Below are 72,089 nucleotides of genomic sequence, written 5' to 3' on the forward strand. Positions count from 1 at the left end.
GATGTGAAAACATCAGGAAATGGGCATACTTCGTGAAGGAATCAATGACAACCAGGATGCAATTCGCATGTTGGGAGCAGGGCAGACCTTCAACGAAGTCGAGGGAAATGATCTGCCAGGCCGTAGAAGGCACAAGCAATGGTTGGGGTAGACCGGGAAGACGTGACCAATCCGGCTTAGCTCTTTGACAGGTTAGGCAAGAGCTGACAAAGTCATGCACAACTGACTTCATTCCCTTCCAAGCAAACAATTGCTTCATCCTGGTATACATAGCTAGAAACCCGGAGTGGCCACCCAGAGCGTTGGAATGACAAGCCTAAATTAATTTCTGATGAAGTGCCTTGTTGGCGGCAATCCAGATGCGCCGATGAAACCGCAAGATCCCGTCACGTAATGAAAATGAGGAATGGACTAAGGATCAATAGCGAGTTTAGTGAGCATCGACTGAGAAACTGGGTCATCCACATAAGTCTCCACCACTTCTTGGATCCACTAAGGAGTAACAGCAGAAATAGCAGCGCAAGAAGACAGCAGTGCTGGGTCGCGGGACAGAGCATCAGCTACCTTGTTGGAACTCCTAGCCTTGTACACAATGCGATATTGAAGCCCCAACACCTTGGTGAACAACTTCTGTTGCCATGGCGTATGAAGTCGTTAATCAGTAAGCTGGACCAGACTGTTGATCAGTAAAAATAGTGAACTTAGCAAACTGTAAGTATTGGCGCCATTGTTGTACTGCCAGTAAAACAACCATCCATGTATTCTTCTTCGTAAGTGCTCAATCCTTTAGACTTGGTCCCCAGAGCACGACTGATGTAAGCCACAGTGTAAGGAACCGTGACGCCTAAGAGGGGAAGTTGAATTAGGCAACTTAAAACTCTAACTCTAAACTATGACCTATTTTCTATCATTAGTAAAAAAACTATGCAAAAGATAAACTATCTAAATATGTAACTACGATTTTTGCTAGTATGTTGCTATCTCTACCACAAAAAGAAGTTATGCAACCTAGGTTCTAAACTTATCAACTAGCCTATTACTAAGCTAGAAAAGTAAAGCACAAACCAAGATTGCAATATAAATATGGAAGCTAAAGAGTAAGGTAGAGATATACAAACTCTCGTCGACGACTCCGGTATTTTTACCGAGGTATCGAGAAGCACGCAAGCTTCCCCCTAGTCCTGGTTGGAGCCCCTCGTAAGGAATCCCTCACAAGGACCAAGCTCCCGATCGGGTAACTCCATGGATAGCCCCGGATGTTTCCCAAGCGCAAGTGGGTCTCCGGTGTGCCTTCCGGCAAGCCTCTCCTAGACTGCTCCCCGCCGTCTTCACTATCAAGCTTTTGGTCGAATCGCCGAGGGCCTTGTTCCCTTCGGTACACGGTGACGCCCACACCACAAACGCGGTTGGTGTGATCTCATAAGACTACAAGCTCCTCTGATGTACAACAATGGTGCGCGCAGGCACTGAGTGGTAAGAGGTGTGCAAACCTCACTAAACACTAGGTCTAAATCTAGAGCAAGCGCATAAGCGGTGGTCTAATCAACCTAAGCAGTTCGTAAAGCACCTACGCTAATCACCAAATGAATCACTAAGCATTATGTAAGTGGAGATTACTAAAATGGTGTATCAACACCCTTGCTATGTTTCCTCAGCTCTCCACTCCTCAAATGGCTAGTTGGGGGTCTATTTATAAGTCCCATGGAGAAAGTAGCCGTTGGGGATGAAACCCAGCTTTCTGCCACTGATCGAACGCTGTTGTCGTCCTGACCGGACGCGTCTGGTCGTCCTGATCGTTGAGCGCGTGCGTAGAGATCGGACGCACTGCCGAGTCTGGTCATCATTGACCGGACGCGTCCGGTCGCATTTGCGCCACTCTGGAACCTCTCTAGACATGATCGAACGCTGCACTTTGTGTGTCCGATCATCCAGTGCCGCTGCTTTCGGTCCTCACTGAGTTGTTGCCGTGATGATGAATAGTAAAGTTCGTGCGTCCGGTCATTACCTCGCTCAGCGTCCAGTCACTGCTGCTGATGCCTGCTGTTGCCGTGCAACTGATCGGACACGTCTGGTCCTTATAAGGCTGTGTTCGGTCACCTCTGTGGAGCTCATTTCTTCACGATCTTACGTTCGGCTTGGTTCCTATCTTCGTGCTTGGACTTTGCTTGATATCTTGGGTCTTCTCTTGTGCTTCTAGGGTCTTGCTTATGGTGTTGATCGTGGGATCATCATGTCACCTTCGTCTAAGTCACGTCTTGCACTCTGTTGAACTACAAAATAATTACTTGTAAATTCATTAGTCTAATTTAGTTGTGTTGGTCATAAAACATAAAAATCCAAAGTAAATGGACATAGGGTCCATTTTTCTTATAATCTCCCCCATTTTTGGTGACTGGTGACAACACAACCAAAGCAAACAAATAATAAAAATTTTAGAATTTAAAAACTTACTTGCTAGGATGCAATGCAAAGGGAAATGTTATATGGTACTAAAAGATACCACATAAAAACATCTTTGGAAACTTATTTTTGCTCTTGCAAATGTCCCCATGTGGCATTATGAATTTAAGCATCTCCCTAACTCCATAATCCATATCCTCCCTTTCTCGGACCATTACCACTTGTAAATTATTATGATCGGGCTTGCTTTTGGTCCTACAAATTCTTCCCCTTTGGAATCAACCACCGAAAAAAGACATTAGTAGCACAAGGGAGGGTCAAACATTGTGATCCTTTGTATGTGGAGTGGAATAGGTCACCAAATTTGACTCTCACATTACATAGACTAAGCTCCCCCTAAATATATGCATACATATGATGGAGAATATAGTTTATGCATAATTGATAAATTAATGCTCAAGGGAGTTTAATCTATATAATGCATGGAGAAAGCATATAAATACCAAAGTAAAATTAACATGATGATATCGGTTTAGAAATGCCACATTTGGAAACCAATTTGATTTATACCACTTGCAATAGGTGATGGATATTTGAAGTATGATGCTTAACTCCGGGGACTCTATTTTCCTTGCAATGAGACTACTACACACATGATAAGCTTGAAAATGTGTTAGTCTCAAAGCATCCAACTTGTAGAGTAACATCCTCCTAAATTTATGCACACAAGTATAGAATACTTATAGGAGACATGCACATTGATTTTAGAGTAAAAAATATCACTTGAAAGATGACATCACATGAATGTGAGAATCATTTTTGAAAGTGATATTCGGGAGACATGATCTCCTTTGGCACCCAAATGCGTTTGGCCCCATTGTTGGCTTGCTTGTTCACCTTGATGGCCACCACCTTGTCATTTTCTTCTTCAAGAGATAAGGTGTGGAGGCCTTTTTGTCCACCTTGTTGGTGTAGGTGTTCGAGAACTTGCTTGTTTTCTTTTTCTTTTTCTCTTTCTTCTTAGCTCCAACCCCATTCTTCACCTTGCACTCATAGGACTTGTGGCTTTCCTTGTGGCACACGTAACAAACCACGGTTTATCCTTCATCAAGTTTCTTCACTCCCTTAACGGTGTTATCTTGATAATATTGGGCTTGCTCCGTTTTGCCTTTTACTTGAGTCAAGTTCTTGGTAAGGCGAGCCACTTCTTGCTTGAGTTGCTCATTCTCCATTGTGACCTCTTGTGTGCATGTATCTACAATAACTTTATCAACACAAACTTGGTTGCATAAGGATGAGTCTAAACATAAATCATTGCAAGAAGTAGAAGCATCCTTTTTAGCCATGTCAAAGATAGAACTTTTCTTTTTAGGTGCCTTGGTGAGGGTTGTACCGACGGCTTCAAGATTAGCAACTTTATTAGTTAGCTCATCACAATATTTGCACATGGTTTCCATTTTAGCAAGCAAACTTTTATAAGCATCTTGTGAGCTATCTAACTTTTCTTTTAATTTTTTATTTTTCTTTACAAGTTGCTCATCGTTGATTGTGCATGCATTTGTTGTTGCACTAGCCTCAAGTTGCTCAATTTTAGTAGATAGTTCAATATTGAGATTAGCAAATGTCTTATATTGTTCAAGCAAGGTTTTATATGCTTTTTGTGAACTATCTAGCTTTTCTTGCAATATTTTTAGCTTCTTTTATTGGCTAGTGCGAGCCTTAGCATATTTAAGATTTTCTTGCACAAGTTTATTAAGAGAAGAGATTTCATCATCACTATTACTCTCACTAGAGGATAAGCTTTCGTTACCTCGTGCCATAAGGCACACACGAGAAGAGCTTGATGATGAGTGCTTGTGGCCTCGCCTCTTGTGATGATCTTCTTCTTCACTTGAAGAATCATCCTATGACCTTATTGATGTGAGGGCTTTGTCCTTGCATGCCTTCTTCTTTGTCTTGGGTGTGGGCTTGTTTGGACAAACTTCTACAAAGTGCCCCAACTCGCCGCATCCATAGCATCCTTTTTTTGCTTATTTCTTTGATTGGTGAAAATGAAATCTTGAATTTGGATGGGCACACCTTTGACATTGAGCCTTTGGATCATCTTCTCCATCTTGTTGGTAAGTTTGATTGATTCTTCATCAAGGTCGGAGGTGGAGGAGGAAGATTGATCATCATCACTTGAATCTATATCATCATCATCATCTTCTTCTTTTTCTTCATCTTCACTTAAGGAGTTTGAGCTTGAGCTTGTCTCAACTTACTTGCCCTTTTTCTTTTTCTCACTACATGCGAGAGCTTTGCCTTTGCTTGATGATGAGGCTTCTTCTTGATCCATTTTTCATGACATTTTAAATGTCACTATCTTGCTAATGACTATGACCGGGGTTATGGTGCTCAAGTTCTCCATGTTGTGAAGGATGGTGATGATGTTTGCATATTTCTTTTATGGTAGCTCAAAGATGATCTTACTCATGATGTTCACATCATCTAGCTTTGTTAATCCTATTGAATGGAGCTCATTGATAATTAGATTCAAATGAGAATACATATCACGAACATGCTCGTCATTATTCATTTTAAAGGAATCATAATTTTGTTTAGCTAGACAATATTTTTGCTCACGAACATTAGTTGTGCCGTCATGGAGCTCTTGGAGTTTTAACCAAATTTCATGTGCCATGTTTAAAGTGAACACTTGGTTAAACACGTCCATGCTAAAAGATTCAAACAAACAATTTTTAGCTCTAGCATTGAAATGAATTTTTTTCTTCACTCTTTGTGGGTTTATCGGGATTCTTAATGAGTTTCATCCCATCACGAGTGACTCTCCAAACACCCAAATCTACCGCCTCAAGGTGACAAACCATTATAGCTTTATAGTAGGGGAAGTTAGTGCCGTCAAAGTACAGAGGCCTAGAGGTATCTATCCCAACCACTCTAAATAGCGACGGCTCAACGGCGATGAAGCCAAATGTCTAAATTGAGCCAACCGTCTCTGATACCACTTGTAAAGGACCGTGATGCCTAAGAGGAGGGGTGAATTAGGTAACTTGAAACTCTAACTCTAAACTATGACCTCTTTTTTTATCCTTAGCAAAAACCTATGCAAAAGATAAACTATCTAAATGTGCAACTACAGTTTTTGCTAGTGTGTTGCTATCTCTACCGTAAAAAGAAGTTATGCAACCTAGGTTCCAAATCTATCAACTAGCCTATTACTAAGCTAGGAAAGTAAAGCATAAACCAAGATTGCAATGTAAATATGGAAGCTAAAGAGTAAGGTAGAGATATGCAAATTCCCGTCGATGACTCCGCTATTTTTACTGAGATATCGAGAAGCGCGCAAGCTTTCCTCTAGTCCTCGTTGAAGCCCCTCACAAGGGCCAAGCTCCTAGTCAGGTAACTTTGTGGATAGCCCCAAGTCTTCCCTATACGCAAGTGGGTCTCTGTTGTGCCTTCTGGCAAGCCTCTCCCGGACCGCTCCCCGCCGTCTTCACTATCAAGCTTCCAGACAAATCGCCACGGGCCTTGTTCCCTTCGGTACACGGTGGGGGCCACACCACAAACGTGGTTGGTGTGATCTCGCAAGACTACAAGCCCCTCCGATATACAACAATAATGCGCGCAAGCACTGAGTGGTAAGAGGTGTGCAAACCTCACTAAACACTAGGCCTAAACCTAGAGCAAGCATATAAGTAGTAGTCTAATCAATCTAAGCACTTCGCAAGGCACCTAATGAATCACTAAGCACTATGCAATTGGAGATCACTAAAATGGTGTATCAACACCCTTGGTATGTTTCCTAAGTTCTCCTCTCCTCAAATGGTCGGTTGGGGGTCTATTTATAAGTCCCATAGAAAAAGTAGCCGTTGGAGACGAAACCTAGCTTTCTGCCACTAATTGGACGCTGCTGTCGTCCTGACCGGACGAGTCCGGTCATCCTGACCATTGAGTGTGTGCATAGAGACCGGACGCACTGCCGAGTCTGGTCATCGTCGACCGTACGTGTCTGGTCGTATTTGTGCTGCTCTGGAACCTCTCTGGACATGATCGGACGCTGTACTTTGTGCGTCCGGTCATCCAGTGCCACTACGTCTAGTCCTCACTGAGTTCTTGCCACGACGATGAACAGTGAAGTCCGTGCGTCTGGTCACTGTCTCGCTCATCGTTCGATCACTATTTCTGACGTATGTTGTTGCTGAGCAACTGATCGGATGCGTCCGGTCCTTATAGGGCCGCGTCCGGTCACCTCCATGGAGCTCGTTTCTTCGTGATCTTGTGTGTGGCTTGGTTTTTATCTTCATGCTTGAACTTTGCTTGATATCTTGGGTCTTCTCTTGTGCTTCTAGGGTCTTGCTTATGATGTTGATCGTGGGATCATCATGTCGCCTTCGTCCAAGTCATGTCTTGCACGCTATTGAACTACAAAATAATTACTTATAAATTCATTAGTCCAATTTAGTTGTGTTAGTAATCAAACACCAAAATCCAAAGTAAATGGACCTAGGGTCCATTTTCCTTACACAGAGGGTGTCCATCCTGCGTGAGCACAGCCTAGAGGATGTCCATCCTGCGTGAGCACAACCCCAATGCATTCAGCATTGGCACTGTCGTCCTAACCAGACACGTCTGGTCGTCCTGACCATTGAGCACGCACATAGAGATCAGACGCACTACCGAGTCCGGTTATCATTGACCGGACACGTCCGATCGCATTTGCGCCGCTCTAAAACCTCTCTGAACATGATCGGACACTACACTTTGTGCGTCCGGTCATCCAGTGCCGCTGCATCCGGTCCTCACTGAGTTGTTGCTGCGACAATGAACAGTGAAGTCCGTGCATCCAATCACTATCTCGCTCAACGTCCGGTCACTGCTGCTGACGCCTGCTGTTGCTGAGCAACTGATCGGACGCGTCTGATCCTTATAGGGCCACGTACGGTCACCTCTGTGGAGCTCGTTTCTTCGCGATCTTGCGTCCAGCTTGGTTCCTATCTTCGTGCTTAGACTTTGCTTGATATCTTGGGTCTTCTCTTATGCTTCTAGGGTCTTACTTATGGTGTTGATCATGGGATCATCATGTCGCCTTTGTCCATGTCACGTCTTGCACCCTATTGAACTATAAAACAATTACTTGCAAATTCATTAGTTCAATTTAGTTGTGTTGATCATCAAACACCAAAATCCAAAGTAAATGGGCCTAAGGCCCATTTTCCTTACATAGAGGATGTCCATCCTACGTGAGCACAACCCCAATGCCTCCAGCACTGGCATCGGTCTCAATACAGAAGGGCCTAGAAAAGTTGGGAACGACTAAGACCGGCGTTGTCACTAGAGTATTCTTGAGCGCTTGGAAAGTCTGGTCATCAGCTAGAGTCCAGAGGAAAATAGTGTGCTTCCTTAAGAGTTTGGTCATTGGCTTAGCAATGAGTCCAAAATTGCGGACAAACTTGCGATAATAACCTGCGAGCCCAAGGAAACTGTGTACGTCACGCACCGAAGTGGTCGTTGACCAGTTAGACACGACTGTTATCTTCTCAGGGCCTATAGTGACACCGTCGTTGCCCATAATGACATGACCCAGGTAACTGATACGCTGCTTAGCGAACTCATAGTTGGAGAGCTTCAACTTCCATTCATGTGCCTGAAGAAGATCCAAAACTTGGCAGACATGGTCCAAGTGCTCCTCATAAGACCGGCTATAAATCAATATATCATCGAAAAATACCAACACAAATTTGTGAAGCAATGGGGCAAGCGTTAAATTCATTGCGTCCTGAAATGTCCCTGGAGCACCAATCAAACCGAATGGCATGATGACAAACTCAAATTGGCCAAAGTGGGTCTGGAACGCTGTCTTAAACTCCTCACCGGGCTGCAGTAGTATTTGGTGAAAGCCCGAGCGAAGATCCAACTTGGTGAACCAGTAAGTCCCACCCAGCTCATCCAACAGATCGTCAATCAGAGGGACACGGAATTTGCTCTTCAATGTGATTGCGTTCAGTTGCCGGTAATCGACACAGAATCTCTAGGTGCTGTCCTTCTTTTTCACCAACAAAACCGGGGATGAGAATGGACTAGAACTCTTCTAAATCAGTCCAGCGGCCAACATGTCCTGCACCTATTTCTCAATCTCATCTTTGATTGTCAGCGCAAAGCAGTATGGTCGAGAGAAAATGGGACCGGCTCCCGGAATGAGGGGAATAGCGTGGTCACAACTCCATGATGGTGGCAGTTGGGAAGGCTGATCAAACAAGGTTTTGTAATGCTGCAACTGTTGTTGGATTTCTTGAGGCCACTCGGAAGGTGGAGCCGGCTCTGATGGCTCAGCTGAGTAAAGCTACAATACAGATCCCACTTGCAATGATGAAAGAATACCGTGCAACTGAATTGTGCTCTACTGGTATGGAATTTGCAACCACTGCTGAGCCCAATGAAGCTTCATAGGGCTGTGGCTAGCCAGCCAATCGATCCCAATGATCATATCATAGGAAGAAAGAGGTAGCACCTTCAAATTAGACTGAAATTCAATGCCCTGAATAGACCAAACAGCAGCAGGAGCAAACTGAGAGCTTGTCAAGACCTGGCCATTTGCCACCTGAACCTGAACCGGTGGAGAGAGGGGCTTCAATTTAGAGCACTGAGCTGCCACAGAAGAACTGATGAAAGTATGTGTGCTCCCAGAATCCAATAGTATACGGATAGGAGTGTCACCCAACTGACCATCAAAACTCATAGTACGAGGAGCAGATTCCCCAGAAATTGCTGCAACAAATAACATCACTTGAAGCTCAGCTGGTTCAGTAGGATCAACATCTTGTGCAGCATCTAGATCTTCATCAGAAAATAACGCCAAGAGTTCTTCCAAAGCATTAAGTTGGAGGGCTTGAGCACAACGGTGATCTCGAGACCATTTTGCACCACAACGGATGCAGAGACCCTAAGCGCGGAGTGACGAGCGTAGAGCCGCCCAACGCTCATCCGCAGTGAGAGCACGGCCAATGTCCGGGGCGGGCTTGAGTTCCACCGGCGCCGCGGACCGGCGGGGGAGGAAGAGGCAGGGCCGTCCTGGTGTATGGCTTGGCCCCCGTCGACATGTCCCACTTGCGAACCTCCGGCTTCCTTGGTGCGCTTAGGTCCTCCTGCAATTGTGCAAGGACACAAGCAGTATCCCAATTCGAGGGGCGATGGAGAAAAACAGGAGCATGGATATTTTCAAGCCATCTATAAATCTCATAGTATAGAACAAGGGATCTGTGGTACGATGATAGGCACCTAACTTATCAACAATTGTAGAAAACTACTCTATGTACTCAGCTGCGGTTCCATTTTTACGGATTTGGAAAAGCTGACGCAACAAAAGCTCATGGTGATCCTTCCCAAAACAGTCCATCATCATAGAAGACAGTCACCCTGTTCTGCTCATCTACTTTTCAGCCGGTTTGTACTTATTTCGGCTTATTCTTCCTCACAGAAACATTATTGAATCAACCGAAATCAGCTGAAATACCACTAGTGTTTCCCAACTACAGCCCGGAATTTGGGACTCAACAGAGTTATACCAACGCTTAGCAGCGCCCACAAAATGCAGACGAGCTATACGCACCCAGGAAGTGGACTCAACATGATACAAAGTGAAGTAGTCTAGACAATCTCTGAGCCATAGCTTGGGATGATCCCCATCAAATTTTGGAAAATCAACCTTAGGAATTTTGGAACTAGAATTGCCATGGGCCCCAAAAGCATTAGGATCAGAACTAGACACATGCATGGTAGGTAACTAAGCAACAGGAACTTGAACAAGGGGTTTGGGGAATGGATGCTCACCCTTGACCAGGGAAAGGATTAAGGTTGAAACAACCCCAAATCCACTCTCCCGGTACTGATTTGCAACGTCGGGCCACATCACGGGCAATGCAGTAGGGACTTCAGCAGACGGGCGCTGAGTCGCTGCGGGAGTCGACGCAAACACACCGGACTTGTCCTCCGGGTGCTTGATGCTGGTGCGCTCCCATCTGAGTGAGATCTTCTTCACCTCGAGACAGATGTCGTCGACGGTGCTCTCGACGTGCAGCCGCCACTCATCGAACGAAGCGGCAACCTTCTCTAGAGCAGAGACGCGGGCGTCCTGCGCCTGCTCCAGATCCTGGATCTGGCGACCGAGGTGCTTCTCCTGCTCCTCGAATGGCTGATCCCACTTGAGATCATGGTTGGTGAAGCGCTTGTGGAGTTCGTCGAGCTTGGTTTCGGGATTCATGACGCCTAATCGGTGCTGGCGGCGGGTGAAGTGGTCGTGGGGTAGCGGATCGAGACGGTCCAAACTGCCTACTCACCACATATCGCTGGAGTGTGGAAGGGAATTACGGCGACCGCGGATTCGAACAGCAGCTCACTGCACGAATCGAGATCAAGCCAACGGGATCCGGTGCTCAAACAATCAATGGAATCAGAGTAGATAGCAGGATGACCGAGGAACGGTATATCCGATACCAATTGTGAGCAGCAATAGAGTTGGGGATAGGAGAATTGGGGGTAGGATCGGAGAATTGGGGAAGAGATCAGAAGAACAGCACGCGAGGGGAACGGGAGTGGCGCGATGAGGAATGATTAGAAGAGTAATAGGTTTTTGGTTTACAAATTCGATATCGCCTCTCACGGGTACTCCCTCTCCTGATATACCCTCGTTACAAGGCCGAGCCCTGGACTCGCGCTCGCAGGCGCTCATGCCCAAACGTTGCCGATGACGTTCCTGTTGGGCTTCTTGTTCCGGATGTTCCTGCGCGGCCCATGGGCTTCTTCCTTCGGACGATCATGAGTAGGCATGGCGCTAACAGCCAAGGCAAGCTGCGGCGCCCCGTGGACGTGGTGGCTCCGGGCAAGGAGAAGGACGCCAAAGAGAAAGACGGGGAGGACGGCGGCGGCAAGGACACGGCGACCAAGGCGCCGACGACGGACCTGGAGGCGTGGAAGGCCGCCTTCTACGACCAGCAGTCGCCGATGAACGCCAAGTTCATGCTCAGCGACGAGAACCCCAACGCCTGCGCCGTCATGTGATTATCTTAGCTGTAGTATGGGTTAGCTAGGATCGAAGAAACAAGAGACAGACGGAGTGTTCAGTGTTCACCAACTGACAGTCACAGTCAAGTGGAAGCTTCTGGGAACTGGCGCTTCAATGCATGCGAGTAGCGGACGCAGCAGTGCACAGCAACATTCTCTAACAAATTTGAGAATTTGGCAATGTGATATTGAGACATACTCTAATTCCTACTATACATGTTTGCATTGGATTTGTATTCTGCTGAAGCTGAACGGAACAAATGCTGCATTTTGAGAACAATCGTCATGTCAGGATAGATAGGCTCCGGTTTTGCAGAGCTGTGGTGGTGGTGCTGTTTGTTTTTGTTCTAGCAGCAAAGGAGGCTGTGTGTGTGGGTTCTGGGTTGTGACAAAGCTGCTGAGGTGCGTTGTGGTATAAGTGTGATTAGATGAGGAAAATATCATGGCTACAAGTACCTGTAGGTAATCTGTGGATTAAAGCAACACGCGGCAGATCGTGAATGGTGTGTCCTATGTGAACTGTAGCTAGGACAACCAGGAAGATAGGGATTCTACGCGTGACATGGATTTGCATATACTCACTGATCGTTTATTCCCCATTTCGACGAGTCATCCAGTAACGAAGCGTGGCCCAAGAATAAGCAGGGGAGGGCTGGAGGTGGGGCAGATTGCTCATTTCAGCGTCAAATTTTGGTGAGACATGTAGTTCATGCTGCTGGGGATTTATAGGCCTTCCAGCTTCTGTCAAACATTTTTTTAATGAACAATTGCAAATCTATCCTGTCGGTCACTGGAAAGCCGATAGGGATGATATTTTCGGCCACTGGATGGCCGACGGGTCTCCGCTCGGCTTCTGGGACCTGATGAACACGCTCGCAGCGTCCGGGAGCGGAGCTGGCACAGCGTTCAGCGGTGGCTTCCCGGGCATGGACGACAGCAAGCTGAGCACGAGAGACTTCCTCGGCGTCGGCGGCGGCGTCATGCGAAGCATGGGTGGCGCGGCGGGGCTGCCGCTGCGGCACGGTGCCGCGGGCATTGGCATGGGATCATTGGACCCAGAAATGAAGTAGGCGATCGAAATCCCAAACGACCAACGCATGCACTATTCTCCACTACTCTTGGCTCTTGCATTGCATGCAAGGTAAGTAGCAGCAGCATAACCAACGACTAGGGTTCATGGATTTGGCTGATGAAGATGAGGCCATTGTGCTAAAAAAAGGATGAGGCCATGAAGTCATCAACCATGATATATGTTTATGGTGCTGCACGGTGCATGAATGGTGAACTGATCGATATTGTGTTATTGAATGGAGATTGATGGTACTAGTGTAGTACTATAGTGTAGCTCCTGCTGGGGATCATGGAAGAATCGATCAAGCAGAGAAGGCTGGACCAGTTGTTAAATTAAATGCCGGTATCTAGTTAATTTTGGCTCTGATGCATGCTGTAGCAGCCGTGTCAGAACCGTGCTTTGTGTTTTTTTTCTAGATTAAAATTGCATGGTTGGCTATAGCTCAGATTGTTTTAGCGGACAGCGTTACGAGGTCAGAGTACTGTACTCGGTTTTTGCTTTCTCATTATGCGACCGGCTAAATGGCCCGTCTTTACGACATGCGTGCGTTCATAGAGACGGATGTGCATGCATACATTGTGTCTGTGTTATACCGTGTAATCGCAAGGTGACTTGGCGTCTAGAAGGGGATGACAAAATTCTGACACCTAGGAGTAGGGGTGAAAACGGTATGGATATTTTCCGACCGTATTCGAAACCGAAACCGTTTAAAGAGGTTTAGATCTGTCCGTATCCGAGTCTGGATATTCAACATCCGATACCGTATTCGTATCCGAATACTCAAATTGCATATTTATGATGTCGATATCCAATCGTATCCTATCTGGCATGGTTGACACTATCCGTATTCGTATCCGAATCTGGACAAAAATGTGAAAACAGATCTAATATCACTGATATCTGTCCGTATCCGATCCGTTTTCATCCCTACGGAGGAGCAGCCACCAGAACCCGTTTGTTGGCGGTCATATGCATGTGTTGATTTTCATTGAAGGGAGAGAGGCCATGCTATCACAATATTATGTGATATTCATACATTGTCGGTGGTATGATAAACCCCCTATAAAATTAAAGTATCGATGCCCTTCCAACTGCTACATCTTTGAGATCGATCTTGTTAATATATACGTGATGATTTTGTCAAAGTAGGGTGCCATTTTGTTTGTTTTATTTCCTATATGTTTTTGTGTCTTTTGCCGTTGGTTATGTATATTATGAACATATTCTTTTTCTTGGTATGTTATTTATACATTATTGAATTAATGTATTTCTCTGAATGAGCTTTAAAGTGTACTGAACATTATAGTTGGTTTGGTGCATATAAGACCATTGCGCCTAAAACAGTATCATGAACATTGGGCCAATAACAATGCGAAAAATTGGGCTTTAGGTCCACGGATGGGTAGAATATAATTTAATTGGACCAGAATTGGTGCAAAATTTATCCAGCATAAATGGCTCGTCCCATACCAAACTAGACCTACAATTAGATTTATTCCACTAATAGCCTGTCTAGTACATGGGACTTAATAGGTATCAATACATTTAGTGACTTTTTTAGATTAGATAGTGACAAAAATAAAGTGTCATAAATTTATGATGAAACAATGATTATCATAACATCTATGACGAAAAACATGTTTTTGTCATAAAGTATTGTTTAACACGCATGATCTATGAACCAATTTTCATGACACAAGCGACATAGAATTCCCTATTGTGACAAATTTTCTAGGATTTATGATGTAAACATATGGCCATAGATCCACACATGTGTTGTAGTGTAGGAAATGTGGTGGGTTACTCGCTAGAAAAAACAAAAATACTACATGAAATAGGATCGCTCGCCTGTGGGGATGATCATAGATTATACCTTCTCGATGCACGACACAATAAAGACTCGACGAAATATGCTCAATGTTGAGTACAATAAATAATAAAGAGTCAATTTCAAGTACAAATAATAACTAGCCAAAATTAGTGTTAAAGACAAAAGGTATTCATATTCACTACTACATAAAGGGTAATCACCGCCGCCAGTTTCACCGTCGGTTTGCTAAAAACCGACGGTGATACTCATCACCGCTGGTTCGTATTATGAACCGTTAGTGAAATGATTTTCACCGCTGGTTCGTGTTATGAACCGTTGTTGAAAATTTAGGCGATTATCACTGTCGGCTGCTAACACGAACCGGCAGTGATAAACCTATCATTACAGTAGGTTTGTGTTACCAACCGGTAGTGATGGTCGACCCAAGGGTCGGGCGAGACGGAGCCCGCGGCCTTGGGGTCGGGCGAGGCGGAGTCCTCCCCCAGAGGTCGGGCGAGGCGGAGCCTGTGGCCTTGGGGTCTGGCGAGGCAGAGTCCTCCCCTAGAGCCCGGGCGAGGCGGAACCAACCCTCAGAGGTCGGGCGAGGCGGAGCTTGCACACCTAGGGATCGGTTGGAGCTGTAGTCGCGCTCTTGACTGCTCGGACGTATCAATGTTGATGGTTATTAGCTCCTCCTCTTCGGGTATCCTAGTATTGGTCCCCGACTTGTACATATAACTGAACATATTTTCTTTTACCAGGATTTGATGCTGCTTCTTTGTGCCTCCGGTAGAGATCCTGGTATAATACCTCGTAATACTCATCCTCCTGAACCTGAATCCATTGATGGGATCAATGATACGGGCGTTCAGACTCCACAACAATTTCGTTTGCCTCGCACAAAGGAAGTTGTTGTAAATGGGATCAGTGTGCGGGTCAAATACTGTGATACTTGCATGCTGTACCGACCACCTCGATGCTCACACTGTTCCATTTGCAATAACTGTGTGGGACGGTTTGATCATCACTGTCCATGGGTTGGTCAGTGCATAGGACTGGTAAGTTACTCAAGATTACTGGCTGTTTTATAGGCGTCCTTATATTAGAACAAGCGTTCTGTGCATGTACACTTGAATTGATATTCAGAGCTACTCTTTCTGTGTACATTTTCTTTTTTTTTCAAATTTTGTCGACTAACTTTCTATGTATTTTGTTAAGCCTGATCATCAATGTATTTGTGCAGCGTAATTATCGGTTCTTCTATATGTTTGTCTTCTCGACGACATTGCTCTGCCTGTATGTATTTGCCTTCTGTTGGGTGTATGTGATCAAGATTAGAGACGCTGAGCAATTGTCACTTTGGAAGGCCTTGTTGAAGACACCAGCTTCAATTGTTCTGATTATCTACTGCTTTCTTTGTGTATGGTTTGTGGGTGGTTTATCTGTCTTCCATTTATACCTGATGAGCACTAACCAGGTAGGTCCAGCTTTCATTCCAATTCTCATCCCATTGATGCTGCAACTGCAGTTCAGTAGTCTAATCCTTTACCCATTTTCCTTGTAGACAACATATGAGAATTTCAGGTATCGCTATGATCGGCGCGATAACCCATATAACAGAGGTATTCTGAACAATTTCCTAGAGATATTCTGCACTGCTATCCCCCCTTCGAAGAACAATTTCCGGGCAAGGGTGACAGTAGAGCAAGGGCTGCAGCAAACGCGCTCACAGTCTAGGGGCTTCATGAGCCCCAGCATGGGGCAAGCCCACTGGAGATCTTGAAATGGGCAGGAAGCCAGTAGTACCTTGGGACGAGCCAAGGACGACAGCTGATATCAGGGACTTAGAAGCAGGGCTCGGGGGCATGTTTGATGAGAAGGAGGAGGACAGAGTAGCCCATGCATCCCCAGATCTGAGCAGAGATCTTCCAGCAGAGTTTGTGGAAGGCCGGTCTGGCATGCACTCGAGGCAGTCAAGTTGGGTTCAGAGAGGAGGAGATGCAATTGAAGCGTCGGCGGTGCATATGGCTAATGCCCGCACCGCTGAAGTTAGCAACAATGTTGCCCGGAGCGGCACACGTTAGCCCGGAAAAGGACAAAAAAAAGGAACTGTGGTGTGTTTCAGTTGTGCCTTGAGGCGGGTGTTGGTGGTGGTGATGTCTCGAAGTGAACTGCCATGTGTTTATTGCCACGTCTGCCAGGGCCTGCAAGGCCCTGGATCATTGTAATCCTAAACACAAGCTTGCTGTTGTTGTTTCATCCCTGGTAGAGCATCAGATCCCTGCTGTTGTTGTCGTTGTTTGTTTGTTTGGGTGTTTTAACAAATTGATTGAAGTAGCCGACGAGCTTAAGCTCCCGCCCAGTTTGGATGATGTATCTGTATATAATAATAAGGCGAAATAGTCATTTGGGCCCCTAAACTTTCACGCAAGGCTCAAATTGGCCCCTGAACTATCAAAACGTCCACTTTAGTCCTTAATCTTCTGATTTACAACTCAATCTCGTCCATTCTGCATGATTGCTGGACACGTGGACAACTGCACATGGAAAATGTACAACTCAATCACGGCGTTTTCCTGTCCGTCTCATTTCCTTCCTCTCGGCCTCACCCTGTCTCTCTTTTCAGTACACAGCTGCAACAGAGGTATATCGTTGGAGTACAAAGGTGGAGTGTATGCCTACAGTCGGTCCTAGTCTTCTCTCCGTTTGCATCAGTGGAGGCAGCGGTGGCCTCATGGGGTGGTACGTGGCCGACCTCTCCATGGCAGCGGCTTCGACCATCCCCGGTCCCAGCGGGCTCGTCACCCCGCTGCCGCCGCGCGCCGCGTCGTCAAAAATGGGCGAGCACGACATGCTCCGTGTGTACGTCGTGGTGGACGCCTCGCGTAGGAGCAGCATAAGCACGGGGCGCCCCTCCCCGTTGCGCGTGCCCAGGACGGCCACAAATCGGTCGTCCTCCACGTCGTAGAAGTTGGCGGTCTGCACCTCCTGCGCCAGCGCGCAGGTCCAGCAGAAGAGCCACTTGGCGCAGTCGCCCACGGCCGCGCTGCCGCACCACCACCAGGCGGAGCGCCCCCCCGGGAGCTTGTAGCGCTTCCGTATCTGGGACCGCCAGAACCCGCCGTACAGGAAGCGGCAGAAGCCCAGGAGCACGCCCACGGCCACCACCGTGTCGCGGATCTCATTGTCGTGGATGTTCAGCGCCGTCATGCTGAAGATGAGGAACGGCGCCACGCACAGCAGGATGAAGGTGAAGGCGTGCACGTACATGTTGTCGAACCCGAGTCGCTCCATGTTCCAGCCGAACACGCAGAAGGTGCACGTCGCCGACAGCGCGCACACCGTGCCGTCGTCGCAGCAGTCGAACAGCCCGCCGCTCCACTCCGGGCTGCTCACCACCACGCGACGGTTGTAGATCTTGATCTCTGCGTCGTCGTTCTCGGTACGGCTGTTGTGGTCCTGCGCCGCAGCAGCAGCTTTGGCCGGCGCCGCCGCTGCGGACTCCTCCGTGTCGGGCTCCTTCCGTCCAAGCGGTCTGTATGCGGTGTAGAGGCCGGCGACAACGGGGCACCCCGTGCCGAGGCCGTAGCCGATGTTGAGCGCCCAGTCCGGGCAGTCCTTGCACGTGTAGCTCCAGAAGAGGGCACAGCAGTAGTACTGGGCGAAGCAGGTGACGTGCAGCAAGACCGCCACGACGAGCATGTGCGCTCGGTCGTGCGGGCGCGAGGCGCCGTCCTTGCAGTACACCTTCCTGATCTCCTCACGGTCTCCGTCGGGGCGCTACCGGAGGAGCAGCACCCGGTGGTGGAAGATCTTGGGGTGCTGGTACAAGCACATGATGGTGAAGAGCGCGTTGAGGATCTGGTTGATCACCTCCGTCCACTTCTTGCGCTGCTCGTTGTCGGGGATGGCGTCGTCGAGCATGCCCGTCATGAGCATGAAGAGCAGCAGCAGCCCGGCGGCCACGAACGCCAGCCAGATGATCATCGCGAAGTTCTCGGGCTTCCTGCACCAGCTCACCGCGTAGGTCCACAGCTTGTCCCACTTGATCTTCCGCACGAACGGCACGCGGAACCGCCTCCGCGGGCAGCGCCGCCCGCCGCTGTCGCCGTCGTCGTCTGAGTCTGCCGACTCCTGGTTGTGGCTACTCCTCCAGCGGAGGCGGCCGACGAAGGTGGAGCGGAGGAACCAGTCCTTGGATGGGTGGGCGCGAAGGAAGTCCAGGAACCGCCGCTTGCGCCGGCTCTTGCTGAGCGCGCCCTGTTCCACTGATGGGATGTAGATGTCGATGGGGATGAAGTCGATCAGCCTCATTGTCCCCGACGGCGTGCCTGGCTCGCCGTCGCCGACGACCTCGACGATCTCATGCCCGTCGAAGCTGCCAATCCTCGCTCTGTCTCTCTTTTCTCCGTATCGTCGTGAGGAAGGAAAAGAGACGGACATGAAAACGCCGTGATTGAGTTGTACATTTTCCATGTGCAGCTGTCCACGTGTCCAACAATCACGCAGAATGGATGAGATTGAGTTGTAAATCAGAAGATTAAAGACTAAAGTGGACGTTTTGATAGTTCAGGGGCCAATTTGAGCCTTGCGCGAAAGTTTAGGGGTCCAAATGGCTATTTCGCCTAATAATAACTAAATTATTATCAGGTTGCAAGGGATGCTGTGCTTGGTTTGCCACACCACTGCTGTGCTTTGAGTGCTCGTAGTGATATCTGGGGTGCCCCCATGTAAGATTACTCTTGGTGTAATGCGATTTCATTTTAAATAATTTTTTAATGAATAGCTATCCTGTCGGTCACTGGAAAGCCGACATGTCTCGGCCTATCGGCGCTGTCAACCTGTCGGCTCCTGGGTGGCCTACACGTCCTATTAGCATTCGGCAGGCCGATAGGCCAGTCGTCACTCCAGGGGCCGACCAGTTACCCCGCGTCCATCGGCCTCTGCAAGATGGCGAATGTAATGCCGGCACATCGATCGCAAGATGGCGAATGTTTGCTGGCCCCCGACTAGAAGAAATTGTTGCAAATTGTTAAACGAAAGGAAGATGGAGCTGCTGAAACCGAAGTGGCACCGGCACTGGCACGGCACGTTGTTGAATACTACTAGTACTATGCTGAGGCTGGTCGTTTTGGGAGCTCGAGAAGAAAACAAAAGCCAGTCTCCTTTTTCGCCTCGGAATCCGTATCCTGCTGGCCTGGGCTGCCTGCCTGCCTTCTCTCTCTCTCTTCCTCTCCATGCCTCTGTGATCCATCTCCATGGATACATGATCCCCACCTGTTCACGTGATGACATATATATGCGTGTCTCGCGAGCTGCACGTACTCCGTACTCCGTACGGCCATGGCAGCAGCAGCAGGCAGTCTGGCCTGTTCTGTTCTCATGTGAGTGTGACGGCCGGATGGGATGCATCGCGCATGCATGCAGCGACAGCTGCTCCCCCCGGCTCTATCTATTCTTTTCATGGCGGCGTCGTCGTCGTCTACGTCGTCTCTGCTCTCACGCACCCGGCCACCACAGTCCTGCTCTTTATTTGTAGCAAACACTGCATGCATGCGAGCAGCGAGCGAATCCATGCGAGCAAACACTGCCATGCCACATTGCTGCTCGATCGATCCACGCTCTGTTCGCTTGTTTAGCTATTGAACCGTGTTTTACTCTCACAATATTTTAGTATAAGTAAGCTAAATTTCAGCATAAACGTTCTGTTCATGTAAAAACGCATCACATGCTACTAGTCTTCTTCCTCCTTGCTATCTCTCCATGTCAGCATTTGTGTACGTACGTCCTAGCTAGCTCTAGTTGGGCGGCGTGGTAATTAATTCCTTAATTCCGTCAGTTTTACCTCTCCGATCCCATTTGTGCCTTTGGCTTGAACTTGAATACACATTGCACTATTCATACTGTCATGCATGGGGGGTCTTCCCCTTTCTACGCGCTCCATCGGAAAGACAAATTAGCTCTTCAATTTGTGCTCGGTCTGTTCATAAGTTGGCTGAAATTATTCTTAGGTGATAGTCAATGGTCACATTTTTATCTGGGTGCTCTGTACAGTGAAATTTCACCAGCTATTTGTTTGGGACACACCCTTATATACACCTAAGCTCATAAATTTCTAGAGGGAACTACAAAAATTCTGAAAACCATTTCAATTTATTTTGAAAATTTGGCAACACACAAAATTAATCTAGCTTAATTTTTTTGTTATAGTTTTTTAATTTTCTGAAGAGCTCGGGAATAATCAAGTTCAAACTTGCTTTAGGCTAGTCTCAACTTAGCGTCTCAATGGGAGTTTCATGGACATTAAATAAGCAACCAACTTAATTAAGGTCTGTTTGGAACTGCACCACTAAGGCCCCGTTCGCGTGCTCTTAAACCCGGCTTGATCCGGTTTTTTTTTTCATCCGGAACAGTGTTTTTCTCTCACAAATTCCTCTAGATTCATCCAGAATTCCTCCAAGCGAACGGGGCCTAACTCTACTCCACCGATCCCACCATGGAGCAGCTCCACAAAAATTAAACTGTTGTTTCTGGAGTACACCTTTAGGTGCTTCACAAAACACCTCTCAACTCCACCTTCTTTTCTGGAGTAGAGTTTATGAGTTGTATCTGTTTGGCTAGCGAAGTTGGGAATAGACCTGAAAAAGATGGAGCAGAGCAGTCTCGAACAGACCCTTAGCAAATATGCTGATATAGCACCATATAAATGAAGAGAGAGAGAGAGAGAGAGAGGAAGAGAGAGATAATCAAAGTTTCGTGAGGTGAAATGAGTTTCATGAGAATGAAACTAGTCATAAAAAAGTCGGCAAACTAGTCTTTGACTCTAAATCTGTCTTTTAGTATGTTGCTTATTGCAAAAAAAAAAAATCATCTCAAAGGCACTTAAAACATAAATATATTAATATAATTCGAGTTTTATATCCTAATAAACTTACATACAATTTGACTAATTGTGTTGGTTGAAATTTTGAAATTTGAATTTTCCCGGTCAAAATATATACGTCGTACACATTCATGGACCAATGGAGTACTAACTAATAAAGTTCACTTGGTTAAGATTAAACTCTTCGCATTCATATTTACATATCTACCAAGGTTTTAAATATTTGGCTATAGCGGCCACTATAGCTTGCTATAGTTGTTTAATTTGAGGCAGGTCCAAGTTATTTGTGTTCACAAATTTAGGTGCTGTTTTGTTGGTTCCAAAGTAACTAAACGTTATTGAAATTAGTTCAAATGTGCGTCCCGCCGGTAACGTTCGCAGGCTATTATCATTTTCGTTTGCGTTACATTTCTCAGCACCAAACGGATCGTAGAAGCTATAGCTTCATTTAGCTATGCTATTAACTGTTTGAGAGGCTATCTGCCAAATGCCTTAGTCAGAGGATTTAAAACATTGACTAGAGAATTCCACAAGGAGATATTTCATAACACATGCAAATCTAGTCAATTTTTCCGATGGCAGATGTGGTATTCCCCCAGTGCGCTGTGTTAGTTTTTTTTTCTTTTGAGGCCCTTGAACCTTAGATTCTACATGCTTGTTATCTCACATTATTGCGTAGAACTACTGATTTCCGTTTGCAGATTTTCTCTTATGAGATTCAGTTTACAAAGATTACTTGTCTAGTTAGCATTTGGTGTGTTTTTTCTCAACTTGCTGGGCATTCCAGGAGGGACAGCTTCATCACCCACCGTGCGTTCTGCGATGCACTGGCGCAGGAGAGTGCGCGGGTGCCGCCCATCGGCGCCGGCATGTGCGGCACCGGCGGCATGGCCCTCGGCCTCTCCGGGATGGCCGCCTCCCATCAGTTGCAGTCCTTCCAAGACCAGGCCCACTCCTCGGCCACCACCACCATCGGCAGCAATCCAGCGGCGCAGTTCGAGCACCTCATGCAGTCGTCAGCCGGCTCCCCCGCGTTCCGCGGCGCGCAACCGACATCATCGTCTTCCTCTCCGTTCTACCTCGGCGGCGCCGAGGACGGCCACCAGAGCCAGACCAGCCACACCTCTCTGCTCCACGGCAACAAGCAGGCCTACCACGGCCTGATGCAGCTGCCTGAGCAGCACCAGCCGGGGAGTAACGGCCTCCTCAATCTGGGTTTCTTCTCGGGCGGGAGCGGCGGACAGGACGCCCGCCTCGTGTTCCCGGACCAGTTCAACGGCGCCGTGGGCGGGAACGTCCGCGGCAACAGCCGCACCAACATGTCGGCCACTGGAAAGCCGATAGGTATCTTGTCGGCCACTGGAAAGCCGATAGGTATCTTGTCGGCCACTGGAAAGCCGACAGGTCCTATTGGCATTCGGCAGGCCGAGTCGTCACTCCAGGGGCCGACTAGTTACCCCCGCGTCCACGGCCTCTGCAAGATGGCGAATGTGTAATGCCGGCACATCGATCGCAATTGTTGTGTTACTTTCAGATCTACCAGCTGGTGGCCAAAAAAAGTGGCACATCGCTCTCCAAAGGGTGCACATGTCAAATAAAGTTAAAAGCGGCACCCATCACTCCAGTAGCGTGCGGCTTCAGCTGGAAGCTCAGCTCACGTCTGAAGCCTCCAGAATTCAATCCGCTGAAGATGCAGCGCAGCCATCAGCATGATATAGCACCACTCATCTTTTTGCTTGTTTCATTAGTAGCACATGAATGAATGAAAAGGAGAAACGTCTGAAGAGACGAGACCTTCCCAACTTAACCAGAATTAATTGTTAATTAGTCAGGATACTACTATTATTGATTAAAATTTCAAGAGGCCACCAGATCAGCTAGAGAGTAGAGAGAGGCGCTTCTTCGCAAAGCTTCGGCCCAACGTTGCATTGCAGCTCTCATGGCGACACCAACCACCACACCACAAGTATGCTACGTGTCTTGCAAGCAAAACCAGCATCTAAAGCCACTCGCTGCAGCAGCCACCACTGTATTTCTCAGCTTTTCTGTCATATACACTTTGCTAAATCTGTGCCCCTCCACGGACACCTCTAAGCATGTAATGTACAACTGCGCACAGCTGAATTCAGCCCAGCAATATCTGCTCTGAGTTTGTCAGGTCCTTGAGATGGGATCACTCAAGATGACTGAAAAAGCTCCCGGTGCTGCGCTGCCAGAGTCTTCATGTGCCTACTTGCTTCAAGAACTCAAGGTACACAAAGTTTTTCGACAACAACAAAAATATATATATCTCTGTTCAGTTCTAGCTGAAATGCTTACTAAACTCTGCATGGTGCTTAGATGATATGGGATGAAGTTGGGCAAGACCAAAATGAAAGGGAAAGAATACTGGAAGAGCTTGAGCAGGAATGCCAAGAAGTTTACAGAAGAAAAGTAAATAGTGCCAATATGTCTCGGATTCACCTGCATCAAGCTTTGGCTGAATCTGAGGCTGAATTTACCAACCTCCTGCTATCCCTTGGAGAAAGATCATTCCCAGGACGAGTAAACATCCAAATCTTGCGGGTCTCATCATTTATCCATATCTAACAAGCAACGGTTAGAAACTAACCTGAAAACCATTTCTGCAGCCTGAAAAAATGGCAGGCACTCTAAAGGAGCAGCTGAATTCCATTACACCCGCTCTACAAGAAATGCAGATGAGGAAGGAAGTCAGAGTGAAGCAGTTCATGGAGGTTCAAACTGAAATACACAGAATTGCTTCTGAAATTGCAGGACGCTTAGGGAATGAAGTTGTCACTGTGAACGAAGAAGATCTGTCTCTAAAGAAACTCGAGGAGTTCCAAAGCGAATTGCAAAGACTGAAAAGAGAAAAGGTACACGTGCCAGTCTTCACTTGATGATAAACATGTACTATCATAAACATTTATAACACTCCTGGATCTGATTTCAGAATTTTATTTTCTCCAGAGTGATCGCCTCTGCAAAGTGGAAGAATACAAAGTTCTAATTCACAATTTTGCAAAAGTAATGGGAATGGATCCTTCAAAGATACTTGCTAATGTTCACCCAAGGTTGCTAGATGGACCAAATGAGCAACAGACGAAGAATATCAGTGATGACATCCTCAACAAGCTCAATAGGACTGTTCAGCAGCTAAAAGAAGAGAAGAGCAATAGAAGGGAAAAGGTGATCTGTCATCCTTCTCGGTACCAACCATTGTAGCCAGTAGCCCCATTTCACTTGGTCACAGTGACAGCATGAAAAACAGAGATACATTCAGGTTATATAAAACAAGCTAATAGCATACTTAGTTCAAGAATAGCATAAAGCAAAATTGCATAATGCATCCAGAAGATACTTCATTGGTCTTCTTACAAAAATTATCACCTTTGAACCCATTAATAATGTTAGCATTAGCAAGTTATTCTTGTTGCTAGTTCTAACAGGAAATATACCATGTGAATATTCAAGAAAAAGTGAGAGAATCTTGAACTGCATTAGTATTATTACTAAAGCAGGTATTATTTTGTAGCTCCAAAACCTTGTAAAAGCATTAACAAACTTATGGAATACTCTGGATACTACTATGGAGGAGCGTCAACCATATGGGCAAATTAAGGTACTCACAATGACTTCAGGAAATGGTATGTTAGGTCCTGGAAGCCTCACACTTGAGACAATTCAACAGGTAAAGACCAGAGATTAAACTTCAAAGCAGATATGAGTTATGTCAGACAAGTAACTGTCTTGATGCTGATAGGTTATTAGTTTTACCATATTGAATGAAACAGGTTGAATCTGAAGTTCAGCGTCTGAATCAGTTGAAGGCAAGCAAAATGAAAGAGCTATTCCTAAAAAAGAGAGCAGAAGTCGACAAAATTTGCAAGAAATCACACATGGACATGCCTTATCAAACAGAAATGGACAAAATAATGAATCTGATAATGTCAGGTGCGTTCGGCACAGTTATATGCCATTATCTTTGTTTCAGTGCTGAAGTATATTTACCAGTCTCCAATGTGTTTGTTAGAATTAATTGCTATTTACTTTTAATCACCTAGTTACTTGTGTAATCTCCTAGCTAGCTGTGCTGAGTTAATGCCCAGCTGGCCCCTTGGGGTTCGGCTGGCCTCTTGGGACTCGGCTGGCCCTTTGGGTCACCCTCCTCCTCTCTTTTTATATGTAATCTCTTCTGTAAACTCAATACTAGGAATCTAAGCCTGTCAGACTAAACCATCAATCCTTCTGCTTCCGCTCCCACTCCACCCACCCCAGGCTGCTGCGCGCGCCCATGGCCACCTCCAGCTCCTCCGCCATGGCTACCGCGACCAAGCTCCGCGACGAAGCCCTCTCTGCTGCCAAGCGCCTGGAAGATGAGGCCTCCTCTCTGCGCTCCACCAACACAGAGCGCAGCCAGCAACTCGAGGAAGAAGCTGCCCTTCTCAAGTCCGCTGCCGCCGCCCAAGAGCGTGTCCGCGCCGCTGCTGCTGCTCTTGACAAAGAGCGCGCGCAGGCAGATACCCTGGAGCAGCAGGCCGCGGCCCTCCGAGATCACCTCCGCCCCGAGCATCCGGACGACGACGCCGATCCTGAGGATGACGACGTCCACTCCGCCTCCTCTGAAGCAGCGGCCATCGCCCACCTCCACACTCAAGTTGCTGCCGTCCAAAACATCAAGAACCTCATCCCTATCGTTCTTGATCTTCAATCCTCCAACTACTCCAAGTGGCGCAGCTACGTCCTCCTCATCCTCGGCCGTTTCGCCTTGAAGGATCACGTCCTCAGCGACGACTCCCTGCCCCTACGATCCGGCGTGGTCACGCATGGACTGCGTCGTCCTCTCTTGGCTTTTCAACACCATCTCCGCCGACCTCCTGGACGTCATCCATGAGCACGACGGCCTCACCGCCCGGACAGCATGGCTCGGGATTGAACAGCAGTTCCTCAACAATCGCGAGTCCCGCGCCATGCTCCTCGACGCCGAGTTTCGCACTCTCTGCCAAGGTGCCCTCTCCATCGATGACTACTGCCGCAAAATGAAGAGCATGGCGGATGCCCTCGCCGACCTCGGCGAGCCCATCCAAGACCGAACTCTGGTGCTGAACGTTCTACGGGGTCTCAATGAACGTTTTCAGCTCATGTCCCAGCTCGTCACCCGCCAGAGGCCGTTCCCGTCCTTCGCCGATGTTCGTGCTGACCTCCGTTTTGCCGAGCTCAACATGGGGACGCCCTCTGCCTCTCCTTCAGCTCTCGTCGCCGCGCCCTCCATCAGGCCGCCCACTTCGTCCTCGCCTGCGCCTCCACGCCATCATCAGGCTGCTGCTAGACAGCAATCCAGTGGCAACCACGGCAGACGCCGCCGCGGCGGGCGCGGCTCTGGCGGCTCCCACAGCAGCGCACAGGGCAGGACTGCACCAGCCACACCACAGTGGCCCTCGCTGCTCAACCCCTGGACCGGCTCTATCCACATGTGGCCAGGGTCCACCGCTGGCGGCGCCTGTGGCCCTCCACCACGCGCAGTCCAGCCTGCACCTCTGCAGCAGGCTCTGGTGGCCGGCGTGCCACCAGCATACTTTGCTCCACCACCGGCTTCCGGGTCCTACTACCCGCAGCCCCCTCAGGCACCTCCTGCTTGGGCGCCCTGGACGCCCGAGGGTCTCGCTAGCGCCTTCAGCACCGTCTCCCTCACCCCACCTCCGAGTTCCTCGGAATTGGGTGATCGACTCGGGTGCCTCCTCACACATCACCGCCAACCCTGGTATGGTCACTGCTACACCATTCTCTTCCTTTCCCTCCTCCATTGTCATAGGCAACGGGGCCACCCTCCCTGTAATTGGCACCGGCTATTCTGTCCTTCCTGGACCCTTTCGCCTCGACAATGTCCTTGTAGCTCCCGACATTATCAGAAATCTCCTTTCGGTTCGAAAATTCACTACTGACAATTGTGTTTCTGTCGAGTTTGACCCTCTTGGTGTTTCTGTGAAGGATCTCCGTACTCAGAACACCCTCCTCCGATGTAACAGCACGGGGCCTCTCTACACTCTTCAGCTCCCTTCATCCACCACTGGCTCCTACGCCCTTGTCGCCACTCCTTCACCAACTACCTGGCACAGGCGCCTCGGTCACCCCGGCAAGGCCACTCTTCAGTCCCTTGCGCAGTCCTCCTCCATTGTCTGCAGCAAGCCTGAAGATGACTCCCTCTGCCACGCCTGTCAGCTTGGCCGTCATATTCGTCTCCCTTTTTCTATTTCGCTATCTAGAGCAGCCAAGAATTTTGATTTAATCCATTGTGACCTATGGACATCTCCTGTCGTTAGTGTCTCTGGTTTCAAATATTATTTAGTTATTCTTGATGATTGCTCTCATTTCCTCTGGACTTTTCCCCTTCGCGCTAAGTCCGATACATTCCCCACGATTTCTAATTTCTTCGCTCATGTGTCTACCCAATTCGGCTGCACCATTAAATCAGTCCAATGTGACAACGGTCGCGAGTTCGACAACTCCGCCTCTCGTGCTTTCTTTCTTGTTCACGGCATCACTCTCCGCATGTCGTGCCCCTATACTTCCCAGCAAAATGGGAAAGCCGAGCGCATGATCCGCACCGTCAATAACATCACACGCACCCTCCTCTTCCAAGCTTCCATGCCCCCCTCTTACTGGACTGATGCTCTAGCCACTGCCACCTATCTCATCAATCGCCTTCCCACCAAAACTCTAAACATGAGCACCCCCTTTTTCGCCCTCCATGGCACCCTCCCCTCCTATCATGGTCTTCGTGCCTTCGGGTGCACATGTTACCCCAACCTTTCTGCCACCACTCCTCACAAGCTTGCCCCCCGCTCCACCCTCTGTGCTTTCCTTGGTTATTCACCGGATCACAAGGGCTATCGGTGCCTCGACCTCAACACTAACCGCGTCATCATTTCTGTTGTTTTCGACGAAACAACGTTTCCTTTTTCCCTCAACCGGCCATCCCCTCCTCAGCAGGAACTTGATTTTCTAACTGACGACGACACCATTCCAGTGTCTCCCCTTCCTGCAGGAACACCCAGCGCTGCTGCCCCCTTCCAGTTGGTGCCTCTGGCACCATCTCTGGCACGCGCAGGCACGCCGACGTCCAGAGCCCCGGTGCTGCCAGCGCACTCCACCCCGGCACCACCGGCCGTGTCCCGGGGGTCCCCGGCGTCCTCTGTACAGGCGCCGGCTCCACCCGTCGTCCACGTCTACAGCCGGCGCGCTCCCCCCCCCCCCCCCCCCCCCCCCCCCGGTGATTGCGCCTCAGAAGCCGCCTATTATTCATGTCTACAGCAGGCGTGCTCCTACTCCTGCCCCGCCACCCGAGCGCCCGGCAGGAGCGCCTCCTCGACGTTCCAGCATGGTCCCCTCTCCACCTCGCTATGTCAAGAGCGATCCTCCGGTTCCTGCTGGTGTTGTTTCCATTCCGCCGGTCGCCAACTCCCACGGCATGGCGACCCGTGGAAAAACAGGCTACTGGCAGCCTCACCTCGCCTTGCATACCGAGGCCTTGTCTTCCCTACCACGGTCCTGTCGAGATGCCCTTGCTGATCCTCATTGGCGCCAGGCCATGGAAGATGAATATGCGGCTCTTTAGGACAATGACACCTGGGACCTCGTCCCCCGCCCCACCAAGGCCAATGTTGTTACTGGAAAATGGATTTTCAAACACAAGTTCCATGCCGATGGCTCATTGGAGAGATACAAGGCTCGTTGGGTACTTCAGGGATTCACTCAACGCCCCGGTGTTGATTATGATGAAACTTTCAGCCCGGTTGTCAAGCCAGCCACTGTTCGGACAGTCATCATGGTGGCACACTCCAGGGATTGGCTGATTCATCAACTTGACGTGAAGAACGCTTTCCTCCACGGGACTCTTTCAGAAACAGTATACTGCTCTCAGCCTACTGGGTTCGCTGATCCTGCACTTCCAGATCATGTCTGTAGACTTAACAAATCCCTCTACGGCTTGAAGCAAGCCCCGCGGGCCTGGTACAGCCGCTTTGCCTCCTTTCTGATCTCTCTGGGGTTCACTGAAGCCAAGTCAGACACATCTCTCTTCATATTCAGCCGTGGCACCGAGATAGTCTACTTGCTCTTATGGATGACATTGTCCTTACGGCTTCATCTCAGCAACTCCTTCACCGTGTCATTGCTGCTCTGAAAAAGGAGTTCGCCATGAAAGATCTTGGACCCCTACATCACTTACTTGGCGTTGCAGTTCAGCGCCACAGGGATTCTGTTCTCCTTTCACAGCGTCAGTACACTCTGGACATACTTGCTCGCCATGGCATGAGTGACTGCAAGCCTTGCTCCACTCCAGTTGACACTTGTGCAAAGGTACCAGCTGATGCCGGCCCGTCCGTTGCTGATCCCACTGCTTATCGCAGCCTTGTGGGTGCCCTCCAGTACCTCACCTTCACCAGGCCCAACATTGCCTATGCCTTCCAACAAGTGTGCCTTCATATGCATGATCCGCGGGAAACTCACCTTGTCGCTGCCAAGCGGATCCTTCGCTATCTTCAGGGCACCCTCAGCCATGGTCTGGTCATTCCCCGAACAGCCCAACACAGCTCCGTGTCTACACCGACGTTGATTGGGCCGGTTGCCCGGACACCCGCCGCTCCACCTCCGGCTACGCCGTCTTCCTCGGAGGCAGCCTGGTCTCCTGGTCCTCCAAGCGGCAGCCCACTGTCTCCCGGTCCAGCGCCGAGGCAAAGTATCGGGCTGTTGCCAACGGCGTCGCTGAAGCCACTTGGCTGCGGCAACTGCTCCAGGAACTTCACCATCCCCTGGACTCCGCATGCCTCATCTACTGCGACAATGTCAGCGCCTGCTACCTCTCCACCAACCCCGTTCAACATCAGCGCACCAAGCACGTGGAAATCGACCTTCACTTCGTCCGTGAACGTGTCGCCATGGGTGCAGTCCGGGTTCTTCATGTGCCCACCACGTCGCAATTCGCCGATGTCTTCACCAAGGGGCTCCCTTTCTCTGTCTTCATGGATTTTCGCTCCAGTCTAAACGTTCGCTCCACCGACGATCTGACTACGGGGGGGTGTTAGAATTAATTGCTTTGTACTTTTAATCACCTAGTTACTTGTGTAATCTTCTAGCTTTAATCTCCTAGCTAGCTGTGCTGAGTTAATGCCCAGCTGGCCTCTTGGGACTCGGCTGGCCCTTTGGGTCACCCTCCTCCTCTCTTTTTATATGTAATCTCTTCTGTAAACTCAATACTAGGAATCTAAGCCTGTTAGGCTATTGTCTATCAGTGTTGACTAATATAACTATTTGGGGAATAAATGAACAGGAGATGTGGTCCATGATGATCTATTAAATACAATGGATGAATATATATACAAAGCAAAAGAGGAGGCCACAAGCCGGAAAGACATAATGGATAAGGTTGAAAAATGGATGGCTTCATGTGATGAAGAGCGATGGCTAGAAGAATACAGCAGGGTGCACTAGCTGCCTGATGACCATAGTCATAGACATTGCCTTATCTAGAAGTATACTTTTTACTAAGTTGATTATAATTTTCTACAGGATGAACGAAGGTACTCAATAAGCAGAGGAGCGCACAAGCACTTGAAAAGGGCAGAGCGTGCTCGAATTATAGTTAACAAAATTCCAGGTATGTATCATATCTACAGAGTAAAATGGAAACTGAAATGCCACATATATTTACTAGAAATTGTGTAGGCTTGGTAGAACAGTTAATGGCCAAGACACAATTCTGGGAACAGGAGAGGAACAAGATCTTCTACTATGATGAGGTGCGACCTCATGAACTGCAAACATAATCACCTGATCTGAAATCATCCTTTCAAAATTTGGATTTTAACTTGTCATAAATATTTATCCTAGACTGACCAAGACCGCCCATGTTTTCTTTTAAAAAACTGTAAATAGTAACTTCTTTTATGGCTTCAGCCCATATTTGAACTATTATAAACATGATTTTATATTGCTCTACAAAGAATTAAACTTTCATACTTCAGCAATGCCAAAATACTGAACAAATGTAACAATTTTGGTATTGTAGTGGCACATAGAAGCATTTTAAATTCGCACCTTTATAGAGAGGCCAGGTATTTTTGGAAGGGCAGTCACTGGATAAGGTGGCAGCAAGTAAACGATAGTGTTAGACTAGCGCCTATAGGGCTGGCCATAGACCTAGGTGCCCACGCCTGGTGGCTGGGCTGCCTTTGGTATTATAGTAGTTGATCTCCCAGATTAGGCAAGGATCTCCGTTGATTGGGTGTGTTCTATAAACCCTACACCGATCCTTGCCTATATATGTTGTACCCCCTTGAACACATTGAATCAATCTACTATTCGTGTGCCATATTGACTCACATGGTATCAGCCGCCTAGGTTAGGTCTTTTCTTCCACTGCCCTACCTACTCGCGCGCCGGCTCCTCGCCGTGCTGCGCCCACCTGCGCGCCGGCCCTCCCGCCGTGTAGCGCCGCCATGCCTGCAACACCTCCATCTACCCCCAAGTCTAGGAATGTCGATGCCTCCTCTGCTAGCCTCACCGGTGTCTAGGCTGACGAGGTCTCCCTGCACCTTGCCCAGGAGAAGCGCGGCCGCTGCTGCCACCGCTGCTCCGGGATCCTCCAGAGCCGCGTCAGGAGGTGCACCGGCACCGACCTCCACACCGCCATGCTTCTTCACGAGGCTATTGCCCTCCTGCAGCTCCATGCCTAGGCGGTCGCTGTCAACAACATCCGGAATCATGTCACCATCGTCCTCGACGTCGACTCCGGTAACTTCAACCATTGGCGCGATCAATTCATGCTCATCCTCGGCAAGTTCTCTCTTCAGGACCACGTCTGCCAGGCTCCTCTTGACCTTGTCTCCCCTGACTGGGCTCAGATGGACTGCGTCATCAAGTCCTGGATCGTCGCCACACTCACCGATGATCTCGCCGAGATCATCTCCGCCCAGGGCTCCACTGCTCGGCACGCCTGGCTCGCCGTCGAGTCTCAGTTCCTCGGCAACAGGGAGGCGCGCGCCATCCATCTTGAGACGTGGTTTCACAACTTCGTCCAAGGCGACCTCTCCATCACCGATTATTGCCGCCGCCTGAAGAAGATGGCCGACGATCTCACGGCCCTTGGTGAGGTCATCACTAATCGCACCCTCGTCCTCAACGTCGTCTGCGGCCTCAACGAGCGCTTCAGCCACGTCAGGGCCCTCCTCCATCGTGCCCGGCCCTTCCCCTCCTTCCTGGAGGCCCGTGACGACCTCATCCTTGAGGAGCTCACCCTGGAGAACCGGAAGGACGCCCCTGCCACCACGCTCGCCGTCTCCACCACGTCGAGCTCTCCCAGCCCTGCCCCTGCGTCATCTGGCATGGGCTCTGGGGTGCTGGTGGGGGCTCCAAGTCCTCCAACAATCGCCGCAGCAAGCGCGGCGGTGGCGGTGGCGGCAAGGGCGGTAGTGGCGGTGTCCCCCCTTGCCGACCAGGGTTAGCGCCCCCTGCTGGCATGCCACAGCAGCAGGCTGCCACTTCGTAGCAGCAGGCCGGCGCCAGGAGCTGGCCCACCCCCTACAATCCCTAGATGGGATCGATCCAGATGTGGCCGGGTGGCCCTCGTCCTCCGTTGGCGCCCATCCCGCTGCATCCGCAGCAGCAGGCCCTCCTCGCCTAGCAGCAGTAGGCCTTCATCGCTCAGCAGCAGCAGCAACAGGCACTCATCGCCCAGCAGCAACCTGTTGCAGCACCTGCCACCATCGACAGCACCGGTCAGTGGGTAGCGCTAGGCTACTACAACCCTGTGACCGGCCTCCCTTCATGGGATCCTTTGGCTCTCGCCTCCGCCTTCAGCACGACGTCGCTAACTCCTCAGGCCAACGAGTGGTACTTCGACTCAGGTGCTACTTCACATATGACCTCTCAGTCCACCTCTCTTTACATGTTCTTTTCCCGTGGTATCCTATTGAGAGCTCTAGTTTGGTTTTGGTGAATTGATGAAACCCTAAGTGCTAACCTAGTTTATCAAGTGATCATGAGATAGGTAGCACATTCCAAGTGTTGAAGCAAATGAAGATCATGACATGATGATGGCGATGTCATGGTGATGATCAAGTGCTTGGACTTGAAAAGAAGAAAAAGAAAAACAAAAGGCTCAAGACAAAGGTATAAATAGTAGGAGCCATTTTGTTTTGGTGATTGAGACACTTAGTAAGTGTGATCACATTTAGGATCGAAATGCGGTTATCAAAGTGCCACTAGATGCTCTAACTCATTGCATATGCATTTAGGATCTAGTGGAGTGCTAACACCCTTTAAAATATTTGTGAAAATATGCTAATACATGTGCACAAGATGATACACTTGGTGGTTGGCACATTTGAGCAAGGGTTAGGAACTTACACAGGTGGAGTGTCCGCCCGTAGAGTGCGGACAGTCCGACGGTGCCACCGGCGCTCAACACAAAAAAACGGAGGTCACTGTAAGTGACCGGACGCTGGTCTCAGTTGGACCGGCGCGTCCGGTTAGTGGTAGCAATGAGCGTGCGGTTTCGGTCTCATGACCGGACGCTGGCTCCAAAAAATGACCGAACGCTCAGGGCCTGAGTCCGGTCAATATGACGTATGATGACGTTGAGTGACCGGACGCTGGGTGTGTCCGGTCGGGCATGATCGGACGCGTCCGGTCGTGATTTTTCGCTTCTGTATGCTTACTGGAAACGACCGGACGCTGAGGTCCTGCGTCCGGTCACTTCGAAGCAGCTGCATCTGGTCACAACTTAAATGTACTGATGACCGTTGAGATCGGGCGATCAGCGTTTGAAGTAGGGGCCACGTGTCGTACATCGCGCCTATTTGTGGAGGCTCTCTATTTAAGCCCCGTGGCCGGCTCAAGCTCACTCTCTTGACCATTTGCATTGACATAACAACCTTGTGAGCTTAGCCAATGCCCTCCCACTCATCTCCATCATTGATTCATCATCTTTGTGAGATTGGAAGAGAATCCAAGTGCATTGCTTGAGTGTTTACATCTAGAGGCATTTGGTGTTCGTGTTTCGCTGCGGGATTCGCTTGTTACTCTTAGTGGTTGCCGCCACCTAGACGGCTTGGAGCAGCGAGGATCGTCAAGCAGAGATTGGTGATTGTCTCCGGCTCCGATCGTGGTGGTTGTGAGGGGTTTTTGACCTTTTCTCGGTGGAGAACCAAAAGGTACTCTAGTGAATTGCTCGTGACTTGTGTGATCCTCATCTTGTGTTGGTTGTGTGGCACCCTATTGAGGGTTTGGCGTGTGATGCCAATTAGCGCGTGAACCTCCAAGTGAGTGAATCGCCACAACGAGGACTAACTTGTCGGCAAGTAAGTGAACCTCGGTAAAAAACATTGTGTCATCATTTGATTCCGAGGTGATTGGTCTTCATTGGTATTTATTCTTGTGATTGATTGGCTCCTTCCTCGACACGGCGGTATAACCATCTTGCTCACTCACTTTACATTACCGTAAACTAGTTATCAAGCTCTTTAGTGTAGCTAGTTGTAAGAGCTTGTTAGTTTGGTTAGTGTGGCTCTTTAGTTAGCTTTTGAGAGCACACTAACTTAGTATAGTGACATAGCCATTGTGTGGTTAGAAACTATAGGAACTAGAATTGTAGTAGATGGCTTGCATTTTTAGTAGGCTAGCGCAACACTTACTTCGCCTCATAATTGTCTAACTGGTTTGTTAAGTGTTGTTGTAGAAATTGTTAATAGGCTATTCACCCCCTCCCCTCTAGCCATTAAGACATTTCACCTACTCCTTCATCTATCGTCATCGGTAATGGCTCTATTCTTCCAGTCACTGCCACTGGAAACACAGAGTTGCCACACGCTTTACGTCTTAATAATGTCCTTGTGTCACCACAACTCATTAAGAATCTCATATATGTTCGCCAATTTACTACCGACAATAATTGCTCTGTTGAGTTTAACCCTGCTGGTTGTTCTGTGAAGGCTCTTCCATCCCGGGCCGAGATCGTCAGGTGCAATAGCTCCGGACCGCTATACCCTCTGCGCCTTCCTGCAGCACACTCCCTTGTCGCCTAGGCTGCCTCTCCACTGTGGCATCGGCGTCTCGGACACCCTGGTCATGAGGCGCTGTCAAAGCTTGCGTCTAGTGTCTCTTGTCAGATTGAGGATTGTTCAGACCTATGTCATGCCTGTCAGTTAAGGCGTCATGTTCGTCTGCCCTTTCATGTGTCCACCTCTCATGCATCTAGCAAGTTTGATCTTATTCATTGTGATTTGTGGACATCCCCAGTTGGCAGCATTTCTGGATACAAATATTATTTGGTTATACTTGATTGCACTCATTATTTGTGGACTTTTCCTCTACGCCTTAAATCTGACACTTTCAGTACGCTTGCTCACTTCATCGCCTACGCCTCCACTCAATTTGGTGCCTCAGTCAAGGCTGCCCAGTGCGATAACGGGAAAGAGTTTGACAACTCGAGCACCCGTAACTTCTTCCTCACCCAAGGCATCCACCTTCGCATGTCTTGCCCCTACACTTCGCCTCAAAACGGTAAAGCCGAACGCATTATTCGTTCCATAAATAATGTCGTTCGTACCCTACTTTTTCAGGCGCCCATGCCTCCCTCTTACTGGGTCAAGGCCCTCTCCACGGCGACCTCCTTGATTAACATCTTGCCCACCAGACTCTCCAATTTTCCACGCCTCACCTTGCCCTCTTCGACAAGCCTCCAGCATATGATCACCTGCTGAGTCTTCGGTTGCAAATGTTACCCAAACATGTCCGCCACCGCTCCACACAAACTCGCTCCTAGGTTCGTCCTCTGCATCTTCCTTGGCTACTCCACTCATCACAAAGGATACCGTTGCCTTGATCTCTCTTCCAACAGAGTCATCATCTCCAGGCATGTCATCTTCGATGAAAATGCCTTTCCTTTTGCCAAGCGCGATGGTCCTCGCATTCCCACGGACTTCGAGTTTCTTGATGCTACTAACGTTGTGCCCGTTCCTATTGGACCGCCGCACAGGTTATTGTCTGCAGGTACCTCTCACGGAGCTACCACCAGCGCCCCTGTCGGTCCCTCAGCGGCTGTGCCTAGGGCGCTCCCTACTGCTGCCACAAGCAGCGCCCCTGTCGGTCGTTCCTGGGGCTACCACCAGTGCCCGCGCCTGCGCTCTACATCCCTCCTGCGCTGCGCTCATCGGGGATCATGGCAGGCCCTCCACCCGTGCCACGCGCGGCCACCGACAGTTCTCCTGCGCCCAGCCCGTTTGCGCCCACCGCGGCTAGTGCTGGGGACACCTCTGCTTGCCGGCTATACGTCCTGCCTGCACTTTGAGCGGCATCGATGTCTCCTGCAGGTTTCCCGTCACTGGCGTCACCGCCCAACGGGCCCCCGCCCGGGTTCCCGACTCTCCGACCGGAGCATCTCTTCGCTCAACACTACACGCGCCGGCCCCAGCCTCCTACACCGGCTACGCCGCCTCCACCGGCCCCCACTCCTCTGCTGCCCAAGGGTGCTGTTGCAGTCCCTCTAGTGACCAATCAGCACACACGTTGCACCCGTCGCCGGTGCCGAAGACCTTCCGTAGCGCTCTAGCTGACCCCAATTGGTGAGCGGCTATGGAAGAGGAACACGGTGCTCTTCTATAGAATCACACTTGGGACCTTGTGCCTCACCCCCCTCAGGCCAACGTCATCACTGGCAAGTGGATCTTCAAGCACAAGTTTCAGTCTGATGGCTCTCTAGAAAGGTACAAGGCGCGCTGGGTTCTCCGCGATTTCACCCAGCGGCCTGGTGTAGACTTTGATGAGACATTCAGTCCTGTGGTGAAGCCTGCTACTGTTCGCACGGTGCTCTCCCTGGCTCTCTCTCGCCGATAGCCTGTTCATCTAGCTTGATGTGAAGAACGCCTTTCTACATGGCAACCTGATAGAGACAGTGTATTGTCAGCAGCCGTCTGGGTTCGAGGATTCCGGTCATCCGGACTTTGTCTGTCGCCTGAACAAGTCCCTATATGGCCTCAAGCAGGCGCCTCGTGCCTGGTACAGTCGGATGGCTACATACTGCTATCCCTTGGGTTTGTTGAAGCCAAGTCGGACACCTCACTCTTCGTCTACCAGCGCGGATCAGATACTGGATACCTATTGCTCTATGTTGATGATATCGTCCTCACAGCTCCCTCACCTAGTCTCCTACAGCGGATCATCTCAGCTCTTCAGCAGGAGTTCGCCAAGAAAGACCTTGGTGAATTGCATCACTTCCTTGGTATGCATGTTCCGCGATGTGGTGATGGACCTCTCCTTTCTCAGCGGCAGTACATGCTTGATATTCTTGATCGCGTCGGGATGGCAGAGTGCAAGTCGTGCTCCACTCCGGTCAACACCAACCCGAAGGTTGCTACAGCCAATGGCGCCCCTGTCTGACGCCTCAGATTTTCGCAGTCTCGCTGGAGCCTTACAGTACTTGACGTTCACCAGGCCAGATATTGCTTATGCTGTGCAGCAAGTCTGCCTCCATATGCATGACCCCGTGAGCCTCACCTTGCAGCCCTCAAGCGGATCCTTCGCTATGTTCGAGGCACTCTCCACCTTGGTCTCCTGCTGCGACCGTCTACTTCGACTGATCTTGTTGTCTACACTGACACTGATTGGGCTGGTTGTCCAGACACCTGCAAGTCTACCTCGGGCTATGCTGTGTTTCTTGGCGACAACCTCATCTCTTGGTCCTCCAAGCGCCAGAACACTGGTGTTCATGATCCAACGCTGAAGCCGAGTATCGCGCGGTGGCCAATGGGGTTGCTGAGGCCACCTGGCTCCGCCGGCTTCTTCTGGAGCTCCATGCTCCCCTCCGGCGCGCCACACTGGTGTACTGCGACAACATCAGTGCAGTCTACTTGACTGCCAACCCGGTTCAGCATTAGCGAACTAAGCACATTGAGATCAATCTTCACTTCATCTAGGAGCGCGTTGCCATTGGCGATATCCGTGTCCTGTATGTTCCCACCTCTTCACAGTATGCGGACATCTTCACCAAGGGGCTTCCCTCTTCAGTGTTCACGGAGTTCAGGTCCAGTCTGAACATGCAGAGTGGCTGACGATCCGACTGCAGGGGCGTGTTAGACTAGCGCCTATAGGGCTGGCCATGGGCCTAGGTGGACACGCCTGGTGGCTGGGCTGCCTTTGGTATTATAGTAGTTGATCGCCCAGATTAGGCAAGGATCTCCGTTGATTAGGTGTGTTCTATAAACCCTACACCGATCCTTGCCTATATATGTTGTACCCCCTTGTACACATTCAATCAATCTACTATCCGTGTGCCATATTGACTCACAGTTAGCTTCATCAATTCAACCTTCTCCTGTAAAGCAACCTTGTGAATATGCTTATTTGCAACAGCAAACTGAATAACAGAATAAATTATGTATGCAACATTAATTAGAGGTAATCAAGTAAAAACAAAAACTAAAGAGAGTAGAAAGTACAAAAAAGATAGGCCACTAAAAACCTGAAGGGAAGCTGTATGGTCATTTCTTATAGTTTATAATTATGCTACAGCATCATTGACAACAGCATTTTTCCAAGGCCATCATCTGAGGGTATTAAGTACAATAACGAATGCTCCCTCCGTTACAAATTATAGTTCACTATAGCTTTGTCCTAAATCAAATTTCTCTAACTTAAGACAATTTTTAGACAAATATATTAACATCTACAAGTTTAAATAAATGCACTATCAAGGCATATTTCATGGAGAATTTAATGAAATTAATTTGATGTTGTAGATGTTGGGTGCATTTTTCTATATACTTGATGACAGTTAGAGATTTCACTTAGGACAAAGCTAGTTTGGAACAGAGGTATTAGAATAGTTGGTCTTGAAAGCAAAAGTGACAGTGAAGAGAACATACTTGTAGGCTGGTGCTAAGAAGTACTAAGAAGTATATTTTGCAGACAGCAAGGCATGGAAGAAATGGTATCATGTTCAAACCGGCAAAACTATATATTCCATTCCTGTACATAGAAAAACAAGCAAGAGGCAGCTTACTATAGCATTAAAACGTGGCAGTTCAAAAAAAGAATCAGAAATTATTGGAGGACAATGCATGCGGGATACATGTTGCCACTGCAAAGTCAAATCGATAAGAGTATAAGACTACACTCAACTATCAAAAGTCAAGCAAAACCAGGGCGAGAGCCTAAGCAAGTATCTATACAAGAAACAATTAACAAAATGATTGTGATTCTCAAAGGAAAAATGCAAAATACTGCACTACCAGACAGATCTTATGTTATCATAAACCAATAATTAATTTTTAAAAATACTATTCTATAAATAGCCATACAGACACCACAAAGTAGTACTGGTAAATAAATTAACATATGCAGTAATTCATAAGTAAACATTGCACAAACGACCTAACAAAAAAAATACTGAGGTCTGTATTTGCATGGTTAACTCTTTAGTCTTTACCTGTAAAAACAACCTTCACAGCAAAATTCTTGTATTGGAACCATAATTTGGAACATTTCGTTGAAAAAATAAAATCAAATAGACATGAAAGTCAGCTAGATTGATTATCAAGTACTGATTCCAAATGATAGAAAGTCTTAATTTCTTGAACAAAACTACTAACATAAGCTTTTGCAGCTCCCGCTTCTGGCAATGCTGAAAGACTACATGTTCACACTCAGAGAAAAAGAAGAAGAGAAATACAGGCAACGGGTGAGTAGTTATTAGTCAACTGGTTGATGGTACAGGGAATCACATAATCTGGCTCATACACAGGGTGCTCAAATAAGGGGGTTGCTCTAGGAATTTAGTTCAAAGGTTGAACTAAATCCTAAGGATTTGGATTCCAACCCCCCTTATCCAAACAGTATCTAAGAATAGAAACCTACTATCAGTCTGGATGACATTGATTTCATAAACATTTGTTTACAGGAGAATAAAAAGATACAGACTCTACTTGTAAAGAGGCATGAGAATTCAATAATGTTAAGGCCCAACACAAGCTTCAGTCGTCCATCAAGCAGAGGCTTCAATACGAGTCCTGGCTCCACATCCATTTGGAACAGCCAAGTTTCTGCCAAAGTGCAACTGCCTGACTCAGAGAACTCCCCAGCTGAAAAAGATATGCGTGCAAAAAGAATTAGGAACAGAGGTATGCAGGGCGTGTTGGGAAATAACAGAAGCTGTTCAATCTCTCATGAAGATAAAGCAGAAGTCTCCACAGTGAAGCAAGGCCTTTCACCAATTTAATTTTATTTTTCCACTTATGAATTGCTGCTTTTATTTTTCCAATCTGCCTAACGTGAAGTTGCAACAACCCCCTTAAGCTATTAGAAAAGTGAAGAGAAGTATGTTTGTATGCAGCTTATACCATATTCATATATTTATTGATGTATGATTCAGTAAAATATGTTATTTTAGCTGTTTTGAACTTCCGGTGCCGAAGTACTAACAGAGATCATCAAATGAAAAGCGCAAAAAGGAAAGGTGACTTACCATGTTAGCGGAACAATTCTACGATGTCTGGCAGCATATCAATCACTTCCTTGCAGAGGGTGTGAAAGACGCCAATTAAGATGTGTACGCCCACTTCTATTATGATATAAAACCTGCCAAGCCAATAGTCAATGAGAGAACCTGGCTAAACAAAAAAAACAAAGCAAACACTCGTGGTTCTGCCCATTCATAAATGGAAATAATTTATCATACATCAGTCACAGTCCTTCCCTCTTCAGGGGCCACATTAGTTAGTTATGCACATCAAGGCGAGAACTCATACATATGTATAATGAATATGAATACTGCCAATAGTATCTTCAAACCATGCCCAATTCACATAACCACTAACCAAGCTATTTTACATTTTTACATTTTTTATTTCTTACTTCCTCAATCCCAAATTATAAGACGTTTTGGCAATTCTAGATTCATGTTTGAATATCTGTACTTGGAAAGCATGAAGTGCCTGAACCGTGACTTGGGGCTCTTGGTGGGTTTCAACTCTAGCCTACCCCAACTTGCTTGGGACTGAAAGGCCATGTTGTTGTTGTTGTTGGCAATTCTAGATTCATAGCTTTTACTATGTATCAAGACATAACATATATCTAGGTGTGTAGCAAAAGCTATGAACCTAGAAAAGCCAGAAGAACGTCTTATAGTTTGGAACAGAGGGAGTACTATTCAGTAAACCACATCATCCTCACTAATTGTGTTTTGCTAGGCAATTTTGGTATAATTTACTGGCCTCTCCTGGAACTGAGTGCATTGTACCTAGAAGGAACAAGAGCTTCACTGATTGGTGGAGAAAAGCAAACAAAAAGATTTGAACAGTATGGTGATCCTGGAAGCATGGGCCTTGTGGCTTCACAGGAAAAGAGGAGTTTTTGACAGTGCAACTCCTTCCCTAGCAACAGCACAGCATTCCTTCAAAGAGGAATTGAGTCTTGCTGCTTCACTAGTGCTCACTGATCAAAAACTTCAGAAGCTATTTTTTGGTCGTGGAGAGATGCTAGTGTAAGTGGCTAGAAAGGTCGGGTCATTTCTTCCTTGTAACAAGGGTTTTGAGTGCCGTGTGGTGTTTTTTTTCCTTGCAACCTTCTCTTGTCTCACAGGTGAGGCATAGGGGTTGCCTTTTATGGGTTTTTATCCCCTCTCTTTCTCTCTATAATATAAAGATACGCAGCTCTTCTGTGTGTTTGAGAAAAAAAAAAGTAACCACATCAATAATAAGATGTATTGCATTTCTACTGATTTCAGTTGTAGACCAACAAAACAATCCAAACAATACCTCTTCCAGAATGACATAAGCAACATAAGAAACTAAAAGGCCAAATAAGCAACTCACAACTTTCTGATCACTTCCTCCTGTGCAGAGGTATTCGTCATTAGGGGCTACAGCAACCTGGGATTTATACCATGAAAAATCAATAGCAAAAGAGGTAAGCTGAAGAGCCCCAGAAGTAGAATATCACAAAATAGGCTCACCGCATTAGCACATCGAGTATGAGCGACGATATGTCTGACACAAGGTTGACCTAGAGTAACATCCCACATTCCAACACTAAAAGCAGAGTAAATTAGTAGTTAAGCATTTTCATAACTTAAACGCAGATTGATGAAAATGACACAATGCGTATGTCATTGGGCTAATTACTCACCTGCCATCACCACTTACAGTGACAAGTACAGGTTCGTTATGCAGCCACTGTGTGGCATTTACCCCCTGATCACCCTTGTCAACATGGCTGAACAGACAACAGAGAAGATAAGCCTATACAAAGGTGGATAACAAAACAAAAGGATGCTACATTGGAAGACAATGAACAGAGTACTATTTAGATTTTATAGCCACAATCTGCAAACCATGTGGTAGGAAACAATGAAGACAGGACATGTCCGTAGTATTATCAGTGGTTATCAAGTGGTCAAACAACACCACATTTAGTCTCAACCAGAGGGTATTAGCAGGGGTTACCAGTAACCTAGTGGACAAACAACAACAAAGACTTGTAGTCCCGAGCAGGTGGAGTAGGCTAGTGATGAAACCCAACAAAAGCCACCAAGAAAGAAGGTATAAAACTGAAACTAGCAATAGTCATCATAGTAAAAGGGGATACGCGCACCAGACCATTCTAAGCTTTGCCTAGTATTTTTTTTTTCAAAATATTTAGATTTGACATGAGAAAACAATATTATCTTTTGCCTCAAAAAATACTTTTTGTATTACAAGTTTATAACACCACACCATAAATGAGCAATGTTTTGGAGTTTGGACATTGGCACGTTCTTCAGAGCACAAATTTTGCACTTTTGGCTAAATATTTATAGAACACAGCAAAAGTAAGTAAGTATAGAATATATGTCCTAAGTTCACTTTAGCATTTGTCCTAAGTCAAACTTATCAAACTTTGACCAAGCTTATAGAAAAAATGCATCAACATCTACGATATCAAATTAGTTTCATTAAATTCTCAATGAAATGTCTTGATAGTGCATCAATTTGAACTTGTAGATGTTAGTTTATTTTTCTATTGGAGTTTGGACATTGGCACGTTCTTCAGAGCACAAATTTTGCACTTTTGGCTAAATATTTATAGAACACAGCAAAAGTAAGTAGTATAGAATATATGTCCTAAGTTCACTTTAGCATTTGTCCTAAGTCAAACTTATCAAACTTTGACCAAGCTTATAGAAAAAATGCATCAACATCTACGATATCAAATTAGTTTCATTAAATTCTCAATGAAATGTCTTGATAGTGCATCAATTTGAACTTGTAGATGTTAGTTTATTTTTCTACCGCCTGTGACCGGAAGGTCCCAGGTTCGAGTCGCGGTCTCCTCGCATTGCACAGGCGAGGGATAAGGCTTGACACTGACACCCTTCCCCAAACCCCACACAGAGCGGGAGCTCTCTGCACTGGGTACGCCCCCTTTGACTTGGGACAAAGCTAAATCTATGCATGGTCTCCAATACAACTTTGACCTAGCAATATCTATAAAAAACATACCATCTTAAATTAAAATTAAAATAGTCATACATTATGAAAGTATGTTTCATAATGAATCTAGTAATGCTAATCTTATGTTTCATAATGAATCTAGTAACGCTAATCTTATGTGTTCAACCTATATATTTATATATTCATAGGCAAATGGTAAAAAAAAATTACTTAGGACAAACTTAGATGGACTTATATTTCAGATCAGAGGAAATATATTTTATAAAAGTATTACATAAAGTACAAACTCTGAGCACATATGAAACATCTAACAGAATGGAATCATCATGAGCATACCAATGACCAGCCAGAATGCTGTATTAAATGTTTCCTCTATTTTTTTATATAATTTTGCAACTTCAGGAGTAACATAGCATGAATGAAGATCTTCGTAAATGGAGAAGTTTAAACAAATGAGTAAAGCTTTTACTATAGTTATCTTTTCTACTTTTCTTTCTTTTTTTGAGGGCAATACAGTAGGGAAAGGCCCTAGGTAAAAAAAAAAAACAAAAGAAAGGAAAATACAACAGAAACGTCTACAAAAGCAGACAGAACTGCACAACAGGCTATTCAGCAAAAAAAGAGGCTATTGCTAAGAGAGAACTTAAATCTGTGTAGAAGCAACTTTACAGTATGTACAAGTTTTCTACTTTTCTTGTGAAGCTACCTACTAGACTAAATAAAACAGACAGAAACAGTCTACATCAGATTACTAGAAACAGCACATCATGAATCCAGTGAAAAACTAAATTGCAATTCATAGTATAGATGACTTCCACTAGGTTCACAATTGAAGCTCATATAAATTGTCACCAACTTTTCAGGCATAACTAATCACTAGATGCAATAATGATTAGTGCTGCATTTTACATACCCTGGCAGTTGACTTGTGTATTCTGCAGTAGGCATCTGAATACCATGGCTAAAGCAATGTAAAGGCCGACAAAATCGCATATCTCTGCTTCGTGAAACATCCTTGCTTTGATTTATTGGGACAAGCCTTGCATCCCAAACCAAAGTATTATTTGATGTGCTAGAAGCAGAAAAATAGGTGCCACAGTTGCTAAATGAAACAGATGTAACCTGTTGAGAAGCAACATATTTATTATCAGTTCTCAGAGAAGAAATATGTTAGTAACTAAGAGATCAATAAGAAAGATTTCAATCACACAAAAGCAATAAAATAATTTCCACATTATCAATCAAACCTATACAGCCCTTAATTCCAACTTCTATGCAACAATACCTCACAACCAGATCCCACTGATAAGTGACTAATTGCAGAACAAGTACGGATGTCAAATAAGCCAATAGTCCCATCACCAGAACCTGCATATTGAAAGTAAAGACAAAATACAGTTCATCATGGCTGCAATAGGGGAGATCCCATGTGACAGAAAGGATAAATAACCTGTAATGAGAGTGTTGCCAGCAGGGTTGACTTTAAGGGAAGTAATGTACTGTGACAGAGATATGTTAGTCCTCCATTAACCTCTAAAAGTCATACGTACATAGAAACAAAAGGAGAAGGTACATACAGAGTCACTTGCAGAGAAAGATAAATAAGACTCTGGAGAATCAATATCCCATAATTGTACCACAGCTGAGCCACCATAGTCACAATCGCTTCCACATGCCAGATGATTCTCACTATAGAACTCCATTGTATCAACTGAGGGATAGATCATATCCTGGGACCTACATTAACAAAGATATACAGGGTTTGAGTCTGGTTTAACAGTTTAAGCATATTGGGATTTTGCACTTTAATCATTTCCATTTTTCCTCTCTAGAAGCTCAGGCCACATAAAGCACTTTAGTCCTCAGCTTAGGAAATTTTCCTCTGCAAAATGCACCCATCTAGTTTTTACCTTCTATATAACTGTATCAACATTTTTTTATCTTTTTCCTCAAAAACACAGGAGGTGTGTGTATCTTTGTATTAAAGAGAGAATAAGGAAACTGTCCCTCACAAAGCAACCACTCTTATCTCAATTAAAGGATGAGAGGGTTGCAGGAAAAGAAAACGAAATGGTAACAAGCATCAACATTCTTTTTAATAAAATGCACAGTGGGGGCCCACCCCTACTGTATTTCCCCTCAAAAACTGGAATCAACATTCAAAATGGAGTGAAAAGCATCGTGGATCTCAACTTTTCCTGCATTCTCTTCTGGGTCCATGAACTCTCAAAGCGACCATCTGGGTCCTTTTAACTTTTCAAATGGTTCACTCGACGGGAGAATAACTAAATACTGTTGTAAACATTAACAATTTATATTCAACAAATTTTAAAAAGAAAAGGTTAATATTACACTACAATAACTTATGATACAAAACTTGTGAACTAGGGGAGAACAAGTACTTATAAGGAGAAAAAAAGAAAACAAAACGGGATGGACAAGAACAAATTCACATGTTACCTCAAGTTCGAATTTAGATCAGAAGCAAGTTCACCTCTTAAAGCATTCCATAGTAGAAGCTTCCCGTCACCTTTTGCTCCACTAGTGACAACAAGACCTGTAAATGTACACCATGTTGAGATCAAAAAATAAAGAAAGATGGAATAAAAATAGAGATAATTATGATTCATTTAAGAGAAGAAACATAAGGCAAACGAACAAACCAGTAGAGTTAACACAACACAGAAAGTTATCACCATTATCTGCAGTTAATATATCCTTATCTTCCATAGATGTTGCACGCATCACCCAACAAAATCACTATTCTAGTGAGACATCAGAACAAAAAATTGAACAGAACAATATGGTAGTACATAGGACATAGGAGTCAATCAGCATAAAAACGGAAACGAACATAAGGTTGCTGTATTTTCTTTCCCATGGAAAATCTGCCAGCTCAGCATCAATTGTCTAAGAAGTAAGAAAACTACCAACATGCAAGAAAAAAAAAAGGAGAAAGCTATGAACTAAACAAAATGTAAACAAGACATACAAGATGTAGGAGTTGTGGGATAAAGAGATGAGGTTGATGAAAAGCACACATACATGATTGCCATTTATTCACTGCCATAGCATTTATTTTCTGTGTATGCCCCACTGAATTTTGGTCATCACCACTCAGCGTATAGAGGCAAGAGCCGGTAATGCAGTCCCATACCTATTCTCCAGTACAGGAAGAGAAGCAATAAACAGTTTTATTCTCACATAGTTGCAGGGATCGGCAAGGAACAAAATCTAGTTACCTTTAACAAATTAGAAGCACAAGACACTACACTTGCTCCTTTGACTGCAAACGCGATAGACTGGATCTGAGAACAATAAGTAGAACTAAGTAATAACACTAGTCAACATGGTAAAAGTAAGCGTGAGCATGTCAAAAACTCTATGTCCAAAGAAAAACGAAATCCAACAACAAAACATTCTAATATAATGTGAAATTCAGATTGGTTAGCACTTGCACAACAAATACTCTTATCTGGTTGTATCACATCCACAAACCAGATATGCTTATGAAACAGTCAGTTTCTCTTTCTCATCATTGTATAGGGCACGTTTAGAAGTAATGTGACAGAATTGAGGATGAAGCACGTGTTAGGCAGGCCTATGTGTGATTAGCTATAATTAGCACCTACTATGTATACTTGATTGTATTCCTTGTATACCCAGCCATATTGGCTATATATATGAAGGTCACCCCCCCATATTGGGTGTGAGGTGTGTCTCTACATGGTATCAGCCGATTAGATCCTATTCTCCCGGTCTTTCCCTCCCTCCACCTCGCGACTCCGTGATCGCGCAGCCACCTCCCCCCACGCGCGAGACTTCCTCTCGCCCGTCCTCCCTCTCTCCTCTCCCATGGACACCTCGGCCTCCTCCTCGGCCACCAGTGCCGACACCCTGCCCGCGACAGGCACCCCCACCATGCCTGCCATGAGTGCCGGCGCTGCTGCCCCGATCGTGGCTTACAACTACGTCACAGTCAATGTCAAGTCCCACATCCCTTTTACGCTGGACCTTCAATCCAACTACTCCATGTGGGCGTTCTTCTTCAAGTCGTTGTGCGGCAAGTTCGGCCTTCGCTCGCACATCGACGGCTCTGCTCCCCCTCGACCTGATGATCCTCAGTGGGATGCCGCGGAGTGCTGCGTCCGGGGCTGGATCTCCGGCTCCGTCGACGACTCCGTCCTCGACCTCGCCATGGACGGTGCCGATCCAACCGCTCGTGATCTGTGGGTGGCCATTGAAGGGATCTTCCGCGTCAATCGGGAGCCGCGCGCCATCTTCCTCCTCAACAAATTTCACTCCATGGTGCAAGGTGACAGCACCATATCGGCGTACTGCCAACGGCTGAAGATCAAGGCCGCCGCTCTTCACGACGTCGGCCATCCTGTCCAGGACTCGCTAGCTCGTCCTCGCCCTTCTGCGTGGCCTCAATCCTCGCTTCTCCAACACCGCCAACGACATCGCCAACTCCGCTGTACTTCCCACATTCGTCAGAGCCCATGACATGCTGGCACTAAAGAAGCTCCGTCTCGCCAACGACGAAAAGACAGTCGCCAGCACCGCCCTCCTCGCCACCGCCGGCTCTGGCTGCACCAGCCCGGGCGGGTGCTGTGCTCTCGCTGCCACAGCCAACTCTGGAGGTCCACACAACCCACACGTGACCGGCTACAACAGCAACAAGGGCGGACAGGCGGACGGCAACAGCAGCGGCAGCAAGGGCAAGGGCAAGGGCCGGCGTGGCAGGAACAGCGGCTCTTCGCAGCAACGCGGCGGCGTTGGCCAGACTGGTCAATACCGACCCATGGGCCCCTAGATTTGCTACAATCCATGGGCGCCACAGGGCCCTCCTTCGGCTGAGCAGGGCGGCTGGCGCCCAGGCGTGCTTGGCACCCCTCCTCCTCAGGCTCACACGGCCTTCGCGCCTACGCAGCCCCCGACGACATTTGCGCCGCTCCACAGTCTCCCAACAAGCTCCCATGTGGAACCAGGATGGTCTTGTCGCTGCACTCAATCAGATGCATCTCCAGGGCCAGCATCCCTGGGTCCTGGATTCTGGCACCTCCTCCCACATGAGCTCCTCGGATGGTATACTCCTCTCTCGCCATCCTCCTCCTCAGCTCTTCCATTACAGTTGGCAATGGTGCAAATCTTCCTATTTCATGCCGTGGCGAGTCTGTTCTTCATACACCAGAGTCCAATTTTCATCTAAATAATGTCTTAGTTGTCCCATCTCTAGTCTGCAATCTGCTATCTGTCCGTTAATTTACTAGGGACAACAACTGCTCTATAGAATTTGACGCCCTTGGTTTTTCTATCAAGGATATCCTGACCCAACGTGTATGCTTCGCTGCAATAGTGATGGTGATCTTTACACCTTCCCTGCTGCGTCTTCCGCTCCACACGCTAGCATTGCCATCTCCACCGACCTCTAGCATCACCGTCTTGGTCATCCCAGCTCCGCCACCATTGACATTCTTCGTCGTAATGCGTCCATAAGCTGTAATAAAGTAGAGCAACTGCTATGTCATTCTTGTCAGCTTGGCAAACATGTGCGCCTTCCTTTTTCAGATTCTAGTTCATATACTTCCATGCCTTTTGAACTTGTTCACTGTGATGTATGGACATCCCCGGTTGCCAGTGTATCCAGGTATCAATATTATCTCGTTTTACTTGATGATTTTACTCATTTCTATTGGACCTTTCCCCTCACTCGCAAATCTGAAGTCTCCACACATATTGCAAATTTTTGCAATTATGTCCACACTCAATTCAGCCTTGCCATCAAAGTTGTCCAAGCCGACAACGGCACTGAGTTCGTAAACAATACCCTCAATACTCTTTTTGCTTCCCGTGGTATTCATTTATCGCGTCCATGCTGTGTTGTTCACCACAGCATTCCATACACTCTCCTCCACAACAAATCTCCCGAGTACTCCCACTTACGTGTCTGTGGGTGTCTCTGTTATCCGAACTTGACCGCCACGGCTCCCCACAAACTCTCCCCTCGCTCCACAGCTTGTGTTTTTCTCGGCTATCCCTCTTCCCACAAGGGGTACCGCTACCTCAACATGGCCACTAAGCGCAGTCATCATTTCTCGCCATGCGGTCTTCGATGAGACTTGTTTTCCCTTCGGGCTTTACCCCTCCAGGTCCTCGCCAAGCGACCTGGATTTTTTGCTTGCAGGTACTACAGTGCCGGTGCGTCCTGCATCTTTGCCCTCTGCTGCTGGGCAGTCACACCAAGGTTTCATTGAGGAGCTGACCGACGACCCCGCGATCTTGTTTCACGGCCCCGTACTGCCTGCTGCCCCGGCTCCAGCTGCTCCTCCAGCGGCTGCCCCGGCTCTAGCTGTTGTTCACGCCGCTCCACCAGCTCGGGACATCCAGCTTGTCTACAGCCGGCGTCCCCGGGCGCATGACGGGTCCTCTACAGCACCAGGATCAGCTCCTGCACCTGTTAAGCAGCCTCCTGCCCCTGTACAGCAGGCTACTGCTCCTCTACAGCAGCCACAGGTGCCCGCAGCTCCACCAGCACCTCCCGTACAGCAGGAACGACGCATCACGCGGACCCAGTCCGGGGCCATACCGGTTATGCGGTATGTGGGGCTCTCTGCGACAACCACTCCGTCTCCACTTCCCGCCAACTACCGTAGCGGTTTGGCTGATCCAAACTGGCGTGCGGCCATGGCTGAGTACAAGGCTCTCATCGACAACGGGACATGGCGCCTCGTGCCCCGGCCACCCGGCGCCAACGTGGTCACAAGCACAAGTACCACTCTGACGGTACCCTCACCCGCCACAAGGCTCGCTGGGTGGTTCGTGGCTTCTCCCAGCGCCACAACATCGACTACGACGAGACATTCAGCCCGGTGGTCAAACCAGCAACCATCCGAGCTGTCCTCAGCATTGCTGCCTCACGGGCCTGGCCTATTCATCAGCTAGACGTCAAGAACGCCTTTCTCCATGGACATCTGGAGGAGACCATCTACTGCCAGCAGCCCCCAGGCTTCGTCGACCCTGTTTTTCCTGATCATGTGTCTGTTGCAGGCGCTCCCTCTACGGACTGAAGCAGGCTCCCCGAGCCTGATACCAGCGTTTTGCGACATACATTCGCCAGCTCGGCTTCGTCGCCTCGACTTCCGACACCTCCCTCTTTGTCTACAAAGACTGGGACCAGTATCGCCTACCTGCTTCTGTACGTCGACGACATCGTCCTTACTGCGTCCTCGACGGCATTTCTACAGCAGGTCATTGGGCGCCTCCACTCTAAGTTTGCCATGACTGACCTGGGCGCACTCCATCACTTCCTCGGCATCTACCGTCACTCGCTCCGCCGACGTCTTGTTCTTATCACAGCGACAGTACGCCGTTGAGCTCCTTCAACGCGCCAGCATGGCTAAGTGTCACTCTACGACGACACCTGTTGACACTCATGCCAAGTTATCCGCCACCGCCGGTGCCCCTGTTGCTGATCCGTTCGCGTACCGGAGGCTTGCTGGCGCGCTCCAGTACCTCACGCTGACTCGTCCTGACTTGGCATACGCCGTCCAACAGGTGTGCCTCTTCATGCATGATCCCCGCAAGCCGCACCTCTCGATGATCAAGCGGATTCTACGCTACCTGAAGGGCACTCTCTCCTCCGGCCTCCACATTGGTATCGGCCCTGTTCAGTCACTGGTCGCCTACTCCGATGCCGACTGAGCTTGGCTGCCCAGATTCTCGGCGCTCCACCTCCGACTATTGTGTCTACCTCGGCGACAATCTGATTTCTTGGTCCTCCAAGCGTCAGACCACGATCTCCCGCTCCAGTGCAGAAGCAGAGTACCGTGCTGTTGCTCATGTGGTGGCCGAGTGCTGCTGGCTACGCCAGCTCCTGCAGGAGCTCCACGTCTCCATTGCTTCGGCGATGGTTGTCTACTGCGACAATGTCAGCACTGTCTACATGACAACCAACCCCGTTCATCATCGTCGCACGAAGCACATTGAGATTGATATTCACTTCGTCCGTGAGAAGGTTGCCTTGGGACAAGTTCGGGTTCTTCGCGTGTCATCCTCTCACCAGTTCGCAGACATCATGACCAAGGGCCTTCCTGTACAGCTATTTACTGAATTTAGGTCCAGTCTATGCGTCCGGGATCCTCCCGCTTAGACTGCGGACGGGTATTAGGCAGGTCTATGTGTGATTAGCTATAATTAGCACCTACTATGTATACTTGATTGTATTCCTTATATACCCAGCCATATTGGCTATATGAAGGTCACCCCCCATATTGGGTGTGAGGTGTGTCTCTACAGCACGAAATACAAATATTACAAGTGAAAGGTTCAAGCATGTCATATAGTCACATGACCACCTTTATCATTATTTTCATGGTTGTGGTCTTAACTCGTGAGCTTTTGTCCAGATATAGGATGGGATACTAATACAGTAATACAAGCAACAAAAGGAAGGGAATGAAAAGGTATGGATGCCCTAGCTCAGAACATACAGAATCTGTAAATGCGTCAAGAAAACTTATTTGGCATACCTTGGTATTGTGGCCTCTAAGCTGAATTGCCCTTCCAGAAAGAAGATTGAAAAGCAGTAATTCATTGGGTGCCTGGATTCATGAAATATTGAATAAACCAAGAGAATAAAGGGCGTGCCCAATAATCAAAGCTCCCACACAAGCTAAAATATTCAAATAATTTAAAATAAGGATAACAAAATATGATTAAGAACAAAGATAAAGGTACTTAAGACAGTACAATAGTGATTTTTACAGTAGTAAGAAATACAAGGTATTCTTGAATAGTAAATGAAACATGAATCATAAATGGCACTGACCTCATTAGAGCAAGAAACAAGCTGAGGCAACCCTTCTGGATGAAATTTTACATCAAGAACTTTGCGGATACCTTGCTGAGGCAGAGCAACATTAAAAAAAAATTAGATAGGAATGTATAGATATAAGTGGTGGAGCTTGGGCTGCAGCAAAGAGCAAAAGTCCAGAAAACATAGTAGAGTGAGCTCTAAATCTATAAAAGCTTAAGGACCAGGTGGGACCATGGCCCACGTTGGCCTCAACAAAGCTCCGACCCTGATAGATACAACAACAACAAAATAAGACAACACAACCTTATTGTCCATGCAAATTGAGTAGGCTAGAGATGACAACCAAAATGAGCCACCAACAAGAAGGGAAAAAAATATTGACATGCTGCAAGTTGAAGAAATTTTTAATGAAAAGCATTTAGAGAAATAGTTATGCTTTCCTGTTGGACCATCTGGTGTCATCACAATTCCTTCATTTTTTAATCTGGAGTGATTTCTTTAGATAGATTTCCAGTTCAAAGAGGATTTGGCTCTAATCTTTTTTTTCCTCGAACACATAGGAGAGCTGTGTATCTTTGTATTAAGAAGAAAAGGGGGGCAAGAACCCTTACAACACATACCTCGTTTGTTAGACTACATGCCCTTTCCCTACAACAAACACGACCACGACCTGATTTGGCTCTAATCTTGCATACTGCAAGGTTATTGTTAGAACTTAGAACAATGGCTATTTGATTTCCAATAGTATTACAGTCTTTTTTAAGTTTACGACCCATGTATACACATTTACTTTTTTGAAAATATAAAAATTCTGTAGGGGTCTCCCTGTTGTTCCATTAAAAAAGAAGTCATCTTCCTATGTGAGACTTATGGCCTTACTACATCAATGCATGTAAACAGTCAGGCTACCGGAACTTAAGGTCACTGTCAATACAGCAAACTAATAACCAGGGAGGTCACCAGACTGTTTGACTGTTAGGATATATCCTTCTCATTTTTTCTGATTGACAAGCTAATCCACTTCAACACAGGAATCAAATTTAGTTTTGTTAATTTAAAAGCAGAAACAAGCATGCACTTAATAAAAAAGATGTACACCAGAAGAGTGCTTAATATTTGCATAGAAGAGAAGACAGTCAAAGCAAAGTGTTAGATATCAAAGATTCCAACTTCCACAAAATTCCACTGCCAAATGCATAAGAGATCCTTACCCTGCCATGAGGCTGAGCAGAAGGAGCACTTGACGTATAAGCACATGAAGTTGGACACCAAGATAGGTAACTTTTTCTCACAACATGTACAGCAGGCCCTTCAAACTGGACTGCAGGTGAATTCCATCCTAATTGAAAATCAAGAATAACTCATTATGATTTTAGGAAAATGAAAAAGGTAGACACAACTTTGAAAGGAAAAAGCAACTGAGCAATAATCTTTTGAGAACAAAACTACAAACAAACGTGCCTTCAAGAAATGGAGTCCATCTTTCACGATTTCGTCCAGCATAACCTCCATAAGAAGCAGCTTGAGAGCAGCTGACACCAGTTTCACGTCCCTCAAGACAGAATAATATATTTTTCTTAATATCTCTATGTGAAACTAGTGGATTAGCATGTCCTTTCCAAATATTGAAATTTCTTGAACCATCACTATTTGAGCTAGGATTTGGTTCATTCTGCAAGGTTTCTGCATGGTGTCACCACAATTGGTCAGTTGATACAGATCTGTTGAAACATATTTGCTATTTTATAATAGCTTAAAAAGCAAAATTTCATTAAAAACAGATAATTATGGGTCAACATATTCATTTTAAATAAAAAACAAGTTGTTACACACCAGCATTCCTGGGTGCATCTCGGCATGCTAAGGACATTCGGCCGCTGGTTGGTTTCTGGGCTGGTTTGGGCTGGCTGGTGCTGGTTTATTGTGAGAGGAAAACACTGTTGGCTGGCTGGTTTGGGCTAGCTGAAACCAACAAGCGAACAGGCTGATTGTAGCTTAATCTTCACAGTAAAATCAAAATATCCAAGATTAACAAGAATCATGATGCCCTTACAAAATCGATGTAATTTTGTGGTGTGAGCAGTCAAACTTGCAAAAAAAAAAGACTAACATAAACAATGGTTTTCGTTTATGGCATGGAGATGATGTTAGTAGCTTGTACTTCCAAACCACTGTTTATTAAATATTCTTTACTAAAATTTAGCAGATAGCTGAAAAGGTACTGCTCAAAGGCTTGTATATAAAAAAAATATAACTTTTTTTAGAATAAAATAGCACATATGAGCCAAAAAATAGAATGTATCTAAGATCAACTGGTAGAAGCTATAATAAGATGATTAATCCTATATTAGGTAAAATGACAAACCTGCTGATGCTTCACTATAACACCATGCAGGTGTAACAATGATAGGGTTTCTCTTCCTCTTATGCCCAGGTTCACTTTCTGGGGCTCCTCCTGGAACTGACTGTTCATTTATAAACACCTTCTTTGCCTCCGAAGGGGCTGAAGCATTTGCAGTAGTGGCCCCTTGTATACTCATGTTAGTCTCTTGATTTGGAAATTCCACATATGATGAATCTGTTTCTTTAATGGCAACAGTACAACATTGCTTTAACAGCACAGCAGTCAATTGGTTCTGCAAGTCTGTCAAACTGAAACACATCAAAGAACATGTTAGCACAAACTATTCACATGTTAACAGATAAATAGTTCAGAGTTAACCACATACAGTTCATATTTGAGCAAAGCTTCTTTCTTTTTGGACAATGACGTCTTCTTATCCCTAAGAGTTGCGTTTCCACCTTGAAATCTGCCTGCAGTACGGCTTTGTTGTCTGCATGCACTGACACTGGGAAATCTACCTGCAATTTTCCAGAATGTCATCTTACTATTCATGTAGACACTAGTAGCACTTCAAAAAAAAATGTAAATATATAGAAAGTAAACCTGTCACTGGAGGTATAGTTTTCTGTAATGGCACAATGTTTTCTTCTGGAGTGACTGCAGCAGCAATTGGTCGAACTGTGGCTCTAGCCGCAGAAAGTTGCAGAGTCTGCAAATCAAGAATCAGCTTTTGTAATCCCTTGCCAGGATGTCAAGCGCCAGTTTAGCACTCATAGAAGTTAGGGGGAAAAAAGATTTCTTGCAGCAACCGTCAGAAAACCATGTGTACCTTTGGCAACTTTCCCTTCTTTTTTAGCATCTTCAAGTGCATCCTCTGGGTGTAGTGAATCAAATGGTATTTTGAATGTTTCTCAACCAGCCTGTCCATTATCTTTGGGTTCGATGTAAGCCAGTCTGATATCTGCTGTGTAGCAACTAGTGAGTCCAGCTCAAGAGATTCCAACCACTGGTACACAGGCTTCCATAGATCAGTTCGCTGGAACCTGTACGGGAATGCAGCTCTGGTCTGCATCTAAAACCTGACAAAGAATAAAATAGAAGTGACCCTGACTCAGTTTTGTTGATCAATATGGCCTTATGGGGCCAGAATACAAGCATGTATCAAACATATATGGAGAAGGATAGTTCCATCAGTGCTATCATGCAGAAACAGCAGACTACATGAAGTACAGAGCTCCGAATTGAACTAATTGACACAGTAGTTTAAACATTCATAGAAACTCTTATAATCAGGAAACTAAACTGGCCATTATACAACTCCAAATTCCGAGGGCTGGAAAGTGTTGGCATTTGCTGCCTTTCTGTTAGAACCCCATAGTAGCCATTCAATTCTCTACGACTGAGCAAGAGAGTAACCCCAGATCAGTGGACATTGGACTGATTCAGGAATAAACCACACCCCCAATCACCAGATTTGATGAAGAAAAAAAAACAGATAAAGCACGCAAGCCGATTAATTTCGTCAACTCGACAACCGGGGGAGTCACATGACAATTCGCAAATAGTTGAGGTGTAGTTGGGTTACCAGGTCGCCGCGGAGAGCGAGGAGGCGCTGGTGTAGCTGGGAGCGAGGGAGGGAGGGGAGCTCGGGCCGGTGCACGTCGATGTAGGCGTCGACCTCGGGCTCGGTGGGCGGCCGTCCGTCGGGGAAGGACTCTATCCAGGCTCGCGCGGCGATCTCCCATGGGTGCGGCGGCCGCGTCGAAGAGGACGAAGGCGGCGCGGCGGGGGTTTGCGGTTGCGGAGGGGTCGGGTTCGGGGGCGTGGCCGGGGCGGTCCCGCCGGGGCCGGGGCCGGGGCCGGGGGTTTGGGGGTGGAACGGCGCGGGGACGGCGAAGGGCAGCGGCGCATCCGGCGGGAGCGCGCGGAGCGGGAGGATGGCCTGCGGCTCCGGCATTCGCGGCGGCGGCGGCGGCGGAGGTGCGGTGCCCTGGTGGGTTTTGGGGGGTTTGCTTGTGCTGTGTGCCTGACTGTGTGCTTGACAGCTCGAGAGAAATGTGAAATTGCAGCAGTTGCCTTTTTTTATTTCGAGGTGAAATGGACCCAATTTTTTAAGATTTGGGTTTTTTTAACAAAATTTAGGTTTGGCCCTAGGAGACTTAAACTCATCTTTGGACTCTGGGGTCAGCGTCAGGACATATGATGTAGAGGTAACACGTCTCGGCGCCACAGATCTTGGCGTCGAGGTGCCTGGCCGTGCACAGCAGGGCATTCAAGGTGGCGTTCACGTGGCTGGTACCTCAGCGCCAGAACACATGGCGTCGAGTTCGGCGCCACAGATCTTGGCGCCGACCTTGGCGCCATGTGTTCTGGCGCGAGCATGGATTCAATCGTGTGGCCGCCGCAGCTCTCTCTCGCGCTCTCTTTCTCCCTCTCTAGCTCTCTATCTCTCCTCTCCCTCTGACCGCCGCCGCCAGCTAGGCCTGCCGTCGACCACGCCTGCTCCGCCGGTTGCCGCCCGCTCCAGTGTTGCAGTTCACCGCCCGTCATTCCCCGCGCGCCGGTCGCCTCCCTCGCTCCCCCCATCCGTTCCCTCAGCCGCCCTCGTCGCACTAGAGCTCCTTTCACGCGCACCGGCGGCGAGGATGGCTCCTGCCCCTCCACGGCGTCCGAGTCAGGCGGCTACCGCGCCCATCCCCCCACCGTAGCTCGCGAGGACACCGCCGACTCGACCCGCTAGAGCCGCTGCCGCCGAGCACTCTAGTGCCACACCAAAGCAACGTCGCCGGAGCTGCTGCCGCACCGGCCCTCGACGTCGCCTCGGACCTTGCCGCGAGCCACCATCGTGGAACCGGTGCCTCCTCTCGCGGCTCCCTCGGCTCCTAGTGACCCAATCGCCTGAAAGGTCCTAATATGGCTAGAGAAGGGTGAATAGCCTATTTAAAAATCTACAAATCAACTAGAGCACTTTGATTAGTATGACAAATAGTGAAATGCAAACTTGCTCTAGCTCTATAAGGGTTGCAAGCCACCTATCCAACAATTCTAGTTGCAATGATTACTAGGCACACAACTTGCAATGTTACTACTCAATAAAAGCTCTCAATCTTGCTACTCTACAGAGCTCCACTAGATAAACTTAAAATAACAAAGCAAGCTATCAATTCTAATTACACTAAAGAGCTTGCAACAACTAGTTTGCAAGAATATAAATAAGTAAGTAGGGTGATTATACCGCCATATAGAGAAGTGAACCAATCACAAGGTGAATATTAACTCAATCACCGGGAGAATACCAAATGGCAAGAGACAACCAATTTTCTCCCGAGGTTCACGTGCTTGCCAACACGCTACGTCCCCGTTATGTCGACCAATACTTGGTGGTTCAGCAGCTAAGAGGTGTTGCACAAACCTCGTCCACATAATTTGGACACCGCAAGAACCTACCCATAAGCGAGGTAACTCAATGACATGAGCAATCCACTAGAGTTACCTTTCAGCGCTCTGCTGGGAAAGGTACAAATCCCCTCACAATCACCGAAGATGCCCACAAACAATCACCGACTCGTGCCAATCCTCCTCCGCTGCATCAAGCCGTCTAAGTGGTGGCAATCACCAAGAGCAATAAGTGAATCCCGCAGCAAAACACAAACACCAAATATCTCTAGATGCAATCACTCAAGCAATGCACTTGGATTCTCTTATAATCTCACAATAATGATGAAACAATGATGGATATGAGTGGGAGGACTTTGGCTAAGCTCATAAGGTTGCTATGTCAATGCAAATGGCCAAAAGAATGAGCTTGAGCCGGCTATAGGGCTTAAATAGAAGCCTCTACGAAATAGAGTCGTTGTACCCCTTCACTGGACACAACACGGGGTGACCGGACGCTCCAGTCAGTTCGATCGGACGTAGGACCCCAGTGTCCGGTCGCCCGATGCTTGCCATGTGTTATCGGCTTCAAACGCCGATCGCCCAATCTCAACGGTCAAGTGATGACCGGACGCGACAGTTAGAAAGTGACCGGACGCAGGTACCCCAGCGTTCGGTCGTTTCTAGTAAGGTTTCAAACGCGAAATTTTAGATCGAACTCACCCAACGTCCGGTCACTCAACGTTTCCTCTGTGCACCTCACGTCAGCGTATGTCAACACTGACCGTACTCAGACCATGAGGGTCCGGTCACTCTGTGAACTCCTGTCTTTTCTGTATAGGGCGTCGGTGGCACCGTCGGACTGTCCGTACTCTACGGGCGGACACTCCATCGGTAAAGTTTCTAACCCTTGCTCAAATATGCCAATCATCAAGTGTGTCACCTTGTGCATATGTGTTAGCATATTTTTACAAGCATTTTTAAGGGTGTTAGCACTCCACTAGATCATAAATGTATATGCAATGAGTTAGAGCATCTAGTGACACTTTGATAACCGTATTTCAATACGAGTTTCACCCCTCTTAATAGTATGGCTATCTAACATAAATGTGATCACACTCACTAAGTGTCTTGATCACCGAAATAAAATGACTCCTAATATTTATACATTTGCCTTGAGCCTTTTATTTTTCTCTTTCTTCTTTTCAAGTTCAAGCATTTGATCATCACCACGCCATCACCATCGTCATGATCTTCGCCATTGCTTCATCACTTAGAGTAGTGCTACCTATCTTATAATCACTTTGATAAACTAGGTTAGCACTTAGGGTTTCATCAATTAATCAAAATCAAACTAGAGCTTTCACCGCCCCAGTGACGCCATCGGCTCCAAGGTAATTTTTTTCTTTAGTTTTTTTAATTGAGTTAGTTTAGATAATGTAGTTATTTATTTTATATAGTTTTGCGGTTTGGTAAAGCTTTTTTAGTTATTTAGTGATTTAGTGATGTTTATTTAGCTAATTTAGATAGATAGTTATTTAGTGATTTAGTGATGTTTAATTAGCTAATTTTGGTAGATATTTATGTAGCTAATTTAGATAGATAGTTAGGTAATTTAGTTATATAGGTAGTACTTGTAGTAGATGTAGTTAGATAGATAGGTCGTTTAGATTAGATACTTATTTATTTAGGTAGAGAGTCGAAAACTTTTATATGTAAATCTATAATAACTTTGGTGTTGTGCATACCAACTAGATGGACAACGTAGTAACCCTGTATCAAGGAGGAAGTATGAAGGAAGATGAGTTTGGGAATGTCAGTTTTGTTGGAATGCAAAGGGTGCCAGTGATATTCGATGATCGGCCATTGTTTTGTGAGTTGTTTAGTAGGGCTCGTGATGAGCTTAAATGCAATTCAAATGAAGATGTCATCTTAGTTGAGATGGTACTTTACCATGGCAGGTTAGGGACAATTTTGAGGCGGTTGGTCCCAATTGCATCAGAGGCTCAATGGGACAAATATGTCAAAACTGTCATGAAGAATGAGTTTCAATGTTTGGATTTGATTGTGCGAAAGTTGTCCAATGATCCCACCCCTCATGGATATTCACCCCCTAATATTCATTTGCGCCCCTCATGGGTTGTTGCCAGCACTAGAGATTCTGGCACCCTCTGAGCCTCTGTTACTCAATCGTGAGGTGGATGTGGAAGATGCGGTTGTGGTGCCCGATGCTCAATTCGCCCCCAATGAGGTTGGTGTATGTCCTAGTATCCGTGTAGAATGTGGGACTGATGATGTTGTAAGTGTCCCTCAGGAGATCCCTTTGACTCAGAATCATCCTAGTAAGTGATTTAGTAACACTTTTGCTTTCCTTATTATTTGTTCATTCCATTCCTTTGTCTCAGTGCTATCCATATTTATGCTCTAATTGTAGGAGACAATCCTGATAATGATGGTTGTGCTCCTATTTCTCCATCAACCAATGTGGATCTAGGGTTTATGGCCTCTAACAGTGTAGATGTTGATATTGCGGATGATGAGGAGCCTTATGGCACAACAAGGGTCGTTGATTCTGATGATGACCGGCCAGTTGTAGCTTTGAGCGAACAAGAAATGGAGCTCACCAGACGCTTGTGTCCTGATCGTGATCCACTGGTTCATGAATTTAGCGACCTTAGTCATTATCAACATGCTTATGGAGAAGGAAGAGATAACGAGCTGCTAGAGGCTCCTGAGGTCGATGACAGCGTGGAAATTCAGAAGGGCAAGGTCTTCAAGGACTTGCCCACCTTAAGAAGGTGGCTACAAGAATATTATGTGAGGCATAAGAGACCATTCAAGGTAAGGCACTCCGATGTGGACCGCCATTACATGGTGGTGTGCGAGATGGTAGATTGCAATTGGAGGGTCTGTGCTCGCAAATAGAAGGCCACAGGGAAATTCAAGATCAACAAAATTGTAGGTCCACACACTTGTGACCAGACAGATCTAAAATAGAAGCACAGACAATTGACCTCTACCCTCATTGCCAGAAAGTTATACACAACTTTGAAGGGTCAGCCCAACTTGAAAGTCAGGACAATTATGGAGATGACTAAGGAGATATTTAAATATGACATAAAGTATAGAAAAGCATGGAGGGCAAAGCAACGGGCCTGGAAGATGATATATGGGGACTGGGAGAAGGGGTACGAGTAGTTGCCTACAATGTTTAATGCGATGAAAGCAGCAAATCTGAGCATGCATTACGTGTATATCTCGAAACCAAATGAATGGAAGGACGGGAGGTAGATATTCTTTCGTGCATTCTGGTGCTTTCCCCAGTGCGTCGAGGCCTTCAGGCACTGTCATCCAGTGTTATCCATTAATGGTACTTTTACGCTTGGCAAGTACATGGGCATACTTTTGGTAGCCATTTCGTGTGACGCGGACAACGCATTGGTTCCTTTGGCATTCGCTTTGGTGGAGAGAGAGAACAAAGATAGCTGGGGATGGTTCTTATAGCTTGTTAGGATCCATGTCGTTGGCCCTCATAGGGAAGTAGGTGTCATATCTGATAGACACCAGGGCATACTCAGTGCCGTACAGGAGCAGATTCCAGGGGTATGCACTTTTGCACCACCGTTGGTGCACTTGACACCTTGTCGAGAATTTACTTCAGAATGATGGTACGAAGGACAACTTTTCTCTATTCAAGGAGGTTGCTTGCATGCTTGAGGTGCCGTTCTTTGAGGAGAAGTTGGAGCTGCTAAAAATGGCAACAAACACTAGAAGGTAGGTAGTGGCTGAGAGGATTGATGAGAGAACCTGAGAAATGGACAAGAGCCTATGACGATGGTGGATGGAGGTATGAGTTTTAGACTAACAACATGGCGGAGTCATTTAATAGTGTACTCAAGGGTATACGTGCCATGCTCATCAATGCCATTGTATCATTCACCTTTTATAGGCTAGTTGCATGGTTTAACGAGAGACACGCTCAAGCAATGGCACTATAGAGTAATAATCAGAAATGGGCACCTAAACCTAAGAAGCATCTTGACAAGGCAAAGGAAAGGGCTGCCACACATGACATCGATTGCTTTGACCACTACACCGGCAAGTACCAGGTCATAGAAAGGGGTGGTACAATGTCCGATGGTGAGGTCTAGTCATCAAGGAGTTATATTGTGGTACTTAATAATTTCTCATGCCGATGTGGGAAAACCAGGCAGTACCACTTCCCTTGTTCTCATTATGTTGCAATATCTCAGCATCGCAACTTTACCTACGAGACCCAGATATCGTCGGAGTTCACTGTTGATAGCATTGTATAGACTTGGTTTCCCCGTTTCAAGCCTTTCCTAGACGAGGGTCAGTGGCCACCTTACACTGGGACCAAAATACATTGTGGATCTAGATACCCGTTGGGACAAACGTGAAACCCAGAAGAGGAGGCACAAGATGGTCATGGACCTAGATTTCCGGTAGAACAAGGTGTCGGGTACCATGAGAAGGGGTCCCCTAAACAACTATCGAAAAAATTGCTTATACCCTATCAAAATCAAAGCCAAGAGACAACTATTAGTTAAAACCCAGCCATGTCCGAGGCCATCTACTCTCCGCCTCGCTAGAGGCCTCACATGAGAGGCCTCGGATGGCCTACCGATTTTTCGCCTCGCTCGAGGCCTCGCGCGAAAGGCCTCGGTCGAGGAACCGATTCTCCATCTCGCCCGAGGCCCCACGCGCACAGCCTCGGACGAGACGCCGATTCTCCACCTCGCTCAAGGCTGGCTTGGCAAAACAACCCCATCACCTCTGCCTCGACCAACTTCTCGGACAAGATGTCACGTCCGCCCAGCGCGTTCAACTGCTCCCGCGATATCAGCCGAACGATGGCTCGACATAGCGGAGTGGCCAACTGGACGCCAGTCACATCGAAGCCATGCCGTCTAGGACAGGACAGGGCAGGGGTTACCGGCCACTGTGCTCGGTGTTGTGCCCACGACCGGTGCCCATACTACGCTGTGCTACCTAACTCCTGCTCTAGGAACAATGCGGCGTGCGGAGTTAGGTTCGGGTTACTATAGCCTCGGAGTTAGTGTATAGGACCAACTGCTCCCTCCACGCCTCAGTAGTCTACTTCAGAGTCTCGACAACCTTGGGATTCACACCCACTGAGCCCCCCACGATGGCTCGGCCTTGGCATCAACTGAGCCTCGGCTCTTCACACAGTCAATGCACAGCAACTAGCACGTCGCTTGCTAGGCCCTGCGTCAAGCCATCACTGGAGCTCCCACGTCGCACAGGATCGGATGTGACCGTCGTGTTGCTCCAGCACTTTAAGGGCAGGACCACTCCATCGATCATGCCGCCACAGTAACAAGCTACAGGGCTCGGACATGCCACCTCTATTCGTACGACACCGCGTAACTGACACATGTACCACCCCTGTCCCCCCTTCAACTATAAAAGGGAGGGATCGAGGCTATTTCTAGGGACGAAGCGCACGAGATAGAAAAACACGTATAGGAGGACAGACTCACTCTCACGCTCGCGCACACTTAGGCATAGACGATTTCATGAGGTAGATGGGCACACGCTTGATACTCTGTAACACGCACGCTTCCCCGCCGCCTAAGATCAACTTCTCAAGCAATCTACATCGCTCCACACAGAGACCTGGGGCTAGCTCTCTCTCTCGCCCTGCTTGTAACCCCCCTACTACGAGCATTTCGATGCAAGGAATATAGGATCGATCTCTCAAACTAGACGTAGGGCACCTATTGCCCGAACCAGTATAAACCTTATGTTTCTTTGCATCATCATTCGGATTAGGGGCACGTAGTATATTTTTACTAGTTGGTTGAGGGCCTGCCGGTACAAAACATCGACAGTTGGCGCGCTAGGTAGGGGTACTACTACGTGTCATCTCTGTCATCCCGACAAGTTCCGGATGGTAGACCCCATGCGACCACTGCATCTCGGCACAATAATCTAGTTCGAGAGCCTAGAGTTCATGTCTCTAGGACATGAGTACGATATGGTACTCCTCTCACCTAGAGTCACGCTGATCGTCGACGACGTCACGCCCCAGCAGCCCAGGCACAGATGGCGCCCGGGCAGCCACTCTCGTCGCACTCGCCAAGCGTGGCGCAGGCAGGACCACCCCAACACCACGCAAGCTCAGGGCGACATGCCACGCTCCACCAGTATCCCGTGCCCAGCTGTTGGCACAAGGTCCCTGGTTGGGGACCTGTCTAGCCTGAGCTTGGACAAGGGAAAGATGCCGGTGGCGCACGGCGATGCCCTGTCATCAAGCTCTGCCCCCCCCCCACCTCCTGAGGAGTCGATTTTAGCGGAGCAAAGTTTGGTGATGGCACCATCCCCATACCCCTTCGGGTTGAGAAATGCCACCGCCACCTATGCTTCTGCCTACGCTTCTGCTCACGTAGAGCCCTCAGGATGCCACCAACGCTTCGCCCTCGACTTCAGCACCATGACTTCAACCCACACCCACGCTAACTCATTGGATGAGGATGAGGCATGGGCCGGAGTGGACTTCTCTAGACTTCATGACCCTGAAGCCATGCGTCGCTTCCTAGCCACGAACGACTACTGCTTCGGCTACTCTGACTCTGACGACGAAGGCACTTACGATCCCACTCGCAAGTGCTTCCACATTGAACTCAGGATGCCAAAGCACAGGCAATGAGGATGAGGTGGCAGGCGACCATTCCCTACTTCGCCAGGGAGCTGGCGATGCCACACCTTCGCGCATTGTCCCACCAGCAGTGCAGAATGAGAACTTTGCCCTCGAACAACTGCAACGCCCAGACCTGGAGCAGCTCCATGAGCTTCAGGCCAAGGTCAAATAAGACTGACTCCTTCTGCAGCAGCTCCGAGACACTCTCGAGCAGGAACAGCAAGGATGCAGTGATGGTGGAGGAGCCCGGCAGAGGGCCCGCAACATCCACCACCGCATCAACGACGACGAAGGGGGTGAGCAACCCCCAATCTTCAATCGCGCTAGCCAGAACGTCGCGGCTACGGCGATGCTAGTCCGAACGATGCCTGAGCCCTCCACCACGGAGGGGCGATGGGTCCACGGTGAGCTCCGGGATCTCCTCGAGACCACCGCGGTGCAGCAGGCCGAGAGTTCTGCCTCCTGACGACATAGGGGTGCCTCGAACCTTCCCACGGCACCGCCTCAGTAGGATAGGGAGGCCTTGGTTCGTCTCGAGCCTACTCAGGCATCGACAATCAATAGGGTCCCCTTGCTGCACGACCGCCTCGGTAACCAATGCGAGGCGCAGGGTGACCATGAGGTGGTCAGCAGGCGACGGCGCCACAACAATGAGGGGCCTGCCTAGGGCTACCATCCGCACCAAGGTGGTCGCTACGATAGCGGGGAAGACCGCAGCCCTTCCCCTGAGCCGCCTGGTCCCCGAGTCTTTAGCCGAGCCATCCGCGTCGCTCATTTTTCGGCCCAGTTTCGATAACCGGCCAACCTCACAAAGTACAGTGGTGAGACCAATCCCAAACTTTGGCTGGCCGATTACCACCTGGCTTGTTAGCTAGGTGGCACGGATGATGACCTGCTCGTCATCCATAACCTCCCATTGCTCCTGTCAGACTCGGCATGAGCCTAGCTCGAACACCTCCCTCTCTCATAGATCCACGACTGGCGCGACTTGGTAAGGGTCTTTATCGAGAACTTTTAGGGCACATGCATGCGCCCTAGGAACTCCTAGGACCTCAAAAGTTGTCGCTAGGGCCCAGACGATTCTCTCCGAGACTTCATCCGGCGCTTCTCCAAGAAATGCACTGAGTTGCCAAGTGTTGGCGACTCAGAAATCATCCAGGCTTTCCTCTTCGGCACCACCTACCAAGACCTAGTCTGAGAATTGGGCCAGAATGTGCCAACCTCGGTGGCCACACTCCTCGACATCGCCACCAACTTCGCCTCGGGCGAAGAGGCTGTTGGGGCCATCTTCCCCGACAATGATGCCAAGGGGAAGCGGAGGGACAAGGCCCCTGGGGCCTTGGCTCCCCACCTCCCTAAGAAAAAGAAGAAGGGTTGTCGGGGAAAGCAAGAAGTCCTCAAGGCTGGCCTAGTCACGGCCGTAGAGCGCAAAAATACCCATGGCCCTAGAGGCCCTAGGCTCTTCGACGATATGCTTAAGAAACCCTGCCCTTACCACCAGGGCCTGGTGAAGCATGCCCTCGAAGAGTGCACCATGCTTCGGTGTTACTACGCTAAGCTCAGGCTCTCTGACGATGATGCTAAGAAGAGGGGCACCGGCGACAGGGACACCGACAAGGACGACAGGTTCCCCGAGGTGCACAACGCCGTCATAATCTTCGGTGGACCTTCAGCATGCCTCACGACATGCCAGTGAAAGAGAGAAAGTCGAGAGGTCTTCTCAGTAAAGGTGGCCGCTCCTCGGTACCTCAACTGGTCTCGGGAGGCGATCACCTTTGACCGAGACAACCATCCCGATTATGTCCTGAACCCCGAGCAATACCCACTTGTTGTTGACCCCATTATCAGCAACACCTGGCTCACTAAGGTATTGATGGACAGAGGTAGCGGCCTCAACATCCTCTATGCCAACACCCTGGAGCTCCTAGAGCTCAACTAGTCACAGCTCTAGAGTGGCGCCATGCCTTTCCACGGCATTGTGTCAGGGAAACGCACGCGGCCTCTCGGGCGCATCGACCTACCCGTCTGCTTCGGTACTCCCTTCAACTACCGCAAGGAAGTCCTCACCTTTGAGATGGTTGGGTTTAAGGGAACCTACCACGCCATCCTAGGGCGGCCATGCTACGCCAAGTTCATGGCGGTCCCTAACTACACGTACCTCAAGCTCAAGATGCAGGGCCCCAACGACGTCCACATACGAGCATGCATACGACTGCAACATCGAGTCCACATACGAGCATACATATGACTACAACATCGAGTGCATCGAGTATGCCAAGGTTATCATAGAGGCCGAGACCCTCATCGTCAACCTTGACCATCTCAGTAGCGAGGCGCTCGACTCCAAGTGTCATGCCGGGACTTTCGAGCCCGCGGAGGCCGTCAAACTCATCCCGGTCGACCCCACCTGCCCCGACGACCGGGCACTGAGGATCAGTGCCACCCTTGATAGCAAATAGGAAGTCATGCTCGTCGAATTTCTCCGCGCGAATGCCGATATGTTCGCATGGAGTCCCTCGGACATGCCGGGCATACTGAGGGAGGTCGCTGAGCACGCCTTGGACATCCGGGTCGGCTCTAGGCCAGGTGAAGCAGCGCCTGCGCCGATTCGATGAGGAAAAACGCAGGGCCATCGGCGAGGAGATACAGAAGCTTTTGGCGGCTAGAGTCATCAAAGAAGTGTCCCATCCGAAGTGGTTAGCTAATCCTATATTAGTTAAGAAGAAGAATGGGAAGTGGAGAATGTGTGTAGACTACACCGGTCTAAACAAAGCATGTCCAAAAGTCCTTTTCCCATTACCCCGAATCGACCAAATCATCAACTCCACTACGGTATGTGAAACCCTGTCCTTCCTTGATGCGTATTTCGGTTACCATCAGATCAAGATGAAAGAATCCAACCAGCTCACGACTTCTTTCATCACACCATTTGGCATGTACTGCTATGTGACTATGCCGTTCAGCCTCAAAAACATAGGGGCCACATACCAGCGGTGCATGACCCACATCTTTGGTGAGCACATTGGGAAGACCATCGAGGCCTACGTGGACAACATCGTGGTCAAGTCCAAGAAGGCCAGTGATCTCATCAGCGACTTAGAAATAGCCTTCAGATGCCTCAAGGAAAAGGACATCAAGCTCAACCCTGAAAATTGTGTCTTCGGGGTCCCCCGAGGCATGCTCTTAGGATTTATAGTCTCAGAACGCAGCATCGAAGCCAACCCAGAGAAGGTCTCGGCCGTGACCAACTTGGGGTCGATCCGAGACCTCAAGGGAGTATAGAGGGTTATGGGATGCCTTGCAGCCCTGAGCCGCTTCATCTCATGCCTGGCGAAAAAGGCTTGCCCTGTACTGCCTCTTGAGGAAATCGGAACGCTTTTCTTGGACCCCCTAAGGCCAAAGAAGCCCTCACCAAACTCAAGGCATTACTCACCAATCCTCCCGTCCTAGTACCACCGACCAAGGGCGAGGCTCTCTTACTCTACGCCACTGCAACGACCCAAGTGGTCAGCACGGCCGTAGTGGTCGAGAGGCAGGAAGAAGGGCATGCTCTACCCATCCAATGACCTATTTACTTCATTAGCGAAGTACTCTCTGAGACCAAAACACGCTACCCCCACATCCAGAAACTGATCTACGCTGTAGTCTTGGCTCGACGCAAGTTGCGTCACTATTTCGAATCCCACCCGATAACCGTGGTGTCGTCTTTCCCCCTGGGGGAGATAATCCATAACTGGGAGGCCTCGGGTAGGATAGCTAAGTGGGCCATCGAACTCATGGGGGAGGCTCTATCTTTTGTGCCTTGGAAAGCAATCAAATCCTAGGTCTTGGTCGATTTTGTGGCAGAGTGGACCGACACCCAATTGCCACCTGCCCAAGTCTAGGTGGAATACTGGACCATGTACTTCGATAGGTCCCTGATGAAGACCGGGGCAGGCGTGGGTCTGCCTTTCATCTCACCCCTTGGAGTACACATACGCTACATGATTCGGCTCCACTTCACCGCCTCCAACAACGCAGCCGAGTACGAAGCCCTCGTCAATGGCTTGCAGATCACCACCAAACTTGGAGTACAGCGCCTTGACGTACGGGGCGATTCACAGCTCGTTGTTGATCAGGTGATGAAGGAGTCGAACTGCCACGACCCCAAGATGGAGGTGTACTGCAAGCTGGTACGTTGCCTTGAAGACAAGTTCGACGGTCTCGAACTCAACCACATCACGCGTAAATTCAACGAGGCCATGGACGAACTGGCAAAGATGGCATCGGCACGGGCCCCGGTCCCCCCGAACGTTTTCGCTAGAGACCTCCACAAGCCTTCCATTGACTATGCCTCAGCGGCGGAAGAGGGCCCACCGATCAAGCCCACCGTAGGGCTTGAGGCCTCCTCCGTCGCTAAGACCCCTTCGGCTGAGCCCGAGGTGATGGAAATCAACACGGAGCCTCCCGAGGCCTACCAAGGCATAGACTGGCGAGTCCCATTCCTTGATTGCCTCATTCGAGGAGAGCTCCCTGTAGACAGGACCTAAGCTAGATGGCTCGCGCGACTGAGCCAAGACTTACTGTCCTCAGCAACGGTGAGTTGTACCGGCGAAGCCCATCTGGCGTCCTCCAGTGATGCATCACCACCGATGGTAGGCCAAGCCCTACTTTGGGACTTGCACATAGGGGCCTGTAGGCACCATGCAGCGCCTCAGGACACTCATTAGAAACGCCTTCCGCCAAGGGTTCTACTGATCGACGGCGGTTACCTGACGCCACCAAGCTAGTATGCTCCTACGAAGGGATGCCAGTACTATGCGCGACAAACGCACCTCCTGGCTCAAGCCCTCCAGACCATCCCCATTACATGGCCCTTCACCGTATGGGGCTGGACTTGGTTAGGCCTCTACAGAAGGCCCCCGGGGGCTACACCCATCTGCTGGTAGTAATCGATAAGTTCTCAAGTGGATCGGGGCTCGTCCGATTCAATCGAATCAAGTCCAAGCAAGCGGTGATGTTCTTCACTAACATCATCCATAGGTTTGGGGTTCCAAACACCATCATCACCGATAATGGGACACAATTCACCAGCCAAAAATTCCTGATGTTCTACGACGACCGCCACATTCGTGTGGCCTGGTCGGCCATAGGACACCCTAGGACAAATGACCAAGTAGAACGTGCCAATGGCATGATCCTACAAGGCCTCAAGCCAAGAATATACAACCGGTTGAAGAAGTTTGGCAAGAAATGGCTTGTCGAACTCCCGTCGGTCATCTAGAGCCTAAGGAACACTCCAAGCCAAGCCACGGGGTTCACACCGTTCTTCCTGGTCTATGGAGCCGAGGCCGTCCTCCCCACTGACTTGGAATATGGTTCCCCAAGGCTACAAGCCTACAACGAGCAAAGCAACCGCACCACCCGTGAAGACGCCCTCGACCAACTGGAGGAAGCCTGAGACATCGTGCTTCTACATTCGGCCAAGTACCAGCAAGCCCTACGATGCTATCAAGTCCGGTGCATTCGAAGCCAAGACCTAAAGGTGGGCAACCTGGTGCTGAGGCTAAGGCAGAGCAACAAGGGCCGCCACAAGCTGACCCCACCGTGGGAAGGACTATACATCATCGCCCAAGTGCTGAAGCCTAGGACCTACAAGCTAGCCAACGAGAAGGGCGAAATCCTCACCAATGCTTGGAACATAGAATAGCTACATCGCTTTTACCCTTAAATTTCCAGGCATTGTATACATTGTTTCTCGAAATACAATTAAGAAGCGTTCTTTAGTTGTTCTACTTTTTTGAGAAACCCCCCGAGCCCATCGTGGGCCTTGGCATTATGATAACACCATAAGGAAAACTCGGCTCTACCTCTACAGAACCGAGCCTCCCTTGGGGGCTAGAAGGAGGGGGGGAACCCCCCCTAAGTCCCACGCACCATTTTTAGTCGTTTTTTCAAAAAAAATTATACACCAAACTCTCTAGCGCTCTATAACAAATCAATTGTAAAAAAAACCTAAGCATCAAAAGACTGTCTCAAGGCCAAAAGGCCGGCTGAGTCACGAGACGGCCTATGCCTCTGAGCTACGGCACTCCCTCACCACCTTTTTCCCGAGGGGCAGCTTAGGCTCCGAGGAAGTTTTTTTGCAAGAGATTTGTTCAGAGACGAGACAGAGGGCAGAGGCTCGAAAATACAATAAAAATGATTAAGAAACGTAGACGCATGAATACTTTAAAAAAAGGCCTTGATGGCCACCAGCGTTATGGTAGGGTAACGTAATCCCTAATCTATTTACATGGCCTCTTGGGCCCAGGTTAAGGCTCAGGGTCTCCAGCATTGGCGGACGGTGTGGAAGGGACCACCTCCTCTTCGAACAGCTTGGCTAGTGCCGTGCCAGGGCCCTCCACCGCCTCCATCAGCCTCGCTACCTCCCCATCGGCCTCCTCGTCATCATCAGGAAGGACATAGCCATTGCTGATGGCCTTGAGGTCGACATCGATGTAGTGCGAGGCGATGACGGCCAGGGCACGCTTGGCGCCCGTGTGCAGTGCCCCTCGGAGTCGCTCGCGCACTTGGCCGCTCAACGCAATCAGACAGCTCCCAAGGGAGCTACCTAACTGGACCCCCTCGATCTCCAAGGCCTCACAGGTGGTATGGGCGGCGTTCCACAGCGTGGTGTTCTCCCCGATCTCAGCCTTGAACACCGCCTGCACCGCGATGGAAGCCTCGGCGACCCGGGAAATCTCCTTCTCTAGCCCTATGCCAAGACAAGCAGGATGGGGTTAGGCGCAAAGGGAAATAAGCCAAACAGGGGCTACGACCTACAGGACTCACCCTTGGCTTTTGCTTCCTAGCGCTCGGCCTTGACCCGAGAGGCCTCGGCTTTCTCCTTCAGGCGCTGGACCTCGACCCGGGAAGCCTCGGCCGCCCTGGAAGCCTCTTCCTCTAGCTCTGCATCACATCAAAGAGTTAGGGGCCGAACACAAGAAAAACAAATAAAACAAGGGGAATAGGACTCACCCTCAGCCTTTCCCCTCCATACCACAGCCTCAGTCTGGGAGGCCTCAACCACCTTGAGGGCCCCATCCAAGGCACCTTTCGTCAGCTGGTGCGCGCCCTGCTCCGTCCCTAGCTATCCAGCAAGGGCCTTGACAGAGGCTGTCACTTCTCCAGCCTAGGACC

General features: G+C 48.2%; 2 protein-coding genes and 3 pseudogenes across 4 annotated transcripts; 3 read left to right on the plus strand and 2 right to left on the minus strand.

The window, feature by feature from the left end:
* The first annotated feature begins 15,109 nt into the window (after nt 1–15,109).
* Nucleotides 15,110–16,630, plus strand: LOC136500546 (probable protein S-acyltransferase 7; annotated as a pseudogene).
* Nucleotides 16,631–16,964: 334 nt separating this feature from the next.
* On the minus strand, nt 16,965–18,818 carry LOC136500128 (uncharacterized; annotated as a pseudogene).
* A 2,982-nt stretch (nt 18,819–21,800) lies between these two features.
* LOC136500129 (protein indeterminate-domain 4, chloroplastic-like) lies at nt 21,801–22,721 on the plus strand. The gene is made up of 2 exons (XM_066495525.1): nt 21,801–21,812; nt 21,927–22,721. Exons 1-2 carry the CDS (start codon nt 21,801–21,803, stop codon nt 22,719–22,721), a joined length of 807 nt encoding a protein of 268 aa, XP_066351622.1.
* A 284-nt stretch (nt 22,722–23,005) lies between these two features.
* Nucleotides 23,006–40,644, plus strand: LOC136500454 (65-kDa microtubule-associated protein 8-like). 3 transcript variants are annotated; one of them, XM_066495803.1, is made up of 11 exons: nt 23,009–23,476; nt 23,566–23,769; nt 23,856–24,101; nt 24,196–24,414; nt 24,761–24,916; nt 25,020–25,179; nt 30,554–30,705; nt 30,793–30,880; nt 30,949–31,022; nt 39,884–39,958; nt 40,178–40,644. In XM_066495803.1, the coding sequence occupies exons 1-11, from the start codon at nt 23,393–23,395 to the stop codon at nt 40,493–40,495; spliced, it is 1,776 nt and encodes a 591-aa protein (XP_066351900.1). In that variant the 5' UTR covers nt 23,009–23,392; the 3' UTR covers nt 40,496–40,644. The 3 variants fall into 3 exon arrangements, with proteins under 3 accessions (XP_066351901.1, XP_066351902.1, XP_066351900.1); XM_066495804.1 differs by lacking the exons at nt 39,884–39,958; nt 40,178–40,644 and adding an exon at nt 35,214–39,867 and having other exon boundaries at nt 23,006–23,476; XM_066495805.1 differs by lacking the exon at nt 30,949–31,022 and having other exon boundaries at nt 23,007–23,476; nt 40,178–40,316.
* LOC136500453 (uncharacterized) lies at nt 40,132–56,902 on the minus strand (annotated as a pseudogene).
* Nucleotides 56,903–72,089: the final 15,187 nt, after the last annotated feature.

This window comes from Miscanthus floridulus, chromosome 13 (assembly GCF_019320115.1).
Source record: "Miscanthus floridulus cultivar M001 chromosome 13, ASM1932011v1, whole genome shotgun sequence".
NCBI classification, from domain to species: Eukaryota; Viridiplantae; Streptophyta; class Magnoliopsida; order Poales; family Poaceae; genus Miscanthus; species Miscanthus floridulus.

What these genes read in the sequence shown, in the direction of transcription:
- LOC136500454 (XM_066495803.1), top strand. Translation starts at nt 23,393, where the DNA reads ATGGGATCACTCAAGATGACTGAAAAAGCTCCCGGTGCTGCGCTGCCA. An exon ending in AAAGATCATTCCCAGGACGA is followed by an intron (nt 23,770 to 23,855) that starts GTAAACATCCAA and finishes CCATTTCTGCAG; the next exon opens with CCTGAAAAAATGGCAGGCAC. An exon ending in AATGAATCTGATAATGTCAG is followed by an intron (nt 25,180 to 30,553) that starts GTGCGTTCGGCA and finishes ATAAATGAACAG; the next exon opens with GAGATGTGGTCCATGATGAT.